Below are 72,089 nucleotides of genomic sequence, written 5' to 3'. Positions count from 1 at the left end.
TCTAATAATCCAAAACAGGAAAAAATCCAAATATCCTTCAATGCATGGATTGTTAAACAAACTGTGGTACATTAATAATGCTACTCAGGGAAAACAGGAACAAACTGTTGATACACAAAGTAACTTGGACAGATTTTAAGGGTATTATGCCAAATAAAAAAGCCAACCCCAAAGGCTACATACTATATGATTACAATCATTTTTGAAATGACAAAATTATAGAGATGGTTAATAGATTAGTAGTTGTCAATGGCTAGGCAGAGTGGAAGGGGGATGTATTTATTAAAGTATGTCATACAGGATTGCTGTATTGAAGGAACTGTTTTGTATCTTGATTATGGTGGTGACTACAAGCATCTCTACATGATAATACTGCAAACACACAAGTACATGTAAAACTGGTACACCTAAATAAGACAGATTGTATCAATGTTTGATTTCCCATCGTGACACTGTATTATAGTTATGCAAAATGTTACCATGGGGAAAACTGGGTGGAAGATATGTGTGATCTCTATTATTTCCCACAACTTAATATGAATGTACAATTACCTAAATATAGTCTAATTTAAAAATATTACAAAAGATTGATAGCTGGCAGATTTCTGATATTTTGGGGAGCAGTGCTCTTAATATTTTAATTATTGGCTAGGTCTATACATATATATTAATGCTAATACCACCCATATTTTGTTAAAGAAATAACTTTTTATTCTAATTTTACCTATGTTTTAAAATCAGGTACAAGGGGCACCTGGCTGGCTCAGTCAGTCAAATGTCTGACTCTTGACCTCAGCTCAGGTCTTGAGTTCAAGCCCCACACTGGGCTCCATGCTGGGTGTGAAGCCTACTTTAAAAAGTAAAGTAAAATGAAATAAAATAAAAGTAAAATAAAATCAGGTACAAATGCTAATGCCCTCTAAATAATTTAAAAGTATTTATTGATATTACTCTCTTAACTTGATGTATTATTTTGTTGTTTTTCATTAATAAGTTTCCTAATATTGAAACACCTTTACATTCCTGGCATAAACTCCAATGGGTAATAGTTCATCATTTAAAACATTTTCCTTTATAGAAAACTTAACATACAAAAGTTGAGCAATAATACGATGAGTCCCTAGGTACATATCACCTAGATTCAACAACCATGAAATCATGGCCAATTTTGTTTCATCTCAACCCTCAGATACTCCTCTTCCTCCACCAAAGTATTTTAAAGTCCCAAGTTTCATAGAATTTCATCCACTAAGAGGCAGTGACTTTTTAAAAAAACGCATAAGCACAATGTCACTCTTTATACACTCGTAATTAACAATTCTTTAATATTATCAAATATCCAGTGTTCATATTTGTTTAAAGTGGGATCCAAACAAGTTTCACATACTGCAATTTGTTGACATGACTCCTACTTCTCTTTTAAGCTGTAGAATCTTTTGTCATATCTTACTTTTTCCTTGTAAGTTTTTGTTAAACTTCTGCTTATCCTGTACTGTCTCCCAGGATTTGGGTTTTGCTGGTTACCTCCCGATGATATTTATTTATTTGTTTGTTTGTTTTTATTTTTTTAATTAACATACAATGTATTATTTGTTTCAGGGGTGCAGGTGTGTGATTCATCAATCTTACACAATTCACAGTGTTCACCATAACACATATTCTCCCCAATGTCCATCACCCAGCCACCCACCCCTCCAACCCCCCTCCTTTCCAGCAACCCTCAGTTTGTTCCCTGAGATTTAGAGTCTCTTATGGTTTGTCTCCCTCTCTGGTTTCATCTTGTCTCATTTTTTCCTCTCCTCTCCTATGATCCTCAGCCTTGTTTCTCAAATTTCACATATCAGTGAGATCATATGATAATTATCTTTCTCTGACTTATTTCGCTTAGCATAATACACTCTAGTTCCATCCACGTCGTTGCAAATGGCAAGATTTCATTCTTAATGATGGCTAATATTCCAGTGTGTGTGTGTGTGTGTGCGTGTGTGTATATACCACATCTTTATCCATTCATCTGTCGATGGACATCTGGGNGTTGCAAATGGCAAGATTTCATTCTTAATGATGGCTAATATTCCAGTGTGTGTGTGTGTGTGTGTGCGTGTGTGTATATACCACATCTTTATCCATTCATCTGTCGATGGACATCTGGGCTCTTTCCATAGTTTGGCTATTGTGGGCACTGCTACTATAAACATTGGGGTGCACGTGCCCCTTCAGATCACTACATTTGTATCTTTGGGGTAAATACCCAGTAGTGCAATTGCTGGGTGGTAAGGTATCTCCATTTTCAACTTTTTGAGGAACTGCCATACTGTTTTTCAGAGTGGCTGCACCAGCTTACATTCCCAACAGTGTAGGAAGGTTCCCTTTTCTCCACATCCTCACCAACATGTCACTTCCCAAATTGTTAATTTTAGCCATTCTGACTGGTGTGAGGTGGTATGTCACTGTGGTTTTGATTTGTATTTCCCTGATGCTGAGTGATGTTGAGCACTTTTTCATATGTTGGCCATTTGGATGTCTTCTTTACAGAAATGTCTACTCATGTCTCCTGAACATTTCTAGATTGGATTAGTTGTTCTTGGGTATTGAGTTTGATAACTTCTTTATAGATTTTGGATACTAGCCCTTTATCTGATACGTCATGTGCAAATATCTTCTCCCATTCTGTCGGTTGTCTTTTGGTTTTGTTGACTATTTCCTTTGCTGTGCAAAAGCTTTTTATCTTTTTTTTTTTAAGATTTTATTTATTTATTTGACAGAGAGAGACAGCACAAGCAGGGGGAGTAGGATAGGAAGATGCAGGCTCCCCACTCGAGCAGGGAGAGCAGGGAGCCTGGTGCAGGGCTCGATCCCAGGACCCTGCGATAATGACCTGAGTTCAAAGGCAGACACCCAACCGACTGAGCCACGCAGGTGCCCTGAAAGCTTTTTGTCTTGATGAAGTCCCAATAGTTCATTTTTGCCCTTGCTTCCCTTGCCTTTGGTGATGTGTCTAGGAAGAAGTTGCTGCGGCTGAGGTCAAAGGGGTTGCTGCTTGTGTTCTCCTCAAGGATTTTGATGGATTCCTGTCTCACATTTAGGTCTTTCAACCATTTTGAGTCTATTTTTGTGTGTGGTGTAAGGAAATGGTCCAGTTTCATTCTTCTGCATGTGGTTGTCCAATTTGCCCAACACCATTTGTTGAACAGACTGTCTTTTTTCCATTGGACATTCTTTCCTGCTTTGTCAAAGATTAGTTGACCATAGAGTTGAGGGTCCATTTCCAGGTTCTCTATTCTGTTCCATTGATCTATGTGTCTGTTTTTGTGCCCGTACCACACTCTCTTGATGATTACAGCTTTGTAATAGAGCTTGAAGTCCAGAATTATGATGCCACCAGCTTTGCTTCTCTTTTTCAACATTCCTCTATTTGGGGTCTTCCCCCCCCCCCAGGTTCCATACAAATTTTAGGATTATTTGTTCCATTTCCATGAAAAAAGTTGATGGTATTTTGATAGGGACTGCATTAAATGTGTATATTGCTCTAGCATAGACATTTTCACAATATTTGTTCTTCCAATCCATGAGCATGGAACGTTTTTCCATTTCTTTGTGTCTTCCTCAATTTCTTTCACTAGTATTCTATAGTTTTCTGAGTACAGATCCTTTGCCTCTTTGGTTAGATTTATTCCTAGGCATCTTATGCTTTTGGGTGCAATTGTAAATGGGATCGACTCCTTAATTTCTCTTTTTTCTGTCTTGTTGTTGGTGTATAGAAATGCAACTGTTTTCTGTGCATTGATTTTATATTCTGCCACTTTAATGAATTCCTGTATGAGTTCTAGCAGTTTTGGGGTGGAGTCTTGTGGGTTTTCCAGATAAAGTATCATATCATCCACAAAGAGTGAGAGTTTGACTTCTTCTTTGCCAGTTTGGATGCCTTTTATTTCTTTTTGTTGTTTGATTAAGCTGAGGCTAGGACTTCTAGTACTATGTTGAATAGCAGTGGTGCTAGTGGACATCCCTGCTGTGTTCCTAACCTTACGGGAGAAGCTCTCAGTTTTTCCCCATTGAGAATGATACTCACCATGGGTTTTTCATAGATGGCTTTTACCGGGAAGGTTTTTATCTCTCTTTCTATTTTCAATGACCCTAGCTGGATATAGTATTCTTGGCTGCATATTTTTCTCATTTAGTGCCCTGAATATATTATGCCAGTCCTTTCTGACCTGCCAGGTCTCTGTGGATAAGTCTGCTGCCAATCTAATGTTTCTACCATTGTAGGCTACATACCTCTTGTCCCGAGCTGCTTTCAGGATTTTCTCTTTGTCTCTGAGATTTGTAAGTTTTACTATTAAAGGATTTTTTTTTAAAGATTTTATTTATTTATTTGACAGAGACAGCCAGCGAGAGAGGGAACACAAGCAGGAGTGGGAGAGGAAGAAGCAGGCTTCCAGCGGAGGAGCCTGATGTGGGACTCGATCCCATAACGCTGGGATCACGCCCTGAGCCGAAGGCAGACGCTTAACGACTGCGCTACCCAGGCGCCCCTGTAAGTTTTACTATTAGATGTTGGGGTGTTGACCTATTTTTATTGATTTTGAGGGGGGGGTTCTCTATGCCGCCTGGATTTTGATGCCTGTTTCCTTCCCCAAATTAGGGAAGTTCTCCACTATAATTTGCTCCAATATACCTTCTGCTCCCCTCTCTCTTCTTCTGGGGTCCAATTATTCTAATATTGTTTCATTTTACGGTATCACTTATCTCTTGACTTTTCCCCTTGTGATCCAGTAGTTATCTTTTTCTCGCTTCTTTATTCTCCATCATTTGGGCTTCTATATCACTAATTCTCTCTTCTGCCTCATTTATCCTAGCAGTTAGAGCCTCCATTTTTGATTGCACCTCATTAACAGCCTTTTTGATTTCCACTGGTTAGATTTTATTTCTCCAGAAAGGGATTCTCTAGTATCTTCTATGCTTTTTTCAAGCCCAGCTAGTATCTTTATAATCGTCATTCTGAACTCTAGTTCTGACATCTCACTTATGTCCATGTTGATTAGGTCCCTGGCAATTGGTACTGACTTTTGTTCTTTTTTTTTGAGGTGTGTTTTTCTGTTTTGTCATTTTGTCCAGAGAAGAACAGATGAATAAGAGAACAAAATGCTAAAAGGGTAACAACGACTGCAGAAAAATATACACTAAACAAATCAGAAGAGAGCCAAAACTGGGGGGAAAAGAAAAAAAAAAAGAATATGATCAGGCTGGTGAATAGAACAGAGCCACACACTAGATTTTGGGTATATTTTGGTCTGCTAGAAGAAACTGCCTCCCAAAATTTTAAAGAAAGAAAAACTTAAATATATACAAAAAATAAGGTTAAAAACAATGAAGGGGTAGAATATGACTGTAAAAATGAAAATTAAAAAATATTTTAAAAGGGAATTGGTAAGAAGTTGGTTGAAAAAGGAAGCAAGAAAAATTAAAAAAAAAAAGAAACAAAAAGAAAAAAATAAAGAAAATTTAAAAAATTAACTTTGAAAGACTAGGGAATCATGGGAAAAAAGCCATGAATTCTATGTGCTGTGTTTCTTTAGCACTGGAGTTCTGGAGTTCTGATTGATCAGTAAACTTGGTCTTGGCTGGATGTTCTGCTGATCTTCTGGGGGAGGGGCCTGTTGCAGTGATTCTCAAATGTCTTTGCTGCAGGTGGAATTGCACCGCCCTTGCCAGGGGCCAGGCTAAGTCTTCTGCTTCAATTTCTCTTGGTAGCTTTTGTTCTCTGAGGGCTTTCTGCGCAGTTTTAGGGAATGAGAATGAAAATGAACATGGCGGCCTCCCAAACTCTGGCTCTGGTGGAGCTGAGAGCTCAGGGCCCCCTCCTCAGTGCGCCCTCAGAGAAAAGCCGTCCATCACTCCTGTCTCCCTGGTCTCTGTCTGCACTCTCCACTCACCTGGCCTGTGACGGAGCATTTCTATCTCTGGCACAGGACCCTGTTTGGAGTCTCCAAACTCAGCAGATTCCTGCGGCACACTGCTCCTCCCGGGGGAGGAAGGGGAGTCTCCCCGGATCTCAGGCTTGTTGGGCCCCTGCTCTAGGAGCCGGTGCCTGACTGTGCCACAGATCACCGTTTATGGCCACCCCCAGTTGAGAGCCCACTCCTCAGGTCACTCTTTGAGCCCGGCTTCCCTGCTCCAGTACCCGGGAGCTCTGCCACACTCAGGCACCCACAGTGACCCCGAGAGTTCTGTCCACACTGTCCCAGTGAGGGTTCCACCCCCCCACTTAGACATCGGAGCGATGTCCCTCACCGAAGCAGACGTCTACAAGTTCTGATTTTGCTCCGCGGCTCTAGCACTTGCTGGTTGCCAGCTGACAGCAGTTCCGTCCACCCCCCCACACCCGCCATATTGCTTCGGATTCACTTCTCCGCACGTCCTACCTTCCAGAAAGTGGTCGCTTTTCTGTTCATAGAGCTGCTGCTATTCTTTTCTTCATTCTCCTGTTGAGTCCATAGGTGTTCAGAATGGTTTGATAACCATCTAGCTGAATTCCTGGGACCAGATGAAATTTAGGTCTCCCACTCCTCCGCCATCTTGCTGGCTCTTCCCCAACGGTGTTTATTACGTTTCTCTGACCTCCCCCCCACCCTGGTCTTTCCAGAAATGCGCAGTTAGATCTAGTGTCTTTTTTTTTTTTTTACAGCAAAAGATTCATTTGATCTGAAAAGAAACCGGAGTATCTAGGGTCTTGATGAAATTAAAGATTGAATTATTTTAGCAAGCTTATTTCATGGGTGGTTCTGTATCAACCAGGAGACTGAAACCATATAAGTTATTTGAATTATAGAGCTAATAAGGCACAAAGAGAGCACTAACGTGTTACAGAAGCAGCAATTCCAGGTAGCTTCTACCACCTCTAGCACTGGGGGGTAGGGGGGAAGAGAAGAGGTTGAAATTATTAATCCTTAAAAGCCTGGAAGATTCCTGTGGAATTGAAATTCAGACTCGGAGGGGATTCACTGCTCAGCTGGTGCTGATGTCCTGGCTTCCTTTAGTGACAGTAGCAGCCATGGATGAGCATTGCCTAGATCCATTAATTCAAAAGAGTCATATTCTAGGGGCGCCTGGGTGGCTCAGTCATTAAGCGTCGGCCTTAGGCTCAGGGCGTGATCCCGGAGTTCTGGGATCGGGCCCCACGTCAGGCTCTTCCGCCGGGAAGCCTGCTTCTTCCTCTCCCACTCCCCCTGCTTGTGTTCCCTCTCTTGCTGGCTGTCTGTCAAATAAATAAATAAAATCTTAAAAAAAAAAAAAACACGAGTCATATTCTAATTTTATTATTCCTTCTTGATACTTGTAAAACTATCACCCCTCATGTTAATGCCCCTCCAATTAATCTAGTTATCTGAACCACGCTTTCTAGTAGATTCCTCAGGTCCAGGGATCATGGAAACAAGGTTCCATGAGTTTGCATACTGATGATAGTTCGCCTGTGGTTTTTATACTCAAAAGTCAATTTCGCGGGGTACCTGGGTGGCTCAGTTAAGCATCTGCCTTTGGCTCAGGTCATGATCCCAGGGTCCTGGGATTGAGTACTGCATCCGGGAATCCTTGCTCATCGGGGAGCCTGCTTCTACCTTTGCTTGTGTGCTCTCTAATAAATTAAAAATCTAAAAAATAGGGCGCCTGGGTGGTTCAGTTGGTTAAGTGACTACCTTCAGCTCAAGATCCAAGGGTCCTGGGATCGAGCCCCGCATTGGGCTCTCTGCTCAGTGGGGAGTTTGCTTGAGATTCTCTCTCCCTCTCCCTCTAAATTCAGGTCATGATCCTGGAGTCCGGGAATTGAGTCCTGCATCGGCCTCCCTCCTCAGCAGGGCATCTGCTTCTCCTTCTGACTCTCCCTCCTCTCATGTTCCCTCTCTCTCATTCTCTAATAAATAAAATCTTTTTAAAAAATCTAAAAAATATAAAAGAAAAAAAGAAAAAGTAAATTTCATTGGATATAAAATTCTGAGTAAATTTGTTACTTCATTGTCTTTTGGCATAGAACGTCACTATGAAAAACTATGAAAATAATCAGATTTACCTTCCTTTATAAGTGTTTTGGCTTTTTGGCCTGGATTCTCAAAGGAATTTGTTTTTCTTTAAACATTAAGAATATTTTTGGGCATGACTATTCTGGGTCACAGTTTATCTTTTCAATACACAGTCTTTTTTCTTTTTTTTTAAATTTGTATTTTATTTTTTTAAAAAGATTTTCTTTATTTGATAAAGACAGTGAGAGAGGGAACACAAGCAGGGGGAATGGGAGAAGCAGGCTCCCCACTGGCAGGGAGTCCGACTCGGGGCTTGATCCCAGGACCCCGGGACCATGACTGGAGCTGAAGGCAGATGCTCAACGGCTGAGCCACCCAGACACCCCCCTTTTTTTTTTTTTTTAAGATTTATTTGAAAGAGAGCGAGTGAGCACATGAGTGGGGGGAGGAGCAGAGGGAGACAGAGAATCTCAAGCTGACTCCCTGCTGAGCACAGAGCCCAACTCAGGGCTTGATCCCATGATCCTGAGCTGAAACCAAGAGTCTGATGCTAAACCGACTGAGCCACCCATGGGCCCCAATACATAAAGTCTTTCTAATTTCAGGCAAGCTCCCTTGAATTACAGTATATTGGCCAGGATCCAGTAAGGACAGAGAAGCTATATTAGTTATTTGAGCAGAGGGAATCTGAAAACAAATTAAGTATAGAGTTAAGTAGGTTACTGAAAGAATAAAAAGAAAACACCAAAATGTCATGGAAGTAGCTGCTTAAATTCTCAGGGATGAGAGAATGAAATAAAGGAGATAGGAGTTAAAATTTAGAGGGACCTCATGGAGCTAAGTCAGACATCTGAGGAAGGCTGCTCGTGCTGGTTTGAGCTTGGGCCTAAGATCCAGATCCCTGAAGACGGGCTGCCAGTGTCTCACGATGAAAGTGGTTCTGTAAGTGTTGCGAACATTGCGACTGGAATGAGCTCCTGCTAGGGAAGGAGGCAGTGCTTCCAGAATAAAGTAGCATTGCTGGAATGACGTTCACAACCCCAAGCAGACAGAAAGCCCAGGAAGCCCACAGGGAGGACCCAACCCTTCCTCCCTCACGCTTGCAGCTGTCCTCTAGTGTCCTCTGTTGGTAGAGACTAACAAAGATCCAGTGAGAGGAGAACTGCTGTGGATGGAGGTCCAGTTTCATCATCACGAAGCAGAGACAGAACGGTGGGTGTGGGGCTGAGACAAAATCTAAGCAACTGGCATGTAGTTTTTAGTATTTGTTCTTTTCTATTGCTTTGGCTTACTGCATAGTTTTGAACATTCTTTTCCATTGCCTCCACTTCTTTGAAGATTCCTCATATATGGCTATCAGGTCTTCTATATTTGGTAACATTTTCTCTTGAATCCTTTTAAAGTTTCTTGATGGAAAACATTTTCTTCCTTTCCGTTCTTTTTCTTAGGGATTATCAGTTGTGTCTTACTCTGGAGTCCCTTCTAGTTTAGTTTTCTTCCTTCCTCTTTTCTTTCCTTCCTTTTTTTTTGCCTTTGTTTTTCTCTCCTTCCTTCCTTTCTTCCTCCTTCCCTCTTTCTTATAGGCTCCATGTCCAGTGTGGAGCCCAGTGCAGGGCCTGAACTCACAACCCTGAGATTGAGGCCTAAGCCAAAATCAAATTGGACACTTAACCGACTGAGCCACCCAGGCACCTGAGTTTTCAGTTTTAAAGTGATTTTTCTTCCCTTTAATTTCTAACCCTTTGCTGAATTGTCACTGATCTTTTAAAATTTTCCATCCACTTATCTGAGCTTTTCTAATTCATTTATAGCTTTCATAGTTTTCTTCAATTCTTACAGCTTAGTTTAAAACAGTTATGTTTTGTAAAGATAGCTCTATTTTTTTAAATAAAGATTTTATTTATTTGAGAGACAGCACAAGTGGGGTGAGGGTTAGAGGGTGAAGCAGACCTCCCACTGAGCAGGGAGTCTGATGTGGGACTCAATCCCAGGACTCCAGGATCATGAACTGAGTCACCCAGGCACCAATCTGTTCTCAATTTTTTATTATGTTCTACAATTCTGTTGTTCACTTCTATGTGAAATACATTTTCCTGTACTTTTAGGAGGTAGGAAGGACAAAAATAACTTTTCTGGCCTCAGGGCTCATGAAATTCCATACCTCATATTCAGATCCTGCTTCTTCTGATCCTCTCCATTGTTTTACCTTTGTCCCTACTATCCCTGTCCTGATCAATTTGGTGTCTACAGCCAGCAGTTTCTCCTTAATTGAGCTGTTTGGGAATAAAGCTTATATTTGTTAGTTTCAAGAGTTCATAAGGACCAAAAAAAAAAAGTTCATAAGGACCTAGACTACTCCAGCATCTTCAGAACTTAGCAGTCCCCTCAAATTCACCAGCTAACTGACATCTGTAGGTACCTTCTGTCTGGGCTGTTGTTTCCAAATTAGCCCACCATGCTTTCTAGTGGAAACCTGTTGATTTGGGAGATCTCTTAATTCTCAAAAGGTATCAGATGTCCCACTGCTTTTCTTTCATGCCTTTCTAAACAGCCAATACCATTCAGGTTTCATGGATTGCTTTTGAGTTTGTCACTACCTAATCTTATTTTGGGACCGTGGGGATACTCTGTCACCAAGATTTGTTGTAGATGTTGTGCATGGATTTCTGCTTCAGTGGATTTGGGGAAATGAAAAAACTATACTGCTATTTCTGTGATTTTCTTTTCTTTAATGCACTTCTGGTAGTTAATCTTTTATTTGGGACTATTTCTGATAAGTTTGTGTAAGAGTTAGGAGAGCACGGTGATTGAGAGCGGGGGCTTTGGGGTCAACACTGCCTGGTTACAAATCCTGCACTCACCTTTTACGGTGTGATCCATAACCTCTGTGTCTTTGTTTCCTGTGTAAAAAAATAGGTTGCTGAGAGATCTAGATGAAATATTGTATGTAAAGCACTGAACAAAGTACTACGTTACATAGTAGGTATTCAACCAAGATAGCTGTTTTAATTACTCTAGCTTTCTTTTTCAGGTCTAGGATTTATGTTACTGACTTTATAGGGAAAAAAAAAGTAAAAAACAAAACATTTGAATATTAAAAAAGAAAAAAAAAAACCCCAGCCTTTTGAAATTAATTCCTGGTTCCATGACAATATGGAAACTGTAAACAGCTAGAAAATGATGAAAATGAGAAAAACACACGGTAGACAAAGGTGAATTCAGAGGAAAGTTCAGAGCACTAAGCATTTTCATTACAAAATAGAAAAGAATGAAAATACATACAAGAAGCATTCAATACTAGTGGTTGACTAACTGCCTTCTATTTTCTTTTCTTTAAAGGTAAAGTAGAAATCAATGAATTAAAAAAAAAGAGTAAAATGATAATACCAAATGTTGGTAAGAATGTGTGAACCAACAGACACTCAGATAATGGTGGGAAGAAAAAAATATACAACCGAGGTTTTAATTAAAGTGGAAAATGAACATAGCCTTTAACCATCAAGTCTACTTCTAGGTAAGCACCCTACAGCAGACCTTCCCAACTGATATGTCAAGGCTAAGGGGTTGGGTGAGGCCTTTACTGGCCACAGCTTCCAAAGTCTCATCTTTTATCCTAGTGCAGCCTATATTCTTTTCTGTATTATCATCTATCTACATAAAGAACTGGTGAGCAACCTCTTCTAATATCTTTCTTGGATCACCACATTAGAGAGCTAAGTTTCACTGGAGTCAGGGCGTTATTTTATTCTCTGCTGGGTCTCCAGCAGCTAGAATAGTGTCTAGTATATAGTACTTGCTCAAAAATATTTGTTCAATGTGCAAATGCATACTACATATAAAAATGTTCAATGGAGTATTATACAAGTGCAAAATCAAAGAGTAGAAAATGTCCATTTAAATAGAGAAAGGATGAACATGTATATTCATATAACGGGGTAATATTTAGCAGCTAAAATAATGGACTAGAAATCCATGTATAAGGGTGCCTGGGTGGCTCAGTCGGTTAAGCGACTACCTTCAGCTCAAGATCCGAGGGCCTGGGATCGAGCCCCGCACTGGGCTCTCTGCTCAGTGGGGAGTTTGCTTGAGATTCTCTCTCCCTCTCCCCCTAAATTCTTGCAAGTCTCTGAGGGACAGATTTTCCTTTATCACCTGAACCTTTCTAAAGTATAATGATAGAAAAAGTCTTTTCTTTTTGGGTTATTTAGTCATATTTTCATAAAGTAGCTTAAGAATTCAGATTGTATCATCTACTTGTGTCAACCCAAACCACCGTCATGTTTAAACGTGACAGTTCACAGGAAGAGGAAATACAAATAGCTCAAGTAGATAACCAACATTATTTATTTTTTTTAAAAGATTTTATTTATTCATTTGTCAGAGAGAGAGAGAAAGAGCACGCACAAGCAGGGGGAGCAGCAGGCAGAGGGAGAAGGGAGGCTCCCCGCTGAGCAAGGAGCCCGATGCGGGACTCTGATCCCAGGACCCTGGGATCATGACCTGAGCCGAAGGCAGCTGCTTAACTGACTGAATCACCGAGGCGCCCCTACCCAACTTTATTCTTACATGAAAATACAAAATTCCACTGGGATTTATACCAGACTGGCAAAGATCAAAATGTTTCAGAACATTGTTTATAAAGATTCAAGGAAAGAGGCAATCTCACACATGGGTGGTGGGACTGTAAATGGGCATGATCCTTATAGAAAGCAATTTGCCAGTATCTATCAAGAATAAAAATGCATAAATCTTCTGACCTAGTAATTCAAATTTAGAATTTTATCTTACAGTAACTCACTCATGTGCAATATGACTTATGTACAAGGTTATTAAATGCAGGATTATTTACAATAGCAAAAAACTGGAAAGAATCGAAATGTTTATTGTTGGGGACTGCTCAAATATATTATGGTACATTCATACAATGAAATTTTATGCAGTTGTAAAAAAAATCAAGAAACTCTTTATGTACTGATATAAACAATCTCAAAAATATGCTAAGTGGACAAGCTGAAGAACGGTGTGCACTGCAGAGTACTATCTGTGAAAAACGTCTTCAGGAGGCTATTACAGAAACAGATAACACTACAGGGAGGGAGAACTGGGTACTAAAAAAGGGAAGGAGACTTTTCCCTTTTCAGTCTGTTTTTTGATTTTGAAACAAGTGAATGTTACATGTTCTGATGAAAAAAAATTTTTTTAGGAGGTAAAATATTGAAATAAAAACAAATATTACAGCAGAAAAACAAAATTCTTTTAGGTAAATTGGAGCAAGTGTTATGTTTCTTTCATCCGATGGATAAACTTTTCCACAATTCCATTGAGTCTTTCAGGTTCCATCAGTTTATTTACCAATTCCTGCTCAACAGCCATTAGGGCTAGGCCGCTAAGCTTCTCTTGTCCCATGGTATGACATAAATATGTTTTAAGACGGGGCAGTGTAGAAAATGAATTTTCAGCACTTGAAGTAACTGGCCAAGACAAAGCAATATATAATAACTTTGATATGCAAGGAATATTATTGTGAAGACCATGCTGAATAAACAAACAGCCAAGATTGATGAAGTTGATACGATCATAATCTATGACAAAATTGAGCTTTGCATACTGCCGATAAAATCTAAGTTCTGGGATGATGTCTGCATCAAGTTTATAAAATTCTTGGACATGTTTGGCTGTTGTTTCATTTAATGGTTCATTCCACTTAAATAATAGTTCTGAAATTTGCCTCATTTTGCAATAATCAAACTCTGAAAAACATAATTTTAAATTATTTAATATAGTATCCAATCCTTGGTAATAAATATTAATTTTATACTGTTCTTCTGTTGAAGTAGGAAAAAACATACTATCTGAATTGCCAAGATCTACTGTTTTCTGAATTTTTCTTCTTTTCTGAAAAGAAGGTCTTTCAACTTCAAAACCTTTACTGGTTATTTTTTGACATATTTCCTCTGCTCCATCCCAGATAGTTTTGAAATAGGCATCATTCCTTTCAGAAGATAAACACTCCAAAATTGCTTCTATTTTTGAAGACAATGAAAAAATATCTATGGTTTCACTTTCAAGCTCTTTGGAAAGAATTCCTGTAACACTTAATACTCGATAAAGAAATTTCAAACAAAAGATAAATTCAAATTTGGAAACCAATATTAACAAATCACTCAATTCATCACCCAAACTTGTGTTTGAAGAATGGTTTGATACAATTTCCAATGTTTCAATAATCTCTGGAAGGCCCTCAATCACAGACAGTAAAATATGATTATGGACTGTCCAACATGATGGTGATATATGTTTCTTGCATGTTTTGTTTTGACTTAGCTTACAAATATTTTGAAAATTTGCAGACATTTCCCGAGACATATGGATAGTGCTGAACAAAGAGTCGAGAGAATTTAGAGCACTTCGGAGTTCTTTCACTTCTTTACAAAACCTAATTACTGCTAAATCCAAAAAATGTGCATAACAGTGTATGTACAAAGCTCTTGGCTCTTCTTTCTTGAATTCTGTTGCAATTTTATTAAACTTTCCCCTCAAATTAGTGGTACTATCATAGGACTGGCCACATATCTTATTCAGATCAACTCCAACTTGCTGCAGGTAAGTTTTGATAGTCCTATGTAAGTTAGTCCCAGTCATCTCTTCAGTATCTATGAAACCCAAGAATCTTTCTTTAATTAAGATAGACTTAGACATTTTTTGCGGGTATCTTACACAAATTGAAAGCTGTTCTTTAGTGGCACTATCAGTTGTCTCATCACATATTATTGAAAAAGCTGAAGAGACATTGATTTCATTCACAATATCTTGCAGCATTTCAGTCTTTATTATTTCAATAATATCATTTTGAATTTGTGTGCTATTATAGAAGTCAACTTGTGAATTCGTAAGTCGAAATACTTCTTCTCCTTTATCTTTTGCTCTGATTTCTAACAGTTCCAAAAAATTGCCTTTATTCACAGATGAAATTGATTGGTCATTTCCTCTTAATGGTAAACACTGCTTCCCAAGAAATAAAATATTTTCAATTATAAGCTTTAGGTACTTTTTATTTCCTTCAATCTGTTTTGAATGAATAGATAAATTGTCATTGACGGCTTCATCAGAAAACTGGTATTCCCTCCAAAACTGCAATGACTTCAAATGCATTTCACTTTTTTCGTGCTTTCTGAATTTCTCTAGAGTCTTTTTCCAACTAGAAATTCCTTGGGCTGCAAATGATTCTCTTCCACAACTAAAATTTTTTTGGCAGAACAACTGGCATGAATAGCAGAATGTCACATCCTTTTTAATACTGTTTTTCAAATGCTGGAAATTTGAACACCAAGATTTTTTAATGCTTTGTGACTTATCTTTAACTTTTTGTACTCTGGATGTAAATTTTGGGTGACACAGTCCATCACTTACTTTCGTAGATTTCATATTGTATGTAGCATCTTGGCTTGACACTCGATCTTTTTGGACTTCCACACTGGAGTCAACCGTATGCTGACTGGGTATTGATGAAGATGGTGAAAGGCTTGGCTGTTCAACACTACTAGTAGCAACACCACTACTTGATTCACTGGGTAAACTCTTAGAAATGTTTGGGAGAAAAAGAGAAAAGCATTTGTTTGAACAGTTTTTAAATGATTAAAATATCAAACATACCTATTCTAGTAACACAATAAAAAGAATGGGTGAGTTGCAATATGAGATCCACTAGGGGGAAACATTAACAATTATTTATAATATAAAGATGCAATCTAGATTCAGCATTAAATGTTCAAAGAATCTTTTGGTACGTAATTGTAATAAAAATAATTTTTATTGCTCACATGACCTAGAATATTGAAAAAGGTAATAAGGAACCCAGAGGAAAAACTATGACTAATAAATACTTCTGTTTAAATATTCTTATTAATAATTTCAAGTCAAACCTAGATTTGGGAAATTGAATATGAATACCAAAAGATGTTTCCTTCTCAACTTTTTTGAGCTCTTGGATGAAAACAGGAATGAATATGCTCATATATACATGGACACATATATATATATGCACAAAATATGCTTAAAAAAGAAAAGACAGTGTCGAAAATATTAAGGACAAAACTTACATCTACAATGACATTTGCTGTTACTGAAGAAACTGTATCTGCTAAAATAAAAGAGTATTATCAATTCAAGACCTTATATGCTATAAAATAGCATCATAAATTACAATAGCTTATTCCGTATCAGACAACAGAAACAACCTTAGAAGACAGATTTATCAAGGATGGGAAAACAGTGTATATGTCAAGTATCTTTACATCAATTTTACCTTGTAAGACATCAGAGTTCATGATGGGTAGGGAAACATGAGTATCTGCCAATGACACTATATTGCTTATAACTGGAGTTGTATCTTTCTTTGTAGAAAAGAGATCCGTTGAGGCATCATGTACCATGGAAACGTTTACTGAAAAAAATAAAAAGATTTCTCAATTAGCAGGCAAAATCAGTCAATCAGAAACCATTGTTTAATAACAAGTGTTTCAACAAACAATGTAAAAATCTAATAGCTTGTGCCTGGGTGGCTCAGTGGGTTAAGCGTGTGCCTTCAGCTCAGGTCATGATCCTGGGGTCCTGGGACTGACCCCCGCATTGGGCTCCCTGCACAGTGGGGAGCCTGCTTCTCCCTTTCCCTCTGCTGCTCCCCCCGCTTGTACCCACTCTCTGTCAAATAAGTGAATAAATAAAATCTTTAAAAAAAAATCTAATAACTTTAGGTATTGCAGGATATTGGAGTACGACTTAGGGATAGCCAGGTTCTTTAGGATAACACATTAATAACCTTAAACTGATAATTTACATTTTCCATTTTTTAACGTATTTTACCTTTGCATACAATTTCTCAGTTCTTTTACACCGTTTGCTTGAAATTTCAAGCAAATCTTTACATGAAATTACCCATGAAGAACAGAAAAGAGATTCCTTTAGAATCTCCTAATGGGTATCATTTCTTTCATCATTTTTTAAAATATTTTATTTTTTAAAAGTAATCTCTACACCCAACATGAGACTCAAACTCTAACCCCAAGATTAAGAGTCACTCACTCTACAGACTGAGCCAGGCAGGTGCCCCTAAGGGGTATCATTTCTAACTCTCTCAGGATTCATAACCCTCAACATGAATGGAGCTAGACTGGTGTCTAAGCTAGTATTGCAAAGATTTCTATAATAAGCCAGTTTACATGATGTACAAGCCCCAGGGGCATCATTTACTTTATTATCTATGTAAATTGGACCAATGGTCCTATACGAGGCTCTTTGATGGAATACAAAGTTGACTCTGGGTTACTTGTGCTTTTCTATTAGTGAACTTCCAAGTACTTCCAACTAGTTCTATTTCCTGTAAAAAATGTAACTAATAGCTTTGTTTTTACAAAGCAGAGCTAAGTGCAAAACTATATTCTAACACAGCGATCTTTACAAATAAATATTAAGTCTCTGGTTGTGATGTAGTCTTCCTTTTATATAAAACTACTGGAAAACTTTTTTTTTAAATGTAGGCTCCATGCCCAATATGGGGCTTGAACTCATGAACCTGAGATCAAGAGTTATATGCTCCACTGACTAAACCAGCCAGGCGCACCTGGAGAACATTTTCTTGCAATGAATTTTGCATTGTTTTGACTCTTAGGTCAGTTTAATTTCAAGATGAATCAAGGTTGTAAATTAAAGGAAAGCAGTAATATTCTTCAACAGTTTCTAAACCTCTGAAAACTGCTAAACAAACATTACCTGTAGAAGATTCCATCTTAGCTTTATTGTAAGCAGAGAAACAATTAATAGAACAAAAAAGGTCTGTCTTCCCCAAGTCATTGGTGGTCTCAATCATTTCATCGGAGGGCTTCAATGATTTGCAAGGAACAGATGTAAGTGTTTTGGTTGGTTTCTGTTTAGAGATTAAAGTAATATTCATATTCTTGGTATAGGACATATATTGTTAACAAACAAATATATATCCATCATTACTGCTCTTAGTTAAAATATAACAAGTTATGATAATGAAGACACATTTTTATACTTTCTTAAAAACCAGAAAAAAAATGAGCACGGGTATTATATGCAACTGATGAATCACTAAACCCTACCCTGAAACTGACAATAATACCCTATATGTTAACTAACTTGAATTAAAAACAAACAAGAGAAAAAAAAGGCACTCCAGATTACAGTGACTAAAATGAAAAATAGATCAGTCCAACAAATCACTATTTGTGTTATTTATCAGATACATATTATAGCACCAGTAACACATACGCAAGCAATGAAGAAAGAGGTCACAGAATATGTTAATCATTCCAGGCAATCAAAGCCAACTGGGTAAATAAACAAAAGTCTTATATCTCTTTCCTCAATTCCACTCTGAATATTTTTTTTTTTTTAAGATTTTATTTATTTGACAGAGAGACAGCCAGTGAGAGAGGGAACACAAGCAGGGGGAGTGGGAGAGGAAGAAGCAGGCTCCCAGTGGAGGAGCCTGATGCGGGGCTCGATCCCAGAACCCTGGGATCACACCTTGAGCCAAAGGCAGACGCTTAACGACAGAGCCACCCAGGCGCCCCTCCACTTTGAATATTAACTCAGGAAATTAACTATTGGTACTGAGGAACCAGAAAACGGCTGTGGGAATCACTGTTTTTCTAGGCTAACTTCCTGGTAAAAACTGCAAGCGTATTTTAAGAAAGTAGCATACAAGCAGTAAAATACATAGAACACAGTGCCATTCAGTAAGCAGTAAGTGTGCAAAGGTAAATGATATAAACCGTGAAGCTTGCCATCTATTGTTTCGACTGAAACAGGAACCATCATTCCTGGACTTATGGCAATGGTGAAAAAGAACTGCTTTTGGGGGCACAAAGTACAAGGACAAATGAAAATATCTTATACAGGGCGGCTGCGTGGCTTAGTCGGTTAATTGTCTGCCTTCAGCTCAGGTCATGATCCCAGGGTCCTGGGATGAAGCCCCACATCAGGCTCCCTAATCAGCAGGGAGTCTGCTCTCTCTGCTCCCCCCCCCCATTCCCTCTCTCTCTCATAAATTCTCCAAAAAAAAAGAAAAAAATACAGATTTTCTTCTGTGAGAAACAGGATATTGGCAAAGGAACAATGAAAGAAAAAACAGAGTATAACTATGAAAATTCTTTTATACTTTTTAAAATATTTTTGAGAAGCCCTGAGGTGTCTGGGTGGCTCAGTCAGTTAAGTGTCTGCCTTCAGCTCAGGTCATGATCCCAAGGTCTTGGGATGGAGCCCCACATTGAGCTCCCTGCTCAGCAGAGACTCTGCTTCTCTCTTTCTGCCCCTCTCCCTCCATTCGTGCTCCCACTTTCTCTCTAATAAATAAAATCTTAAAAAAAATTTTTTTTTAGGGGCGCCTGGGTCATTAAGCGTCTGCCTTTGGCCCCAGGCATGATCCCAGGATCCTGGGATCGAGCTCCGCATCGGGCTCCCTGCTCCGCTGGGAGCCTGCTTCTTCCTCTCCCACTCCCCCTGCCTGTGTTCCCTCTCTCACTGGCTTGTGTCTCTGTCAAATAAATAAATAAAATCTAAAAAAAAATAAAAATAAAAATAATTTTTTTTTTTAAAGAAAGAAAAGATATGGCTTACAAATGACCTATTTGAATTGTTCAGACTTGCTGAGAATCCTATCTTCAATTGCATGATTTTAAGGAAGAATTTATGGAGATAGAGTCGCCTCTCAAAGCATCATCTGAACAAGCAAGACAACCTCAATTCTACCTCATGAAAGGGGCTCAGACCACTAATTGCATTAATCTCATTTAGTCCACCAAAGCAGGACCCAGCTTCTCTGTTCTCAGAAACACCCACCCAAGGCTCTCCTACAAGAAATAGGGGATTATTTCTCATTCTGAAAAGCACGTGACATTCTTGATTCATTTTAATCTTGCTTAGGTATAAGAAAATAAAGAATTAAAAACACTTTGTGGTTGAGTCTTATTGATCAGCAGGCTGTTATTATTTCTGCTATCTTTATTTGCGGTTTATAAACAAGCTTTCATATGCTTGGCTTTTCTTCAAGGCCAGATCATCCTGAGAGTCTTTAGGAAAATCTCCATACAGCATTTATCATGAATTGTTACGTAAGAGGAACTGTCAGAAGTCTTTTATTTCATCTTCTTCACTGTTCTACCAAATGCAACTATTCCCAATGGTACAAAATCTAATCCCCACCTTTTCCTAAAGTGGAACCATGCACAAGTGAACTAATGGAAGGAACTCAATCCTGGATGTTTCATTTGAGTCCCATGCAATCAAATTCAAATGGAGTGGTTCTTACTTTATGCAACAGGTCTTTATTCATACCTGCTTAAATGCTGTAATACTCTTTGAACTTTTTTTCCCCACAATTTAATTTCTTTATTTGAGAGTGAGCCAGTGCGTGGGCTGGGGGAGAAGCAGAGGGAGAGGGACAAGCAGACTCTGCATTGAGCAGAGAGCCTCATCTGAGGCTCGATCTCATGACACGAGCCAAAATCAAGAGTCTGACGCTTAACTGACTGAGCCATCCAGGCATCCCTCTCTTTGAACTATTAAAGTAATGGGACCGTCCTTTCATCTGAATCATATGAAACAGACTAGAAACAGTTTAACAGTAAGCCCCACAGTTCTCAAGACAGACCATGAGGAGGCTGTCGCAGTGAAACTGAAAAACAGGCATTACTGCAAAGACAGTGTTTCATATGCTGTTATTTTACTTCACACTGAATCTAGGGTTTAAAAAAATTCAGTAAAAACTCTGAGATTTAAGCAAAATAATCAGAATCCCTAAAAGTTAAAAAAAAATTACAACTTACAACAGTAGTCTTCTGACACATGCTGCACTTGGTTAAAATGCTATTAGTACATATGGTAACAAATGCTTTTCTTTTTTCTTCATATGATGAAAGACAAGATTGGCTGCAAAAATTTTTGCTAGAGGTATTATCTTCTAGCTGGACACTGATCACATCCTTTAGATTTAAGATGTCTCTAAAAAGAAAAACAAGGGCACCATTAAACACTTATAAGTTGAAGCACTTCTTCAAGTTACCCTCTCCCATTTCATCTACCTTCAGACTGTGTAACAGCAGTGACACCAGCCTTGAAATAAGACAACCTGAATTTGGTATTTATTTCTAGGACTTATAGCACGTTATGATGGGTAAGTCATGTATACTCCCAAATGATGATTCCCTCATCTATAAAGTAGGGATTATAAACCACAACTGATAGCAGAGTTTTGAGGATTACCTAGCTTATATTAGTTAGTTCTAGCGATAAGAGAATGATGAGAAATCACATATTCATACCTGACCAACTTTATAATCTACAAGACAGAGGATATCAAAGTACAGTCTGCAAAACTCCGGGGATCCTCCAGATACTTTTGGAGGGGTCCACAAAGACAGAACTATTTTCATATCAAAATATTATTTGTCCAAAAAAAAAAATGTTGTCTTTTTCCCTATGCTAACATTTGAACTGAGGGTGCAAAATCAACAATGGGCTGCTGCAATTTCACTCCTACATAATGTACTCCAAAGAACTGAAGATAAGTACTCAAAAAAGGACAGATACACATATGTTCCTAACAACACTATTTTAAATAGCTAAAAGACAGGGGCACTGGGCTGGCTCAGCTGGTAAAGCACACGACTCTTGATCTCAGGGTTGTGAGTTCAAGCCCCACACTGGGCCTTGAGCTTACTTAAAAAAAGAAAAAAAAATAGCTAAAAGATGGGAACGGCCCAAATGTTCACCAATGAACGAATGGATAAACAAATTATGTTATATCCGTACGATGGAATAATACTTAGCTTTAAAAAAAGAATGAAGTGCCGCTATACGTGACACAACACGTATAAACCTCTGATAAACCTCGAAAACATTATGCTTAAAAGATGGACATAAAAGGTTGTATGTTGTAGGATTCCGTTAATGTGAAATATCCAGAATAGATAAATCCACAGATAGACTGCAGATTCGTGGCTGCCAGGGGCTGAAGAAAGAGGAGACCTCTGGGGAGAAACTGCTTACTGGATACACTGCAGTGACAGAAAATGTTCTGGAACTAGACACTATGAGTATACTAAATACTACTGAAGTGGCTTTTGTTATATGAATTTTACCTCAACAAATTGGGAGGAAAAAACAATGCTAGGTAAAACGCCAGAGCCTTAGCACAAATTAAGACAGCTGAACCAAAATGGCCTAGTCTGTGTTATTCATTGCCACACATTTGCTGTAAAAATAATTTACTTTATTAAACTTTATCCTTGACAACCTCTTTTTAGTATTCTGTGTGATGATATGGGACACAGGCATGACATACTTCTGCACACCGAAGTATGATGGCTGTCTCAAGGAAAATCTCACATGGGAATGTTAAGAGTTACAGCCTGAGTTAGGTCTTTTTTCACAGAACACATTTTTACTTGAAAGAACAAACTATTATCCAGAGTGGGTATCTGGCAAATATTTTCTCAGAAATGAATAAAGGAAGACTGTTACTTCAAGATAAACAACTGGCAGTCATTGCCAATGATAAAAGTTGAGCTTTCACTGAAAATTAGAATTTTGGAAAATCTGCCATCTCCAACTTGATTGCTTCCGAATAGTTAAGCTTTCCTGATGAGACTAGTGGTGATTTTTTTTAAACAAATGTGACTTTTAAAATATTGCATAAAGAAATATGCCAATAGGGGCGCCTGGGTGGCTCAGTCAGTTGAGCATCTGCCTTCAGCTCAGGTCATGATCCCAGGGTCCTGGAATCGAGCCCCATGTTGGGTTCTCTGCTCAGTGGGGAGCCTGCTTCTTCCTCTGCCTGCCCAAGTACACGCTCTCTGTCTCTCTCTCTCCCTCTCAAATAAATAAATAAAATCTTAAAAAAAAAAAAAAGAAATATGCCAACATTTGGGAGATCTACATAACTCAGTGAACCAGTATTTTCCAAATTATGATAGCATGTAACAAAAATCATTCATTCACGGGTTTAAAAAAAAACCCCACAAACAAAGTACAAACAGACCAATGTATTTTAAACTAAGAGTACAAAAAATTCATTGATATGGTTTCAGATTTCACATCGTAACTAACCTTTAAGAAGTACTACCTGCTTTCTGGTAGCGTATCAAAGAAGAACATCCACAAAATCTAAATGGCTTTTAAAACACTCCTCCCTTTTCCAATTACATATTTGTAGTGCCAGATTTTTTTCAAACTTCAGCCAAAACAACATTTTCCAATAAACTGAACACAGAGGCAGATATGAAAATACCCAGACACTGAAGTGGTTTGCAAAACTGATAAAATGATGCTTAATTTTTAAAAAAATTCCTCATCACTAAATTAAAAAATATATATGGCTATTTTTCATTAAAAATATTATTTATGTCAGGGCGCCTGGGTGGCACAGCGGTTAGGCGTCTGCCTTCGGCTCAGGGCGTGATCCCGGCGTTATGGGATCGAGCCCCACATCAGGCTCTTCTGCTGTGAGCCTGCTTCTTCCTCTCCCACTCCCCCTGCTTGTGTTCCCTCTCTCGCTGGCTGTCTGTATCTCTGTTGAATAAATAAATAAAATCTTTAAAAATATATATATATTATTTATGTCAACATGCAGAGTTATTATTTTTTAGTTTAAAAATTTGTTTTAATTTCTAACACAGTATATATTGGTAGAGAAAACTTACATAAACTAAAGCTCTCTGGCTCTTCAAAAAATTTTAAGAGTGGAAAGGGGGCCAGAGACCAGAATGTTTGAGAACTGCCATGGTATCTGGCTACTTAGAACCCTTAGAATATCAGTCTTTCAGGATAATAGTTTTCCAGATGAAATATTCCTTAAATCAACACTATTTTAACATTTCAAGACTTAACAAATTTTTAGTATATTATGATCGTTCCTCCTTCTTAAATAGATGGTACCAAAAATAATAGGCTCATTTCATTATCACAAATCATTCATTTTACTGGTTTAAAATACAGCTCTAAATGCAGTATCTGAGTTGTGCTACCCTTGTACTTCATTTGACAAAAATTTTTCTAGGATTCACTGTGTGCCAGCTAGTGTTTAGGCACTGGGAATACAAAGATGAGTATGATCTGGTTCCTAATCTCAAGAGGTTCATAGTCTAGGGGTGCCTGGGTGGCTCTGTTTGTTAGGCATTTGCCTTTGGCTCAGGTCATGATCTCAGAGTCCTGGGATCTGGTCCGGCATCAGGCTCCCTGCTTAGCAGGGAGCCTGCTTCTCCCTCTTCCTCTGCCCCTCCCCCTGCTCCTTCTCTATCTCAAATAAACAAATAAAATCTTGAAAAAAAAAAAAAGAGGTTTATAGTCAAACTGGAACAATATCAATTCTTTCTTTAAAAACATTAATTTTATAATTAATGCTGTGGGAATTATGAACACTATTAAAACACAGACCGTGGAACAATTACTCTGAGTGGGTGGGTGGGGGTTAGTGAGAGGAGAGGAAAAAATGGTGTGGGAACAGACAAGAGGTAAAGATATTTGAGGCAGACCTTTAAGACAGAAAGAAATTAGCAGATGGAAAGGGAGGCAGAAGAAACTGCACAGGCAGAAGCATGGAAATCTGAAAATGCTTACTGATTTTTACTGCTACCAGTACTCTAGATTCCTGGTTTCTAATCTACTAAATCCTTATAAATAAAAAACTAAAAAATGAATTTTTTTAATAGTGCCTAAAATCAGCTTAAACAAACTCTGAGCACAGGACTGAACAACTTTCCTACATATAAGTGTTACACAGCATTCGTGCACAGGGATATTCTGAACTCGTTGATTGCTATCAGAATCTCTGGTTGGTGGGGCGCCTGGGTGGCACAGCGGTTAAGCGTCTGCCTTCGGCTCAGGGCGTGATCCCGGCGTTATGGGATCGCCCCACATCAGGCTCCTCTGCTATGAGCCTGCTTCTTCCTCACCCACTCCCCCTGCTTGTGTTCCCTCTCTTGCTGGCTGTCTCTATCTCTTGTCGAATAAATAAATAAAATCTTTAAAAAAAAAAAAAAAAGAATCTCTGGTTGGTTCCAAATGGGATACTAAAGTGCAGAAATGACACTTCTTAAATACATTCAAAACAGATTTTAAATCATTGCTTTGAAAGAAACGTCAACACTAACTGATAATTAGCTAAAATCTTGAGAACTATATATTAATACAAGATGCTAATAAATGTGGAAGAAAAAAATTTAAAAAAAAAGTACAGGTTACTCTGAACAATGGGCAGCCTCTCCCAGCCTAAGCATTATTACCACCTTTCCACCAACCTATACAATAGTATTTTGTATCAAAAAAATTTGTATTCCAAAGGAAGCACAACCTGTTTCACATTTTTGCTCATATTGGATTTCTTCATCTTAGAGAACAACTTACACACTATATCTTTCCTGTTTCAGCCTTTTCAATCTGTCTGGGAGATCTGCTGAAGGTGTGTAATGAGTAAACTTCAAACACAGTAACATGATACCTTAACTTCTCAGGACCTCAGCTTCCCCAAAACCAAAAGAAAATGTTTGGACTGGATGATCTCTAAGGTCCCTTCCAGTTTTATGATTCTGTAGAGAAAGAAAGCAGACTGAAGAGAGTGCCTTACAGCCCTTAGCAAAAAGGAAAAAAGACATAGTATTGAAGGGTTGAAAAAAACACAAGAAGAAAGGTTGAGTTTCAGGGAGTAAGACTAGAAGCAATGGATAATACCCGAAGCAGCAGCCAAACAAGGAGCTGAAGCAACCAATAAAAAGGGTTTTTGAGTTTGTTAAGAGAATAACAGTGATAATTAACATTTATTGAGGTTTTACTACATGCCAGTGTTGCTCTGATCACTTAAATCTATTATTTAATGATCATAATTCTTATGTCCATTTAACAAAACAAATGGGAATACCAAGACGTTTTCAATGCTTTTCAAACTTTAGCATATAAATGTATCATCTGGGGACAAATGCAATTCTGATTCAGTAGGTCTGGGTGAGGCCTGAGATTCTGTATTTTTATTTAACAAGCTCCCAGATGGTACTGATACAGCTGCTACGAGTTGCACAATATAACCGTAAATGGAGGAAGAAAGATTCAAATTATAGCAACCTGATTCCAAAATGAGACACATGAAAGGAATTTATTATATTTGTGAGTAAAACTGGTGGCCTATGTGTTTTCTTTGTTCTGAAACAAAAAACATTTAAAATTTAGCAATAGCATTTAAGGAGTACTAACAAACCAGAATTTTACTATGTGCTTTATCAAAGCACAATGAATTTTTATACATCTCAGAGTAGAGTTCAAAGTTTTGGACATTTTCCACTAATTCATTATGAGATTACTACCACTTCCTTTCTCTGCATCTAAATTGCCACATATATATACACATATAAAAAGTAAGCAATACAGACCCCAACAGTAGCTCAGTGAAATCTTGAAATTACATCCATCCATGTTTACCTATGACTATTCAATTTTGCAAAAGAGTCAAATAACTTCATTTACCATTATGAGAAACATTATTTTATAATGTTATACTTGGTTATTTTATACCTTGGAAGATCCAAATTAACTATTATGTGATTAATGTGTTAGTGGTTTGCACATTCTATGGTTAAATGATAAGACAGAATGGGCACAGAATAATCCCATTTATAGAGAATTTCAAATGAAGAATAGGAAAGTAAGTTTCAGAAGTCACATTATTTAAAGCTGAAGAGAAAAAGAACTCCTTACATTTTAATTTCTGCAAATCTCTCAACAAAAATATTTCTGAAGAATCTAACAGAGAAACTGAAAGCAGAAACAGCTTCTTTTCACTAAACCAAGGTGATACTTCTTCAGAAAAAATGAAAATAGGGGCGCCTGGGTGGCTCAGATGGTTAAGCATCTGCCTTCGGCTCAGGTCAGGATCCCAGGGTCCTGGGATCGACCCTGCATTGGGTTCGGCTCCCCTGATCGGCGGGGAGCCTGCTTCTCCCTCTCCCTCTGCTGTTCCCCCTGCTTGTGCTCTCTTGCTCTCTCTGTCAAATAAATAAATAAAATCTTAAAAAAAAAAGAAAAAATGAAAACGTAGACAGTTACAGCCAAGACTCTGATCAAGATCTACGTAGGGAACTAAAGGGGGCATAATTTAGAGTTATATACTTTGAGCAGTTTGAACAAGTTCTCTTGGGAAGAGCTGGTGAATTGGCAGATGACATGTACTCAGTGATGCACAGCGTGGAGCAGAAAAGCTGAGTAGACCCTTTCCTCTGATAAGCGGTTTGCCCCTTCTGAAGAATTTTTTTACAACCAGAACAGGAAACCTGAATAGCTGTGGTTGAAACTGAAGGAAGCATTTTATTCATGCCAGATGATGTCAGAGAAAGCTGGATGCCCGCAGTCAACTGTGGAGCTACAAACACAAAACACGAAGGAAGAAAATTAGTATTTATGTAAAATTAAGTATGCATTCTTTTATTCTCTATAGAGGTTACTTTTGGACTTGAAACCCCAAACAAACAATGCACTATTCAAAGATATTCTAAAAAAGTAGAATAAACTGGCTATTACATTGGTTAGAATAAACATGATTAAGTAATTCTATTACCACTGTCTGAAAATGTAGTGTTTATTTTCAGTTCATTCTCCTGAGTTTTAGGCTGCTGGGCTTGACAATACTCCTAAAAAAAGAGATGAAAATAATGAATAATGTGCATAAAACAACTAGTTATTCAACAGAAAATAATAAATTATGTTTAAGTTTGTGCAGTGAATTGTATAACTGAACTGAACCATAGGTGAACACTCCCCTTTTGGTGACCTTTGGCTGACACATTATATTCCATACATTATACATTATATTCTATCATACCTAGATGTGACTTCAGTAATTTTTGTTCACATAGTCCTTCAGTAAGCTACCACAAATAGAGGATACACACTCAATAATGACACCTATTTTCCCTCCTTGTTCTAATCAATAATAGCTCATTGTCTTCATAAAGACCTTAAACACAAAAGTTGTTGGATTGGGCTAAATGAGTCTTTACAGAGAATTTTTCAGAGCAGCAGGCACTCTCCCTAAACATGATATGTATGCTTGAATGTCCAGAGATTGAAGAAGCAACAGATACTTCCTAGATGGACAACACTCCCCAGTGTCACCAACTTAATGGGAGACATATCCTTACTTAATAGTGATTTACTTTAGGCTATTTCTTTTTTTTTCTTTTTAAAGATTTTATTTATTTGACAGAGAGAGACACAGTCAGCGAGAGAGGGAACACAACCAGGGGAGTGGGAGAGGAAGAAGCAGGCTCCCAGCAGAGCAGGGAGCCCGACCCGGGGCTCGATCCCAGGATCCTGGGACCACGCCCTGGACTGAAGGCAGACGCTTAACGACTGAGCCACCCAGGCACCCCTACTTTAGGCTATTTCTAAACAGAATACTAGAAATAAATTAAAACCGAATTTACTTTTTGTTTCATTAGAAATTTCAGCTAATTCATACATAAACATTTTAAGGAAATTTCGCACTACTCACAGAACATTCACAGCTTGAGTCAGTTTATCATTTATAGGTTCTTTAGCATATAATGTGTCTAAAAAAGTTTAAGAATAAACATGAAACTGATTTGGGTAATGGAATCACAAAGAAAAGAACTCTAAGAATTTATAATATACTAAATAGAGTCAGCAGTATAAAAACATTTAGTTATTCATATTGTTTCAAATTAAGAAAAATGAAAACAAAAATGTATTAACCTTAGCTAGGCCCATAATATCCTAAGCAATCCTTTAATCAGTTCAAAACCCAATTCGAAACAGCCATTCTTCGCTCAAATCATATTCTTGCATATAGTTGTGATGGCACTTCATACCATATAGCTTGTATTATTTGACCAACTGCTTAGGGGACGATAAAGATTTCCGGTTTTCAGCTAGTAAACCAGCACCTGCATAACTAAAATATATACTTAAACACTGCTCTACAAAAAAGAAAATAAAGTAGGATCTTTACCTGAGCATTATCAGGTTCCGTCTTAATTTCATCTAGCCGCCCCAGTTGTGGTGCGACTACTTTGTCACATTTACCATCTAACGGTGATTCTTTCATCTTAGTCTGATGCAAAGGAATCCTCCAGCTCCAAACTAATGAATTTCTTCCTGGGGAATGTATCCAGGTTCCTAAAATAAAATATGAATTGATGGTAGAGTCTGGTATTAAAATTAGTCCTTTTAAATACGGTAATTTTCTGGAAGCACAAAGGACTTTAGCTTTAGACACTCTGGACTCTGGGTTGCTTCACAGTACCAACACTGGCTTTCTTCCCTTCATCCATTATTCCCCAACATAGCTTTGCTTTGTAATTCTTTGGTAGACATATTTCTACACTTTCTTCTGGGACTACTCTTCCCCACTTCTATTCTCCCAGGCCTGCCTATAGCATAAGCTCACCAAACCCACAAGTTTACTTTTAACTTATTAAACAGTCTTAGAAAACGTGAAGTCTTCTATCCAAGGTTAATCTAAATACCTGTGCTCACTACCTCTCCCCCATCACTGCCCTCTTATAGAGCCAGTTACCATCTATATCTCCTTCAACTCCTCTTTCCCTCCTTATTGGTTCTTCACATATAAACATTCAAATACATTCAAGGATCCAACTTTTAAAGCTAGTGCCCTCTCTCTGACCACTGTTTCCTTGAATCCTATGACTCCAAGGCCTATTTCTCCTATCTCTTTGCCAGTCTTTTTTTTTTTTTTTTTTTTTTTTAGATTTTATTTATTTGATGGACAGAGAGACAGCCAGCGAGAGAGGGAACACAAGCAAGAGGAGTGGGAGAGGAAGAAGCAGGCTCTCAGCGGAGGAGCCTGAGGCAGGGCTCAATCCCAGAACGCTGGGCACACCCTGAGCCGAAGGCAGACGCTTAACGACTGAGCCACCCAGGCACCCCTGCCAGTCTTCTTTTCAAACATTTATTTCACCTGCTTCTAAAATATTTGTGTTCCGGAACGCCTGGGTGGCTTAGTTAGTTAAGCATCTGCCTTCGGTTCAAGTCATGATCCCGGGTCCTAGGATAGAGCCCCGAGTTGAGCTCTCTGTTCTGCTTCTCCCTCTGTTGCCCCCCTACCCCAAGCTCGTGCTCTCTCTCAAATAAATAAATAAAATCCTTAAAAAAATAAAAATATTTGTGTTCCTCCAAAGCACAATTCCACAGGACTTTCTCACTTGTTCTGTGGGCACAACCTTGGATTCAACTATCATTCATAGGCTGATTTTCCCCCATATTTCTGAGCTGCAGCCCATATATCTAATTGCCTACTAAATATCTCCACTTGGATGCTCCACAGGTCCCTCCAATTCAAGAGATTTAAAACTATATTCTTATATTATTCCCATAAGCCTGCTTTACACATGTTCTCTTTCTTGGTAAAATGTACTATCCTACATACCCAATTTCCCAAACCAGAAATCTAGGGGTAATCCTAAATTCCTCTTCTCTCAAAGTTCCCACATCTAATCACTAAAGTGGATCAAATATACCTTCTAAATAGGTTTTTTTTTTAAAGATTTTATTTATTTATTCGACAGAGATAGAGACAGCCAGCGAGACAGGGAACACAAGCAGGGGGAGTGGGAGAGGAAGAAGTAGGCTCACAGCAGAGGAGCCTGATGTGGGGCTCGATCCCATAACACCGGGATCACGCCCTGAGCCGAAGGCAGACGCTTAACCGCTGTGCCACCCAGGTGCCCCTCTAAATACGTTTTGAAATCTTATTTTCCATTTACACCTCATGCCTGCCCCCCCCCAATGAATTCCTTTTTGGTAATTATAGATAAGATAATTAAAATCCAAATTAAAAAATAAAAGATTGTTGCATGTTCAGGCTTAAAAAATAATTCCATTTTATAGCTTTTAAGGAACTACAGTGCCTTTTTTTTTTTTTTTAAAGATTTTCATTTATTTGAGAGAGATCCTGTGTGCGCACAAGCAGGTGGGAGAAACAGAGGTAGAGGGAGAAGCAGGCCTGAGCAGGGAGCCAGACATGGGGCTAGATCCAAGGACCCTGAGATCATGACCTGAGCCGAAGGCAGATGCTTAACTGACCGAGCCACCCAGGTGTCCCTACAAGTGCCTTTTGATTGCTCAGCCCCAGTGCCTCTTTTTCCAGGACAGACTGGTTCCTTATATCTTTTCTCTCATCTTTGGTTCTTTCCCCACTTTTCTGGTAGCTTTTACTGAAAGTCCCTATCCCAAAGGAGAAACTTCAGGGGCGCCTGGGTGGCACAGCGGGTAAGCGTCTGCCTTCGGCTCAGGGCGCGATCCCGGCGTTATGGGATCGAGCCCCACATCAGGCTCTTCCTCTCCCACTCCCCCTGCTTGTGTTCCCTCTCTCGCTGGCTGTCTCTATCTCTGTCGAATAAATAAAGAAAATCTTTAAAAAAAAAAAAAAGAAACTTCAATGAATAAGGCCAGACTGTGATGTGCAATAAAAGCTCATATGGCCTCTGCCCAGCCCGTTTGAGCATCACACACAACCAGCAAAGCAAAACTCACGGGAAATTAACTACTAGACTGTTATTCACCTGAAAGAAAATATGCAAGTCTAAAAATCAATTAAAAACAAAGCATCCATGAGCTTTTGCATTTTGGAATCCCTTCAAATGTGTCAGTCATCACACCAATAGGCAAATAATGGAAAGCACCTTAAAAGTGTAATTAATTAATCCAAAATATGTTTCTGAAGCAGGGAAAACAGTATATAACACTTCTTTAGCTATTAGAAAAGCAAAAAGAACAAAAAACATATGGATAACAAATCCAGTATTTCTTTTTCCAACAAGATGCATATTAGAGTAAAATAAGTCCTAGAAACCTTTTTTTTTTTTTTTAAAGATTTTATTTTTGGGGTCCCTGGTTGGCCCAGTCAGAGCATGCATGGGGCTGGAACTCAGGACCCTGACATCAAGAGTTGCATTCTCCTCCGACTGAACCAGGTAGGTGCCCTGAAACCTTCTTTTTTTATATAGCCAACACCTATCCTTCCTGGGGATAAACCATGTATGATGGAAAGTATTAATAGTCAGGATAAATGTGGCACATGTTCCTGCTGGTTAATACTACTTGGTAATAACCAATTAAAACATTTTAATTTAAACCAAAGAGGGATATATCATGGGTCAGAAAACAAAATTCACACTTTTATTTACTTTTTTGAAAAAGATTTTATTTATTTGACAGAGAGAGAGAGAGAGAGGGAACACAAGCAGGGGGAGTGGGAGAGGGAGGAGCAGGGAGCCTGATGTGGGGCTCCATCCTAGGACCCTGAGATCATGACCCGAGCCAAAGGCAGACACTTAATGACTGAGCCACCCAGGGACCCACATTAATTTTGTTAAAAGATTTTATTTATTTGACACCGAGAGAGAGAGAAAGAGAGAGAGAGAGGAGAGCACGCACCCACACAGAAGCAGGGGGAGCGGCAGGCAGAGGCTGAGCAGGGAGCCTGACCTGGGGCTTGATCCCAATCATGACCTGAGCTGAGGGTAGCCGCTTAACGGAGTGAACCACCCAGGCGCCCCTCAAAATTCATATTAATTTTTAAAGTAAAACATGAGACTGCAAAGAAATTGCAAGCTATCAGGAGTTATTTCCAGACACACAAACAGATCTCCAGAACGTATGTGCTTTTCTCTTGGAAAATTAGTACAATATTGATGCTTCATATTGCTTCACCTTAATCTTTTAATTCTTCCCCACTATACTGTGCTCATACTGTTCTATCTGTAAAGTCACTTTTGCTTATTCAAACCCTACTCAGCTTCTAAACCAACTCAGCTCCAAATTTTATCAGAATGGCAAGAATTAAAATAAGACTGATATGGGACGCCTGGGTGGCTCAGTTGGTTGTGTCTTGGGCTCAGGTCATGACCTCAGGGTCCTGGGATCGAGTCCCACACTGGGCTCCCTGCTCAGCGGGGAGCCTGCTTCTCCCTCTGCCTGCCCTTCCCCTGCTTATGCTCTCACTCTCTCTGACAAATAAATAAATAAAATCTTAAAAAAAAAAAAAACAAAACAACTGATAAATCTAGGGGTGCCTGGCTGGTTCAGTTGGCAGAGCACAAAACACCTGATCTCAGGGGTCATGGCTGTGGAGATAACTTAAAAAAAAGAAGAGATGATATATCTAGGCACAACACATAAAATTAACAGGCTTTACCCTTGAATGCACTTTCCATGACAGAATAGAAGAAAAAAGCCAAGCAGAAAACAGCAGCACACTGAGCTAAGGAGATGGGAGTTCTGGGTGGCCAAAGCAGTCTTGAGGCACAAAGGAGAGGTGGGAACCAAGGAGAAACAAGCCTCCCAATCTGCATACAAATATCCCATCCTCCACTTATTAGCTGACTTCCAAATGTACATCTACAGAGTATAGACACTAAAAAATCTAGCAGAAAACGGAAGGTTGAGTCAAAACGGCTGAACAGAGATGACAGTAGCTTTGCAAAGCTAAGAACAAAGTTGAAATTTAAGCCCAGCAAAGGTAGAGGGGATTTGGTAAACATCTGGACTTGGAGTTGAGACTCTAGCGGACCATGTGCTAGGAGTAAGGGTCACTCTGCAGGAGAAAAGACCACTCCCTAGAAAAAAGGGCAAACCAAAATAAATCAGCCCTAATAAAGCATAACACACTAACCCTCAAAAGGATCAATATAATCTGTTAGGAAAAAAAAATATGATACACACACACACACACACACACACACATATATATAGAGAGAGAGAGAGTCTGTTAGAACTATCTGCCTGCCTACGGGAAACAGCCCTCTCTGCAAAAAAACACAAATAAGACTGACTGAAAACCAATGAAAAGAAAAAGGCCTATAGGTAACCCATATTGGTATTATCAGGCTGACTGTGATACGTTTGAGAAAACAGAGAAAAAGATGGAGAAGTTTAGCAATCCTGGAATAATTTAAAAAAAAATCATGAAAATTTGAGAATTGGAAAATAAAACAGGGAAATTTAGGAAACATTTTATATCAAGAGTAGAAAGTAGTTCAGATTGATACATATAGGGATAAAAATACAAATAAGGTAAGCAACAGGTGGAAGAAGGCAAAAAGGTCTAACACAGATGTAAACAGAGTCCCAGCAAGAGAAAAAACAGACAATGCAACAGAAGCAGTATTTGAAGAACTACTGGCTAGACAATTTCCCCAAAATGAAGAAAAATATCAAACCACACAAATTCAAGAAGCTCTATGAGTAACAAATACGGTAAATATAAAAGGGAAACACAACTACCCACAACATAGTCACACTGGTGAAAACCAAAGATTAAAAAAAATCTTAAAAGCAGCTAAAGAAAAAAGACTTAACATACAGGAGAACAAAAATTAGAATAAAGGCTGTTTTCTTGTCAGCAACAATGAAGGCCAGAAGCCAATGGAGTATCTTTAAGGTGCTGGGGGAAAAAAAACCTACCTAAAATTCTCTAGTCAATAAAAATCCTTCAAAAATAAAGGTGAAATCAGCACATATTCAGATAAATGAAAATGAGAATTTATCACAAACAAACCTATACTGTAGAAATGCTAAAGAAAATTCTTAAAGTGAAAGACTCAATGGAAATTTGGTGTAAAAACTGGGAAGGAGAAGTAAACAAACTGCGTTAATTTGTATACAGCGTGATGGTGTACACAGAAAACCCTAAGGAGTATCTTCTCTCCTCCCAGCACAATACTCGAATAAGTGAACTTAGAAGGATCATAGGATAATACAACATCAATATTTAAAAATTTCTTCTCTCACCACTTCACCATTGTTCCAGAGGTTCTAGTCAGAGAAAGAAAAAAAAAAAGAAAGAAATCTTGAAAAGGAAGTAAAATTGTCATTATTTATAAATGACGTGTTGGATACACTGAAAATCCAAAAGGATCTCCAAGTAGTTACTACATTATTAAGTAAATTTAGGAAGGTGAGTATTCAAAGACCATTTTTTCACTAGAACAATTACATAAAAATTTTATTTTTAAAAAATATTTTATTTATTTGTCAGAGAGAGAGAACTAGAGAGAGTAAGAACGCACACAAGCAGGGGGAGCAGCAGACAGAGGAAGAAGCAGGCTCCCCACTGAGCAAAGAGCCTGATTTGGGGCTTGATCCCAGGACCCTGGGATCATGACCGGAGCCGCAGGCAGACGCCCAACCGACTGAGCCACACAGGTGTCCCCAATAAAAACTTTAAAACAACCATTTTCTAAAGCATCACAAAACATCAAGTATATGAATATATCTAATGAAATACATCAAGATCTCTATGCTGAAAACAAAACAGTGCTAAAAGAAATTAATACATAGAGAAACATAGCATGCTCTTTGATTGACTTGGTACTATCAGTTTTCCCCCAAATTGAGCTAAAGATCAAAATCTCAGTTTTTGTGGAATTTGCAAGGTGATTCTAATGTTATGTGGAACGTATACAAAACCTAGAATAGCTAAAACAATCTCAAAAAAGAAAAAAGTTGGAGGTCTTACTATAAAGCTAAAGTAATTGTTATGGTCACAAGCAAAAATAAAGTGACTAATGTATCCAGAAGCAGGTATACTCTTTTTACTTCTGTGCATTATAGCCACTTCCTTATACATTACGTTTTGCAAAAATATGTCCTATATTCACTTGTGTTCTGCAAGCTCTTTTACTGGTTTGACAGAAAGGCTGGAGGCACAAGGTTAAAGGCATTTCAAACCAAACCAAAATGTCCATGCTTAGTTCAACAGGCAATGGGGAGCCACTACTTATGAAATGCCTACATACTAGAATTAGAGGAATAATTAGAATGTCCCAACACTCTATCATACCCTGCTAGCACAGGATAACTGTAACAATATAAACATATGCAAGGTAAAAAGAAGAAATGAGGGAAGAGAAAATGGTAAAGTGCCTACAAAGCAATGATGAAAGAATATTCCAGGTTGGAGACAGCATGTTTACTCTTGTTAATTAGTAGCTTTTGGGGTTCAGCAAACATTTCATTCATATTTTGTTTTTTTAAAAAATTACTTTAAAAATAATAAAATCATGAGATAAACAGTTAACTGTGGTATATCAAATATTAAGTATTTTGGAGAAGTCCAAAGCATTAATTTGTGCTAGATTAACACTGACCTTCAGAAAAGAGCTTTTCCTGCCATCTAGGTGAATACAGTTCAATTCCCCATAGCTGTGTCACTGATGAGGAAGGCTACAGCTTTTCACCTGTCCTGTTTGGCTTCTGACTTGCATATGCACCATTTTAGCAAGGGCACCTACTCCCCTAAATGCTGTTGCCTCACCCTAAGAGTTAAATGGCAAACTGATGAGTCCTGAACTGCAAGGACTAAATGTAATATAGTTCTTGTTATAAATTTTAAAGGCTTCTCGTCTTGTATATTTGTGATGAGGAATACCAGTTACTGTCAGGTGTTAACAGTGGTCCAACTGTTTCTGAAATTGCATCCTGAGAAAGCTGGAAGATACCGTTTGCAAACCCTAGTCCATGTAAACCAAGATACTACCAACCCTGGACACTAAAGCAATATACTGAACTAAAGTGATAAAGATTGCACCTTCATCTAATCCCAATTTCAAGTCCGAATACAACGAATCAAACTTTTGTACTATTTAATCTTTTTGCTGAGACTCCGTGTACACATCTAATTGCAAAAGGACTTCCATGATTTTTTTTTTTAAAGTTGTTTATAAAAACACTACTGCTTAATGAAGGAAAAGCTACAAGTATGATCAAATGGCTTAAAAAGAGGCCGCGGATAGAGACCAAAAACTTGAAAGCCCAGTTACGGCGTAGGCGCAGCAGGCGGCGAGAAACGCGAGAAACGCTGGAAACGCGGGGCAAGGATCCCCCGACTCTGCCGACAAGGTTAAAGGAGACGACAAACACAATCCGGGGGCCTGACCCCGAGTTCCCGACCCTCACATGGCGGAATCCGCACGCAGAGACCCATCTTTAGGACCTCGGCCCGACCCGACGACGCTTCATCCTCCCTCCGACAGGCGAAACTCTCTGCCCCTTTCCGGTAAGGCGCAGGAATCAACACCGACACCACGGCCGCGTAAGGGGCTTACTAATTTCTCTCAGGGACGCTGGCCGCACGAGGATTCTCAAAGGAACTTCGACGCCAAATGGTCTCGCAGGCCCGCCCCTTTCCCGCCGGGCTCTGCGGCCGAGCATGCGCAGCGCACTGGCCGGGCGGGGCCCACTTTCCCTTAGCTACGGAGCGCCGGGAGAGCTCTTAACGCTGCGCAGGGTCTGACCTTAAAAGCTATGCTAGATGGCCCCAAATTTGGACCCTTAAAGGCAGGGGCAACGTCGGGATGGACTCAGAGTTCAATCGAGGCGGTTAGATTTACTGGATTCGAGAGATGGGTTGTTAGCAATTTCTGTAAATCCCAATTTCTTCATCCTTGAAATGGGGTTTACTAACAGTGCCTTTGCCATAGGCATGTTAAGATTGGAAAGGCAATGTTGGTAAAGTTCCAGGTACACAGTAAATTCCCAGTAAAAGGAATTATCGGCAGCGATGGAGAGGGGGTTCAGGCTTTTTCCATTTTGGGGCGCTCATCATATAGTAAAAGAATCCCAAAAGAGTGTGCAAAAATCATGGTATATTTTAAATGCTACTTAACAAATTAACACTTTCAACACCTAAAAAAGTATAGGGTCAAATAATTGTGCTATTCCTAAAATCATAATAGGATTATATTAGATACATAGAGTTGAATGATGAACTTATTGCAATCTTGTCTTTGACCATAGTTCTTGATATACTATCAAAAGTCTGTGTCCAGGGGCGCCTGGGTGGCACAGCGATTAAGCGTCTGCCTTCAGCTCAGGGCGTGATCCCGGTGTTATGGGACCGAGCCCCACATCAGGCTCCTCCGCTATGATCCTGCTTCTTCCTCTCCCACTCCCCCTGCTTGTGTTCCCTCTCTCGGGCTGTCTCTATCTCTGTCGAATAAATAAATAAAATCTTAAAAAAAAAAAAAAAAGTCTGCGTCCAGACCAAAAGGCCCTCGCTCCTGACCCCTGCTGCTATGGTCCCTAAATGTCCTCTGCAGTTAACCTCAAATTCAGACTCTGGTGATTCTGAACACTACACTGGTAACTGAACTTAATTTCTCCAACAGTTATTCTTATCTTCCTAATATAATATATAGTAATTAAGCATATCGTTGTATCATTTGTTCTCTGTTCCCTTTGTTCCCTTTTCCTGCCTTCTTTTGGCTAATTTGAACATTTTCTAGTATCCCATTTTAACTATTGTGTTTATGACCATGACTTTTTGTATAATTTTTTATTAGTTGCTCTATTGATTGCAATAAACATAATTTACTTTCATAGTCCACCTAGAATCAGTATTTTACCACTTCAAGTGGAATGTAGAAATAGTACCCCCAAATAAGTCCCTTTATCCTCTCCCCATCTTTTTTTTTTTTTTTAAGATTTTATTTATTTATTTGACAGAGAGAGAGACAGCCAGCGAGAGAGGGAACACAAGCAGGGGGAGTGGGAAAGGAAGGAGCAGGCTCCCAGCAGAGGAGCCAGGACTCTGGGATCACACCCTGAGCCGAAGGCAGACGCTTAACGACTGAGCCACCCAGGAGCCCCCCACCTTTTGTTATAGTTGTTTTATGTATTAGAATCATAAACCCCATCAGGCAGTGTTAATAATTTTACTGCCAAATAGTCTATTATGTTTACTCAGATATTTACCATTTCTGTTCTTCTTTCATTCTTGATGTTCCCCGTTTCCTTCAGGTATTATTCCCCTTCTATCTGAAGAACTTCCTTTACCAATTCTTTTAGAGCAGGACTGTTGGCAAGAAATTCTTTTGGTTCTCCTTCTCTAATAATGTCTTTATTTTACCTCCACTCCTGGAGAATATTTTCACTGGATATAGAAGTGTATTTCTTGATAGGGTAGGAGGAAAAAAAATCCCAGGGAGGTGCTGACTATCAAATGACCATCACTGACCTAATCTCAATACCTGGAAGATGAAGTACTCTGAATCCAGTCTAGGTCATATAGTAACAATTTTGACACCTTCCCTCCCTGATTGATCCATTTGTGATGTTCAACTCTTGGAACTTTCAAATTATGTAAGCTAGTAGATTCTCTCTCTCTTGTTTAGTTTTATTCATTTCTTTTAGAGAGGACGGTGGCAAGCATAAGCAGGGGAGAGGAGGGGGAGAGGAAGAGAGAGAGAATCATCAAGCAGACTGCCCTCTGAGTGTGGAGCTCTATTCGGAACTTGAACCCAGGACCCTGAGATCATGACCTGAGCTGAAATCAAATCAGCCACTTAACAGACTGAGCCACCCAGGTGCCCCAACCAATATATTCTCTTTTTACTTAACCTACTTTGATTTGGTTTTCTGTCACTTGCAGCCAAAAGTCTTATCTAGTAAATGTATCCATGAGCAATTGCTGACAACAAATGTGTTTTATTTTCTAAATTAACATAAGTTTGTCTAAGCAAGATAAAGCAGTTGAGTCTTTAAGATGTGTAGACTTTTGGGGCGCCTGGGTGGCTCAGTTGTTAGGCGTCTGCCTTCGGCCCAGGGCATGATCCCAGTGTCCTGGGATTGAGCCCCGCATCGGGCTCCATGCTCCACTGGGAGCCTGCTTCTTCCTCTCCCACTCCCCTGCTTGTGTTCCCTCTCTCACTGGCTGTCTCTCTCTCTGTCAAAAACAAATAAAATCTTAAAAAAAAAAGATGTGTAGACTCTTATTTCTAATAAATGAATGACTTGTACAAGTAAAAGAAATCAATGAGAGATAAGCCCTAGATTTTGTGTAACAACTTCAGGAAGACTGGAGTACTGAGTGCACATCCCTGCTTCTGATAATAGGAACAAGGGGGAAAAAAACATGATAAAAACGACCGAATCCTGGTCCCAAGTGAGGACTACCATTGAGTGTGCAAACCGCTTGTTCATGGGGCAGTTACCTAATTTTTGAGACATTAATTTGTATTGTTTTATGCTTCTCCTCTCTTGCATCTTTGTCAGAGGGATTTTGGTAGGACCCAAAGCAGAAGCTGTTAGAAGTCACGAGCTATCTTATGTTTTGTGAAAATTCGACCTGACTGAAAAGATTATGAAAATATCCAGGGAGGGGGATGCCTGGGCGCTCAGTTGGTTAGGTGTCTGCCTTTGGCTCAGGTCATGATCCCAGGGTCCTAGGATTGAGTCCCACATTGGGCTCCTTGCTCAGCAGGGAGCCTGCTTCTCCCTCTGCCAGCTGCTCCCTCTGCTTGTGCTCTCTTTCTTTCTCTCTCTGACAAATAAATAAATAAAATCTTTTGAAAAATGTAAAAAAAAAAAAAGAAAGAAAAGAAAATATCCAGGGAGGAAGTGTGTGTGCGTGTGTGTGTATGTATGTGTGTATGTGTGTGTGTGTGTGGTTAAGAAGACAGGGAAGTGTCTCAGAAAACTAAGGAAGAAAAGCTTTCAGAAGGCTAGGAAGGGGGTGAAGGTCTATTGTTGTGTGATTTGAGGGAACCTGCACCATGTTCTTTTTTTTTTTTTAAGATTTTATTTATTTATTTGACGGAGATAGAGACAGCCAGCGAGAGAGGGAACACAAGCAGGGGGAGTGGGAGAGGAAGAAGCAGGCTCATAGCAGAGGAGGCCTGATGTGGGGCTCGATCCCATAACGCCAGGATCACGCCCTGAGCCGAAGGCAGACGCTTAACCGTTGTGCCACCCAGGCGCCCCTGCACCATGTTCTTTGACAGCACTGTGGGGTGAGGGCTGGACCCTGAGCATAAGGAGTTTTGTCCTCGATGAAGATGCCCCTGCCCTAAACCATGGGTCCTGATGAGAACATGCAGACTGGGGCAATGGTCATCTCTGTGGTAACCAGTCTGGACTATTGAGCCAATGGCGGCAAAGCCTCCCTGATGTTTTGATGGTGAATAAGACCCACTCTGGTGGAATTCTTCTTGGGAATGCCAGTAATGACTGAGATTAAGTTTTCTGCCAGTGTAATAGCGTGAGGCTTCAGATTTGGATTTAAGTTCATTATAAGAAAATAAATGTCATTTTCTCCATACCTGAATATGCCCTAAAATTCATCCCTGTTACTTCTGGATGAAGCATCACACCCCAACTTTGTTTCTTGACTTACCACTTATGAATAAGTATCTGAAGAGAGAGGCGCAATAGCAGTCAAGCCATAGTCCTGAAATTCCCCAGGAGCTCATCCATAATCAATGGCATTCATACCCTTAGGAAAACACCTAAATATTAAGAATATCCTGCTTTGGGTCCAAGAGTAAGAACTCAGAAAGAATGAGAATTAATCCCACAACTCTATTCTTTGTATTCTATATTTCCCCAAAAAGCTTCTTACATATTTCCCCCCAACCATAAGCTGTATCACTTTTATAATGGAAAAAAAGCCCCATAAATTTACTGAAAAAAATCAAGATTCAAAGAATGACCCAAAATAATAGTATGAGATTTCACCAGATAGTTAGTACACAGCTAATTGCCAACAACGACCTGCAGTAGAGGGTCTGTCACCTTGATGAACCCTTTTGCCTCTTCAAGGTTCTTTGAGCTAAAGAAAAATTTGATTTTTTTAAAAGATTTTATTTATTTATTTATTTGTCAAAGAGAGAGAGTGCGCACGGGCAGGCAGAGGGAGAAGCAGGCTCCCCACTGAGCAAGGAGTCCCACGTGGAACTCGATGCCAGGACCCAGGGATCATGACTTGAGCTGAAGGCAGATGCTTAACTGACTAAGCCACCCAGGCATCCCTAAGCTAAAGAACTATTTTATTTTATTTTATTTTATTTATTTATTTTTTTATTTATTCGACAGAGGTAGAGACAGCCAGTGAGAGAGGGAACATAAGCAGGGGGAGTGGGAGAGGAAGAAGCAGGCTCATAGAGGAGGAGCCTGATGTGGGGCTCGATCCCACAACGCCAGGACCACGCCCCGAGCCGAAGGCAGACGCCCAACCGCTGTGCCACCCAGGCGTCCCTAAAGAAGTATTTTAAAAAGCACCCAAATTATGTGTAACATCCTGTCTCAGGACAACTATTTGAAATATATATACTTTTTTTTTCTGGTTATCAAACACAAATTGAAATGAAATTTTCTGTGTAGGTCTTTCTTTGCATCTCTGCCTGACATGTACTTTCTGTTTCTGGAACTGTAGGTCTTTGTCTCTCACAGCTCATTTTTTAGTAGATAACACAATACTGGGCAGGGAGTCACTTGATAAATGTTTGTTTAATGAATGGATGTGTGCATGTATCCCTTCTGCTTCAGAATATCTTCTTTTCTATTTCTCATTGTCACATCCTGGTGGATGGTGTATTATTCCAAGAGATAAGGAACACAGGAAGGGGAGGTGAGGTGAGCAGTTGAAGGAGTGGGGCCCTGGGACAAATAATGGGTTCAATTTTTTTAAAAAAGATTTTATTTATTTATTTGAGAGAGAGAGTGAGAGAGAGAGCGCAAGCACAATCGAGGGGGAGGGCCAGAGGCAGAGGGAGAAGCAGGCTCCCCACTGAGCAGGGAGCCCAATATGGGACTCGATCCCAGGACCCTGGGATCATGACATGAGCTGAAGGCAAATGCTTAACCAACTGAGTCACCCAGGCACCCTTGGGTTCAATTTTAGATACGTTGAGTCTGAGATGCTGTGAAATACCCAAAGGGAAATATTTAATAGGCAGTTGGGTAAACAGTTCAGAAGAAATATCTGGGAACGAGTTGTAGTTTTTTGAGCCATCACATAGAATTGATGATTATAGCCATAGATGTGGGTGGTGAGAGTACACTCACTGTGGGTAGAATGAGGTGAAAAGAAGGCCAAAGAGAGAAACCTTGAGGAACACTGATCGTTAATCAATTAGCATAGATATGGGAACACAAGAAAGGGACTAAAATGAAATGGCTAAGGCCATAGAAGGAAAACTTGGAGAATATGGTATCACAAAGCCAAGTGTTGGGGTTTAAGAGAGGATGAGGTCGGGGCACCGGGGTGGCTCAGTTGGTTAAGCATCTGACTCTTGGTTTCAGCTCAGGTCGTGATCTCAGGGTCATGATCTCGTGGTCGTGAGATCGAACCCCTTGTCAGGGCCCCATGCTTAGCATGCAGTCTGCTTGAGAGTCTCTGTCTCTGCTCCTCCCCCTACTTATGCATGTGCATGCCCTCTTTCTCTTTCTCACAAATAAATAAAATCTTAATTAAAAAAAAAGAGAGGATGAGGTCAATAGTAGCAATGCTGTTGATCAACGAAACAAGGACTGATAAATAGCCATAGGATTTAACAACAAAGTCAGTGAATTCATTAAGAATGATTCCTGTAGAAGGCAGAGGCCAGACAGCAGTGGACTGAAGAGTGGGTGTGATCAGAAGAAATGAAAACAGTGAGTGTGGTCAAGCTCTTCTAAGAGGTGTGTGGCTGTGACAAATAGACTCTCCTTTGTAATTAGAGGAAAGAAAGAATGGTAGGTTTAATTGCAGAAAACGGTGCGTTTGATGCCAGGAACTGAGGACATTCTCATTTAGTTGCTTATATAGTATTTTCTCTATGAAAATAAGAGGTCAGGTCATCTGCTGTGAGAGAAGTGCTAGGGTTAGAGATTTGAAGAGAAAGGAGAAACTCTGAATAGTCATTGTGAAGAACGGAAAAGAGTACTGACAAAAGAGGCATGGGAGGATTTCTAGACAATATCATTAGCCCAGTTGAGGCTGTATTTGTTCCAGCGTAGTAGGCTCATGACTTTTATCAACAGTAATAAACAGTCCAGGTGTGGGCATGGAGAAGTAGGAACAACATAAAGTCCATAGTAGAGAGCTGAGGATATTGGTAAGTGACTAGTAGAAAATATAAAAGGAAGAGAAGACAGCAGAGGTGAATAAATAGAAGGAAAGTAGACTGATCAAAGAACCAGAGGTCTTTATGAAATAGAAGTGGAGCTTTAGAGGGAGAAATTGAGTGAGAAAACAGAAAAGATAGAAGACTCCAGTCAGAAAGTGGGATATCTGTATATATTATCTCTGAGGTGGAGCAATTTTAGGCAACCAAAGGGTTCAAGTTGTGTCATTGGAATGGGGAAGTTCAGGTAGAAAGGGTCAAAGTTCACCGAAATTGAGAAGCTAAATAAACTGAGAGACCAAGGTGTTAGAAGTGTCCATGGGAAAGGTGAATTCATGGCAGAAGAGGAAAACAGTGAGCCAGCAACAAAATTCTTCAATGAATATTGAAGAGTGCCTAGGAGATGAGTAGGTGTCAGTACTAAGAAGGAGTACTTAAATAAAGCCTGATGAAATAAGCTTTAAAGGAACATGAATTTTTAATTAATTGCAGCAAAGGGGAGCATGGAGGATACAGACCCAACTTTAAGTCCTAAGGCAGGTAGTATAGGAGACTGAGCATCCTTCGCTTGAGAGCTGTAAGTGAAGTCGTTATCATCAGAAATAGACACAGCCAGGAGACCACAGAGGAGCACACTGAAATGGAAAAAAAAAAAAAAAAGAATTGGATTCACACAATATTCGGTCCAAATGCTAACTCTATCGCTTACAATTTTGGCAGAAGCAGGGGAACCTGCTTAACTAATCTCTGAGCCCTCTAATTTGTTTGTAATCAGCATTTCCCTGGCAATATGATCTCTTGATATCTACAGTAAAGTGAGGAGACCATCTCTCCTCACGTTTGTGTTACACTCTATTGGAGGGGTCCCAAAGTAGGATTAATATCTGTCAGAAATTTTAGTAAAAATTGTTATTTCAAGTTTTGATTTTTGCTCTTCCTTGTGTGTTTTTGAGACCTCATTCTTCCCGTTTCTCCCTTTCCTTAGACATGACATCATTTGAACTGAGGCTGAATCAAATCCAAGTGACAGATGCTGTACTCTGGTCACCTCTCCTCTGTTCTTGAGGCTTCATTACTGCATGAGGTTTGTTCTGATGGCTTATTTTTTCCCTTCACATCAGTTCTCTTCCAGAAGTCCGTTGGCAAACAGACTTCTTGGCTGTCCTATCAATTGGGTAGGCCTGGAGCATATGTCTAGATCTTAGCCATGGGGACATTTTAGGCTTAATCGGGTTTCCCCACATTGTGAAAACTCTTTGGAATTAGAACTGATGTGAGGTTTCCATGATACTTGGTTACAAACATCTAATCAATTACATAGTATTCTACCATGCCTGGTAAGCAACAAATGCACAGGTTGGGTTGACTTTTCTTTCTTTTTTGGGATGCTCTCCCAGAGCATCCCTTCTGTAATATTCACCATACTGTAGACTAACTGTTTGGTTGTGTGTCCTTTTCAGAAAGTATATGCGACACAATTCCCTAAATTCTTTCAACCAATCCCTTGTTGTAGTCTCCCATTTATTATTCTCCCTTCTTCCTAAAAAGTAGTAGTAAAAACACATTATCTACTTTGTGCCTTATGACTCAGTATTTTTCACGTCTAGGGGGCTTTTTTGCCTGGAGGATACCCACAGCTATTTGTTGTTTAATGTCCAATTTACAAAATCATATTTCTATTTTTTAAAAAGATATTTATTTATTTATTTATTTATTTATTTGAGAGAGGGGGGAAGGAGGGTAGAATCAATGCCCAATTTACAAAACCATATTTGTTTTTTTAAAAAGATATTTATTTATTTGAGAGAGAAAGGGGGAGAGAGGGAATCTAATCTCCCTGCTGAGTACAGACTCCCTGCTGAGTACAGAGCCCAACACGGGGCTCAATCCCACGACCCCGAGATCATGATCTGAGCTGAAATAAGAGTCAGAAGCTTTAACTGACTGAGTCACCAGGCACCCCAAAATCATATTTCTAATAAATGAAATATTGAAATCATTTTTTCTTGATCATTTAACATGTAATACACAGTTGATTAAATTAAGTTCCTTAATTTAAGTTGGAATTACAAATTTCATATGGCTGATACTTTTGAATATCTCATATGCCTTAGACATCAGCAAAGTATGCACAAATACAAAAATTACAAAATCAACTACACTTGTATCTAAACCTATTCAATGCCATGGGTTGACTATTACTGCATTATCTTTGTACTGCTTTTATACCTCTTAAGATTATACCTCTATTTACTTCGATATCTTCTTAAGGTTTCAGTAGTATCATTTTGATTATTTTCTAGGATTTCAGAAATCTTATCAAATACGGTAGAAAAAGAAATACAACTTTAGACCAGTTGAGGTTCCATGATCTGTGATATCGACTAATTCTTTCTTGGTTGGGATATAAAACCTAGTTTTGCTGTCCAATGTAATTTAGACCATTTGTTAAAAACCCTTTTGTAAGAGTAAAAGTTTTTAAGTACCACAGAATTTTTAATTCTCTGTCTTCTTTATAGTTTTTAATTTTTGAAACTTTGTGTCTATCTTGGAAATGATGTAAGCTCTAAGTTTTGTGTGACCAATAGTCCCTAATCAATCATTTTACCATTATATAACTTCGATCTGCTTAAAAACGTATGTATTTCTTACCAGTATTGTATTATAATTAGTATGGTCACTTAGTTGTTTTATCTCCTGAGAGATGGAAGATTGATTGACCATTCTTGTTCTTAGAATATCTGTTCAACTCTATTTTTACTTGCTTATTGTAAATCTGGTGCTGAATAATTGACAGACTCCTCTTCTATCTGGTTGTGATAATTTTACAAAATTACTAGTGTTAATGGCTCCGTCCTCCTACCTTTTGGTTACTTTATCTGCTTGCTCATATATGAAACATAAATATAGGCAAACTATATGTGGATTTATTTATTTATATATTTATTTATTTAAGATTTTATTTATTTGCCAGAGAGAGAGAGAGAAAGAGAGAGAATGAGCACAAGCAGGGGAAGTGGCAGACAGAGGGAGAAGCAGGCTCCCCACTGAGCGGGGAGCCCGATGTGGGACTTGATCTCAGGACCCTGGATCATGACCTGAGGCAAAGGCAGACGCTTAACCAACTGAGCCACCCAGGTGTCCCTATGTGTGGATATATTTAAATCAACACACCATTTACAGAAGAAAAAATAAATGTACATTCACACCTGTACACTCAAAGACACACATATAACTCATTATTAAACATATATTGTATTCCTCTTTCTACTGTATTAAAATTTTTTTGTTTGCATAAAGGTATATTTTTTGTTTACTTCTCTCATTTGAGTCTTAGTATGAATGCATAGTCTTTATAGATTTGACTTATTCCAATTCACTCTATAACATTTTAAAATTAAATTATTACAACTTCACCAGTGGGTACATCTCTAGGCTTTGTCCTTTTAGCTCTGCCTGTGACATCCTTGAAACATCCCTTCTTTTTTTTTTTTAAACATCTCTTCTTTCTTGCCATAGCAGAATGTTCTAAAGTCATATGATTTTTTCCCCCTGCCCCATGTGATCAGCTACTCTGCAATGCATTCCAGATAATTTTGGTGGATAAAACTACTAAAAATCAAATTTAGATGTTAGGGATAAACGTGAGAGTAAATGTGGGGCTAAAATATTAGAGCTGCTATTAGGCCTCTTTTAGTAGTGACAATCATGAAAAAAAATTCAAGGTCATGATCTTGCAGTGCTATTTTCCATTTTAACATGTTATGTTACTGAATCATACTTTTTTCAGACTATATGGTTCCATTGAGCACTAATGCTGTCCCATGCATTGACAAATATTATCTTGTGCTATGAATTATTTGCTCTTCCAAGAGTCAGGAAGGCCCTCAGGGCTTGGAGGGCTGTTGCTCTCAATAGAAATCTTTGGACATCTATACTTTTTTTAGTTTTTGCATCTGAATTATAAACTATTAAAGCTGGAAAAGCCTTTAGAGACTTTCTTGTGTAATCCACGCAGATTACAGATATACCAGACATTTGTCATTTTCGGCTGTCTAGCATCCAACTTTCCCCTTGTTTCTAAGCATCCTGATCTCCCTTTTAGGGAAATTCTCCACTATGAGGACAATTTCTCTGTTTGTTTCCTCTTGCAGTAGAATAGAGAGGGATAGATTCTTTCCATATTTTCTTCCTGATATGGCAAGTAGCTTAGCATGTAACCTAAACTTGGCCAATCAGATAATCATTCTTAGAACTTTGAATCCTGTACAAGTGTTGTGACAGAGATTTTCAAATGTTCATAAAACCCCATTTTCTTATTCTCCTGGCTTACAGATATACTACATTTTCCTTGAAGTTAGGTGCAGCCATGCGACTTGAGTTAAGAACAATGGAACATAGATAGAAACAATGCCCAACTTGTAGGCCTGACCTAAATGTCCCACATGTGATCTTTGCCCTCTCTTTCCCCAACCACTGTCAGAATGGAGAAGACTCCACAGACATAGAAGAGGACAGAAACAGAAAACCGAAGAATTATGGGTCCCTGAGACAATGCCTGGAGGACAGCTGCCCAGAAAAGCGACTAGACCAGGAGCACCCATGTCGGACTATGGTGTGAAACAGAAATAAACTTTCATAGTGTAGAACCTTTATAATTTGGGAGGTTATTTTGGCATTTAGCTTACCCAGACTCAAAGACAGAATGTTTGGCATAAAGTTCATTTTAGCAATATTTGGACATGGATCAAGCTATTCTTGCTGACAGATCTTGGGAAGTCCCTCATTTTGTCCATCGTCTAAACCTTTACTTAGAGCTTCTCATCATTTTGCAAGTCACCATGTTTTCCCTTTTTGGCTTAAAACAACCAGACCCAGGGCGTCTGGTTGACTTAGTCGTTAGGGCATGAGACTCTTGATCTTGGGGTCATGAGTTCAAGCCTCTTGTTGGGTGTGGAGCTGACTCAAAAGAAGAGGAGGAAGAGAAGAAAGAAGAAGAAGAAGAAGAAGATGACGAAGAGTGGGAGGAAGAATAAGGAGGAGAGGAAGAAGAAGAGGAGGAAGAGGAAGAGGAGGAAGAGGAAGAGGAGGAGGAGGAAGAGGAGGAAGAGGAAGATGAGGAAGAGGAGGAGAAGGGAGAGGGAGGGATGGGGAAGGGGGGGAGGAGGAAGAAGAAGAAAAGGAGGACAAGAAGAAGAAACAGACTGTCCTGCAGGCAGGGGCGTGGCCGGCCACCCTGGGTGACCCATGAGATGGGAAAGACACCCGNGAATCACTATACTGTACACCTGAAAATAATATAGCACTGTACATTAACTATACTGGAATTAAAATTAAAAACAAAAGCAAAAACAAGACCCGGTTTCTTTTTTTAAAATTTTTTTAATTTTTAAAATCTCTCCATATTTTTAATCTTTTCTCACATAACCTTATCTTTTTTTTATTTTAATGTTTTTTATTATATTATGTTAGTCACCATATAGTACATCCCTGGTTTCTGATGTAAAGTTCGATGATTCACTAGTTGCGTATAACACCCAGCGCACCATGCAATACGTGCCCTCCTTACTACCCATCACCAGTCTATCCCATTCCCCCACCCCCTCCCCTCTGAAGCCCTCAGTTTGTTTCTCATAGTCCATAGTCTCTCATGCTTCATTCCCCCTTCTGATTACCCCCCCTTTCTTTATCCCTTTCTTCCCCTACCGATCTTCCTAGTTCTTATGTTCCATAGATGAGAGAAATCATATGATAACTGTCTTTCTCTGCTTGACTTATTTCACTTAGCATTATCTCCTCCAGTGCCGTCCATGTTGCAGCAAATGTTGAGAACTTGTTCTTTCTGATAGCTGAGTAATATTCCATTGTATATATGGACCACAACTTCTTAATCCATTCATTTGTTGAAGGGCATCTCGGTTCCTTCCACGATTTGGCTATTGTGGACAATGCTGCTGTGAACATTGGGGTGCATATGGCNGCTGTGAACATTGGGGTGCATACCAGACCCGGTTTCTGTTGCTTATAATCAAGAATGTAGACTCCTTCATCAGGTAAGAAACTGTGGTCTTAAGTGGTAGATGATTTGCCCTAGGGCACAACTCCTATGTGGCAGATCTAGGATTACTAACTTTGTATCTCCTGATTCAGTGTTCTTTCCATTGTACTACTGGGAGTTTGAAGGGGTCCAATAATTACCATTCCTCTTGCCCACTAACTTCTAAACCAATTGAGAAATGAGATGCAGGAAATGGCAAACAAAGGTATATATCACCTTCATTACTGGAAGAGGCTAGGTTGGAGGATAGAAACTCCCCCCATGGCAGGCCTGCCCCTGTGAGACTTAGGGGGAGAAGAGCCAAGGAAACTAGTTCCCTGTTGACAGCTTGCTTCCACATGGAAGGAAAAGAAGATGCTGAACTGCACATAGTTTCTTCTCCCAAACTCTCTGTTTAGAGAAGTCACTGCCTCAGCTGAGGAAGAATGAGAGGGTGAATAGAAGTCAGTACTTTAATGTTAAAGATTGACCCTTTACATAAAAAAGGGGGACATAAGATATATATCATAATTATAATAGATAGATATTTTGGCTGCTAGAAATATTTTATTTCTGATAATATATTATTGTATAAAACATTGAAACAAAGTCCTCTAATACTCTACCCATCACAGATAAGTGTTCACAGTTTGATGTGTATCCTTTCTTATGACCATGCTAAAATTGAGATTTGGTATCAAAGGATTCTGTGTGAAGCATCCTGTGTAGTGCCTGGTACAGAAGGAATTCATTTGCTTCCCTCCTTTCTTCTTCCTTAGTGTCCCAGAACCTTCTCTAGTCTGAGAATCTATGACTAGTCTTGAGCTGGACTGATGTAACCACAGAGTCCGAGGTGTGCCCTAGTTTCCAGGGTGCTGACAGACTTAGGCTTGCCAGAACTGCCAGAGAGCCGTAGTTAGGAGTCCCAAGCCCATGGCAGGGGCCCTTGGGGCAAGAGCGGCTCAGCCAGGCCAGGCCCATGGCCTTTCCTATTCTCTGATCCAGGGGTCTAGACCCTCACCAGAGCCAGGGCTCAGGGCTGCCTCTTGGGTTAGCACACTGTCCTGTAACGCTCTTTTTCTGAGCTGGAGGGCCTGTCCCCGCCTTCTGAGCCTCTCTTCAGACACAGGGCTGGGCCCCACGGGGCAGTTGGAGGACGGCTGCATTCATGTGGTGGCACTTCCCATCCTTAGCTCCTCCTGTAACTCTGTGTGATGCCGACCAGGCCTCAGGGATGTCTAAGCCTGTTTTCTTCTCTCTGGGTGTTTGGGATTAGCAGGAGATGAGAGTGGGGGAGCGAGGGACACAGCTGGGGAGTGTGTGGGTAGGAGGAGGCAGCACTGACTGTAGGCTTTGGAGGCCTGATTCTGCCTCCAACTTGCTCACATGTCTTCCCTCCTGCAGGGAGTCTTTCCTGAAAGCCACCTCTCTTCCTCCCCCGCCCAGGGTTATTCACTCCTTCTAATTCTTGTGAATAGTTTTTCCATGTCTGCTCCCCCTCTAGCACATGGCCTTTAAAAGCGAAAATTTAACTCATTCATCTCTATGTCTCTAGTGCTTAGCATCGGCTCTGGCTCAATAATACTTGATAACTTTAGGCACCATGATTGAGGAAAGGAAGGGTTGTACCCCGGAGCTGAATTATGTAAGTGGGGGTGAGGACAGAAGAGGGAGAAGGGACTACTTTCCTAGGGCTTAGCCAGGGGTTTATGATCAGAACCTTGCTGAAGGCAGAGCTGTCCACTGTAAAAGGAGCTGCTAGGGAGGAGTTAACTCCTTGTCTTGAAAGGTGTGCAGAGACTGAAGATTCTCTTTGCAGTGCTGCAACCGGGATTCAAGCACGGCGCAAGCCTCGGGCCATATAACCACTAAAGGGCCTTCCACCTCTGAAGTCTGAGACTGTGGGAGGACACAGGGCTGGAACCAGAGAGCTACTGTGCTCAGAAAGCTGCCTCTCTGTTTAGACATGGTCAGGGTTGCCTGGAGGCCACTCAGAATAATGTGACCGCCTAATCAACCCCAACCCCCATAGTAATTTAAATCACATACAACTTACATAAACTCCTGCCTGTATATGCACATTTCTGTGAATGTTTATCTTCCTATATTCTTCACAGATAAGCATGTTAAAACCTAAGCTCATCACTAAATGAACACTCATTGGCCCAAATTTATACACACTTCCTCCACTGCCCCCAGGCCCAGGGAAGCTATGGGGCTTCCTCTTCTTGGGATTGGCCAGGCAATTCTGAGATGGGGAGAGGAGGAGAAGGCTTGGCTTGCCTATGAGGGATAGAATTAATCATAAAAGAAGAAAAGACTGAAATTCACTGGAAATTTAGCAATCTACACCCTACCTTGCACAGTATTTCCAGAAATGTCATTAACTGGCCCTGACAGTCTTGGCCGTGTATAACATTCTTGGATTTTAGTTTCTGTCATAGTATTGCAGATGAGAAGTCCAAAGCTGGTCTAATTCTCTTTCCTTTGTAAGTAAATGTTCGTTTTCATGTTTCATTTAGGGTTCTCTGCACTTACTACGCATCCATCTGCACTGTGCTCTTGAGCTGGAGAGCTGCCTATCACTTCCCAGCAACTCTGGTTTTGATTTGGCAGCATCTTATAACCAAATATGTCAGTTCTGCTGTGGGATTATAATTATTGATTGGAACATGACACTATTCTCTCCTCGCCACACCCTCCCCTCGCCTCAATGCAGTTACACATCGTCACGTGGACAAGAGCCTCTATTGGTATGTACTCAGAGTTTTATGTGTCACTTTTGAGCCTAGCAACATAAGACCCATGTGTCCTTCCTCCACACTCTCAGGAAGATGTGCCTACGACCGAATTTCAGTGATGGAGAAAGAAAATGGGAGAATCGTATGTTCATAAATGATGATATGGAAGCACACCTGCTCACGACCTACAGCAGGTGCCTCGAATGGTGATATGAAAGGTTGCCTTCAGTTTGTTTTTATTTCATTTTTATTTTTTAAAGATTTTATTTATTTATTTATTTGAAAGAGAGTGCATGTACAAGCAAGGCGGGGGGGGGCACAGAGATCATGACCTGAGCTGAAGGCAGACACTTAACCGACTGAGCCACCCAGGGACCCCTAAACTTCAGTTTATTTGAGGTATTGAATTTTTGGGTTTCTTTGTTATAAAAATAGTCTTCAACACCCAGGGATCCAAAAAAATATATCATCTATAACTTTATCTGAGGAAAATTATTAAAATGCTCAAACTAGTTTTTAAGGTAGAGGAGAGGGAGAGGAAAAGAAAGAGTGATAAACAATAAATCTGTACTCTAAACAGGTTAAAAAATTGCAACTGGTAATTTGAAATAGAAGTATACAGTAAGGATTCTTGAAACATAGGAACCCAGAGGGAATTCCTAATAACATCAAACTAAAAGATATAAACTATTTTAGTGTGTCAGTTACCTATTGTTAGGTAGCAAACCACTCCAAATCATTGTGGCTTAAAGCAACTCTTTGTTATTTCTCATGATTCTGTGATTGGTTGGGCTCAGCTGGGGAATTCTTCTGCCCCATGGTATGTTGACGCTTTTAGCTGGGAATTTGGCTGGAATACCCAAGATAACTTCACCCACATCCCTGGGATCTTGGCAGGAAAGCTCAGGGATTTCTCTCCTTCTATGTGGTCTCTCCAGTAGGATGGCTACACCTGTTTACATGATGGTGGCTCCAAGACAGCAAAGACAGAAGCTGCCAGTTCTCTTAGAGTCTACACCCATGACTGTCACACTGTCAGTCCCCTGCAATTTACTGGTCAAAATAAGTTGACAGTCCAGCCCAAATTCAAGTGGCAGGGAAACTGACCCCACTTCTTGATAGTAGAAACCTCATACACATACAGAGATAGGAGGAATTGTTGGTGGCCATCTTTGGAAACAATCTCTTATAGTTTGCCTTTTGGACATAACAATTGATGTCCCTTCGCAATCAAAATACACTCACATTCTCAACTGAAAGTCTCAAGTCTTTATGGCACTGGATCAAAGTCCAGGATCTCACCATCTAACTCAGGCCGAGGAAGAAGAAACTCTTCTGGTGCAGTTCATAGGGTTCATCTGCTCACGTGCAACTTTTCAATCCAAACGCCTGCTAACTAAAAAGACAAGTTATCTGTTCCCCTTGCTCTCTGCTCCCCATACACCCCAAACACCTGATGATACAGAGAAATAATGACTCCAGTGAATGCTCCTGTTCAAAAAGAGGAAGAACGGAAAGCATATAACAATCATTGATCCAAAGTAATTCACTACCTGGACACCTGTTGTCAGATTCTCCTACTCCAAGGACAAGGGATGTTCTTTGATGGTTTTGTTCCCCAGGAATGTTTCATAATCAATTTTCTTCAGAGGCTTTTGCTTCTTCCTCCTGGGCTTATGGCTTTCTCCCCCTGAGAAACCTTTATTTTCCGTAAGAAATGGTCCATATTTGCAGCTGAGTTGCTTTCTCAGCTTCTATAAGGGTCTTTTTCATTTCAAACACTCAGTAATACTTATAGTCTAGGGTTTCAGTTTTTCCCAAATGCTTCCCTTAAATACTTCATGTTTCTTACTGGGATTCACTCTGTGCCCCCTCAAACCACCTCCATTTTTCTTCGTGAGACAGGACTCTCTCTACTCCAGGTGTTTCAGATTGTTATGGGACAATGCCCTTGTGTTTCTTAGAAGCCCTTCTGTCTAGATGAGAGGGTCTATGAGGTACTGTTTAACTCCTTTTGAGGTCTTACAGCTGCACTCTTGAGTTGATCTTGACCTCGAGGCCACATTTTACCTGTAATGTCCTATATGTGATTTTTCTTCCAAGATTTGTTTCTTATTTTGATGAAATTTTGCTAGCTGGAGAGACTGTCTCGGACCCTTCATATTTTGTCTAATTTCTGCTTGAAAACAAAAGTTCCTTTTTCACTTGTTTATCTTTTGCAAAGCCTTATCATAGGTGACTAAAATAAGTCAATAGCACTTTTATATAAAAGATTTCTGCCCAGAAATCTCCTAAGCCAGATCTACAAGTTCACTAATTACATTGCTATCTTCCATGTTATTATAGGGGGCAGTGCTGCAAAACATTTTGTCGCTGCACTACACTGCTTAGTCTTCCTCCAGCCTCCAATAACAATTTCCTCACTGCTCTTCCGACCTCCACTAACAGACTCCTTGCCTTTCCAGACTCTGCTGCCTGCCTTGTCCCAAAGTCAATGTCACATGTTTTAGATTTTAGTTACGGCAGTACTCCATTTCTAGATATCAATTCTGTAACAGTTATCTACTGCTAAATAACAAAGTACCCCAAACTTACTAGCTTATGATAAGAACTGTTTATTCATTCATGACTCTATAATTTTGACTCAGCTGGATAATTCTTCTGCTTATCTTGCCTGGGCTCACTCATGAGGCTGCAGTCATCTATCAACTTGGAGGATCAAAAATTGTTCCACTCATATGTATGGGGCCTTGGTGCTGGCTATAGGGTTACTCTCTGCATGTGATTTTTCATCATTCAGTGGTTTAACCCATCTAATCTTGACATGGTGGTTAGAGTGTTCCAAGAAAGTCAAAGCTGCAAAGACTATTGAGAATACACTTGGGAATTTACAGGATATCACTTCTGTCACATTCTATCAGTCAAAATAAATCACAAAACCAACCAAGAAACAAGGGATAAGGAAACAGACTCCCTCTCTTGATGAAAAAAGTTGCAAAGAATTTGCCATATTTAATCCTCCACAGGTGACTGCAAAAGTTCTAAAGCAAATTTAATATTTAATGATTTTATATTGAAAACAACATAGCAGGAAGAAGATACAGATGCCCAATACCACCATTTCCATTAAGGCAAGAAAATGAGATAAAAATTATATGCTTAGGGGCGCCTGGGTGGCACAGCGGTTAGGCGTCTGCCTTCAGCTCAGGGCGTGATCCCGGCGTTATGGGATCGAGCCCCACATCAGGCTCCTCTGCTATGAGCCTGCTTCTTCCTCTCCCACTCCCCCTGCTTGTGTTCCCTCTCTCGCTGGCTGTCTCTATCTCTGTCAAATAAATAAATAAAAAATCTTTAAAAAAAATTATATGCTTAGAAAGGAAGAGATAAATTTGTCATTATTCTCTATATTGTTGAAAACTTAGAAAATTTTTACAAATATGGATAAACTATTAGAATTAATAAATGAATTTAGCAAAGGTGCTGGCTTCAAAACCAACATACAAAAGTCAGTTATATTTCTATATTTATACTGGAAATAAACAATTAGAAAATGAAATTTTACCCTTTAAAATACCATAAAAGGGGTGCCTGGGTGACTTGGTTGGTTGGGTGTCTGACTCTTGGTTTCAGCTCAGGTCTCATGGGTTGTGGGATCAAGTCCTGCCTTTGGGTCCACACTCAGCAGAAAGTCTGCCTGGAGATTCTCTCCTTCTGCCTCTCTCCCTGCTCTCTCTCTCTCAAATAAATGGGTAAATCTTTAAAAAAAATACCATAAAATATCAAAGATCTAGAATAAATCTAAAAAAGATACGTAATCTCTAAACTTAAAAACTAAAAACATTATCAAGAGAAATTACAGAAATAAATGGAGATATATACTCTTTTCACAGATTGGGAGATTCAATCATATTAGTTTCCTAGGCCTGCTGTAAGAAAGTGCTACAAACAGAAATTTATTGTCTTACAGTTTTGGAGGCTTGAAGTCTAAATCAATGTATCAGCAGAGCCTTCTCTCTGAAATCTGAATGGGAGAATCCTTCCTTGTCTCTTCTAGCTTCTGGTGTTTATATTGTCCTTGGCATTCCTTGGCTTGAAGCTGCAGTACTTCAATTTCAGGCTCAATTGTCATATGCTGTCCTTCCTGCAAGTGTCCGTCTCGACGTCTCTTCTTTTTATAAGGACGTGAGTTATATTGGATTAAGGGTCAACCCCACTCCAATATGAACTCGTCTTAACTAATTACATCTGCAACAATGTTATTTCCTGAGGTCACCATATCTTTTTGGGGGACACGATTCAACACAATGAATAACAAATATCAATTTTCCAAAACAGGTCTGTAGCTTCAGTGCAACATTAAACAAAATTCTGGCTGAGTCTAAAATATATGAGGAATTGGGGCGCCTGGGTGGCACAGCGGTTAAGCATCTGCCTTCAGCTCAGGGCGTGATCCTGGAGTTATGGGATCGAGCCCCACATCAGGCTCCTCCGCTATGGGCCTGCTTCTTCCACTCCCACTCCCCCTGCTTGTGTTCCCTCTCTCGCTGGCTGTCTCTATCTCTGTTAAATAAATAAATAAAATCTTAAAAAAAAAATAAAATATATGAGGAAAATTTGGTCGCATTTGGCAAGAGGATTCTAAAATTTATATGGGGGTGCCTGGCTGGCTCAGTCAGTGGAGTGTGTGACTCTTGACCTCAGGGTTCTGAGTTTGAGCCATGGGTGTAGAGATTATTTAAAAATAAAATCTTAAAAATAATAAAATTTATATGAATATGCAAAGGACCAAGAAAAGCCAAGACAATTTTGAAGAACATAATGGGAAGGGAGACTTTTTTCTACCAGATACCAAGATTTACTGTAAAGCTGTTACAGAAATTAAGACAGTGTGATATTTCCACAAAGAGAGACAAAATGAATAGATTACATAGTCCTGAAACAAATCCACATGTTTATAGACAATTTATTTATGCAAAGGTGACAATACAGAGCAGTAGGGGAAAGTACAGACTTTCAAAAATAGTACTTAATCAATTTAACATTCACATGTAAAAAACGAAACCCGACTTACCTCACACCATACACAAATCCCCACTTCAAGGGGATTGCACAGCTAAATGAGAAAGACAAAGTAATTACAATCCCAGAATTTAATCAGGACCTTTGGTAGGAAAATATTTCTTAACAGGACATAAGAAGCACTAAGCATAAAGGTCTTTTATGTTTGTTAAAGACCAATAATGAAGTGGAAATGCTGGCCACTGAGTGGGAGAAGGTATTTATAATACATGTATTCAACAAAGGACTCATATCTAGAATATATGTCTATAATAAAATGGCAGAAATCCAATACAAAAATGGGTAAGAGACTTGAACAGGCACTTCATAAAAGAGTATATCCAGATATCCAAAAACATAAAAATGGGCTCAATCTCATTAGAAATCTGGGAAATCCAAATTAAAACCACAATGAGGGACACATTAATCCTTGGCATTCCTGGTTGGCTCATTCGTTGGAGAGAGAGACACTCCTGATCTCTGGGTGGTGAGTTTGGGCCCCATGTTGGTTGTAGAGATTACTTTAAAATAAAATCTTAAAAAACCCAAAAAACAAACAAAACACCCCACAGTGAGATATCACTATACCCCCACCAGAATGGTTAAAATTAAAAAGATGTACAGTGGTAGTTATTGGCAAGGATGTGGGGCAATTGGACCTCTCATAGATGGCTGGTGGGAGTGTGACTGAAAAACCACTTTCTAAAATTTCTTGACATTATCCACTTAAGTTTTATATATACATAAAAAGCACATTAGTTAATAGGTATAAACTTAACATATGTGCAACAAAACACAGGAAAGTTCACAGCAGCATTATTCCTAATAGCCAAAACCTGGAAACATCAGTAGTAGATAAATTGTAGCATATTCATAAAATAGAATATTATACAGCAGTCACAAATCAAAAAACAATTCTGAATGAAAAATACCAAATCTTGGCTTTGAACAAGTTAATTAATATATTCATTTACATCTCTGAGATAAAAATGTGTACCTCTTGGGGTTGTGGTGAAGATTAAGGGGAATGATGCATGTCAAGTGTTTAGCAAGCCCTTGGCTTAATAAATGTCAGCCATTATTTATTCTTATGTTCCTTAGTAGGCAATCTTTCTGGAAATGCAAGTTAAAGAATAGTGCAGACTATTTACAGTGCTATTTAATGCCCCCAACTTTCTGCCCCAAACCCTTTCTTCTACCTTTTTACCCTTGGGTCTTGGTCTCTTTAAGAAATCAACCATAACTGAGGAAAGAGGAATCCTGGGAAGATCACTCAGATCAGGTCCAGAGCATGACGGGAAAAGGAGGGGCGGAGACCAGGGCTGCGCACGCGCGGTTGGCCGGGTGTTGCGTTGGGATGGATCAGGCGGAAGAATTCCAGTAAAAGAAAATAATCCTCGTCCCGGCGCGGGGAGCCTTGGGTCCTAGTCCTCTTTACCCACCCGGTACTCCCTGGGAGCAGGGAGGCTACCGGAAGGTGAGCGCGGCTGTGGCGGCTGTAGGGGCTGCGCGGGGCGGGGCGGCGGGCGCGCCACGTGACGAGGCGGGCACCGGACGGGGGCGGTGCCGGGAGGGCTGCGCGACCGACGCCGTGCGGATTTCGCCGTAGGGACGCGGTGACAGGGGGTACAACGTAGCCGCGTTTGTACTCGGTGACGGGCGCGGAGATTTTTGGTAGCGACGAGACTTTCGCAGCGGTACCATACTCGATGGAGGAATGAGCGCCCGTAGATTGTTGTAACTGTGGCAAGTGGTCAGAAGTTCTCAGCTCTTCTTCCCCGCAGGCTTTTCCACCAGTTGCCCATTTCCATGCCTGGCTTGACTGTTTGGATAAGGACAACTTTGGGGAGCTTCCTTTTTGCTTCAGGTTTAGCGCGTTTACTCTTAGGGGAAGGGAAATCTGCTGGATGGCTAATAGAGTTTCTTGTTTACAGGGAAGCGATTGAGAAGCCTAACTCAGAGGGGCTTATTCGTGGGCATGGCCCCCAGGGAGACCCTGGAAGGTGCAGGTGGTCCACTTTAAACAAGGGCGTGCCTGTTGTTCACTGGTGGTGTCATCTGGACCTCTGATCTATCGTTAGGCCAAGAAATGGGGCCCTTATGGAGGCCTCCAGTAAAGGCTGAGTTAGAGGTGGGGGTGGGGAGCTCGATGTGCCCTGCCCCACTTTGAGAAACAAAAGCTGAGGTGGGCCTCCAAGTACTCATTCTCCCGGAGTCAGAAACTGCACCTCTGAGTCCTTTTCCCTCAGTGCTTGGTAACTTTTCCCCACATCTTGGCCAGCTGGTCTGATTCCCCATGTAAGTTTTCAACATTTGAGAGACCAGAATGTTTGTCTTTAAAGTTATTAGGGAGGTGGGAGCTTTTTCCAGAGACTTTTTGTATTTTATTTATTTATTTATTTATTTATTTATTTATTTATTTATTTAGAAAGGGAGGGGGAGGGGCAGAGGAAGAGGGAGAGAGACTCTTAAGTAGGCTCCACACCCAGCTCTGAGCCGCTGGAGTCAGAGTGAGGCTCAATCCCAGGACCCTGAGATCATGACCTGAGGGAAATCAAGACTGAGCTGCCTGGGTGCCCCCAGAAGACTTTTCTTATGTGAAGATAACTATTAAAGGAGCAGAAGACAGGAAGAGGGGAGAATAGAGTTAGTCATGGCCCCAGAAGAGTTGATTTTCAAAGGCTCCACTCTGAAGCCTGGTGCTCAATACAAAGCTTTTAATATAGATAAACATGAAGGAGAAAATAAAAAGAATAAACCTGAATACCAATCCTTTATGTGTATTTTAGGAGTCCAGCTATCCTTTACCAAGAAGAAATCTATTAGTTTTAGACTGGGGAATTCCTTTACATAAGAAATTAGAATGAAAGAACCTTTGGATGGTGAATGTGGCAAAGCAGTGGCACCACAGCAGGGGCTTCTGGACAAAATTAAAGAAGAACCTGACAATGCTCACGTAAGCGTTTCATTTTATTTAAAAACATTTTTTTAATTCTTTTCTCTCTAGTGAATTCAGATTTTTAGTTAGGCAGTTTCTGGCTTGTATGTTAAAACAATCCCGATTTTTTCCCCATTAGATGAGTAAATCAGTTTTTCTCTTCTTTAAATGAGATAAAATCTTGGTAACTGTAAATTTCTGTTCGTAAAAGGAAAGTAATATGTATTACCATTTTTCTATACTTGGTACCTTTTTTTTTTTAATTCTCTTGTATCTGACGTAGTTTCCTTTTATTCTATAAGTATTTGTGTTCTATTCTCTGCCAGGGGATCGAGGAGTCCATTTAGTCCCTCCCCTCCTTGAGCTTATAGGTTAGTAGGGGAGATAGATGTGACACAAGTAGTTGATCAAATAATTATCTAATTACAAACGAAGACAAGTGCTCCGCAAGAAAAGCCAAAAATGGGGAATCTGACCTAGTTTTGGTTGGGGGCAGACACTGGGTAGAGAAGGCTTCCCTGAGGGAAGGATGTTTAAGCTGAATTATGAAGAATGAATTGACTAGACAAAGGCACAGAGAGCGTTCCAGACAGTGGGATCTGCACATAGGAATGCCCTGATTTGGGAAGATGAGTGGTTCTTTTGAAGAACTGCAAGACCATTGGGCTTGGAACAGAAAACATGAAAATGTTAATAAGGGTAACGTTGACCATAACAACAACACTAATAGAAAATATTTATATGTCAACACATACTACATATTATATCATAATAATTTGTGACATTATCGATAGTAACTTAGTGATATTTATATGTGCTTAGATTGTGCCAGGCACCATTCTCACAACCATATTATGATCCCCATTTTACGGATGAGGAAACCAAACTACAAAGAAGTCAAGCAGTTTACCGCGGATCACAGTTCATAAATGGCACGCTAGATTCAAATCCAGGTAGTCAGACTCCAAAGCCTGTTATCCTGCCTCTAGAATGAGGCTCTGTAGGTAGTTTGAGGTGAGATTATGCAGGGCTTTGGGACCATGTTATGAATTTTGGTCTCTCTGGGAAGGCTCAGTGGGAAGAGAGCAATGGAAGAAATTGTAGGATTTTAAGTGGGAGAGTAAGATAAACATGTTCAGAAAGATATCTAGGTACGCTTAGGGACCCAGATTGAAAATCTGTTGAGATCAGTATGGAGACGTTGATTAGTTGTTTTGGCAAAGAATGATTTTTTTTTTCTTGCACTGTTCTTTTGCTTGATACTCTCTAGTTACGGCATAAACAAACCAATAATACTAAAAATATAAAGAATATGATAACAAAATAATAAATAATAATGGAAATATTTTTTTTCTTATACCATCTCAAAGGCAGTATTATTCCAGACAGGGATGCCAAATAGGTTTTGTCTCTTTCATCAACTCCATGTCTTCCAAAGGTGCTGTGCTGAGAAGGCATCTGAGGTCGTGTCTACAGGATGTGGGGAAGAGGGTTGTGGCATCCATGATATTTATTTTCCCCCCAGATGGTAAATTCTTACTCTTCTTCTTCCAGAAGTAGCCATTTGTTTGCCGAGTTTTGTGGATTCTACCTTTGAAGTATTTTTTTTTTTTTACTGTCTCTGCCTTTTCGTCCCTATTTCATTATTTCTCATTTGAACTTTTTTTTTTTTAAGATTTTATTTATTTGAGAGAGATAGAGACAGCCAGCGAGAGAGGGAACACAAGCAGGGGGAGTGGGAGAGGAAGAAGCAGGCTCATAGCAGAGGAGCCTGATCTGGGGCTCGATCCCATAACGCTGGGATCACGCCCTGAGCCGGAGGCAGGCGCTTAACCGCTGTGCCACCCAGGCGCCCCTTCTCATTTGAACTTTTATAACAATTTCCTACTCATCCTTTTTCCTTCAGTCACAGTCCCCAACAAAACACTGTAATGACGCTATTGTACCTCTGCAGATCTGATGATGTGTCTCTCGCTTTAAAGACCCGGTCTCCTCATGTGTGATAAAGCATGAACTTTTTAGTGTAACATCCAGACTATCCATGTTTTGGCCTTTGTTTCTGTCTTCAGTATCATTGGTCATCCTTCCCACCTTTTCAATCTATTTACCTGCAAACTATCTGCAATTTACTTGAAGTCATATTCTGTTGAGTTTTGTTTTCTTGCCTTTGCACGTGACATTTCTTCTGCCTGTGGTATTCTAAACTAGGCAACTTGGCAAAAATTTTTCTCCTCTTTAAGGCATAGTTTAACAGTCGGTCACCCCGGTAGAATTAATCATTCTCTTTTTTTCTATGGTATATTGCTTTCACTTTTGCTATGACATCTACAGGTCAATAAATTTTGTTTTCATACAGAGTCTGGAATCCTCAATTCCTAGTGCAATGGTTAGACAAGGTACATGCTCAGTAATGGAATCAAAGAGCCTCTGTTTCATAGATGAGGAAACTGGGCCTGAAGAAACAAGGGACTTCACCAAGGTCCCATGGCAAAGTTGGAGTACAAAACAAGTTTTTACAAATTCTAGATCCAAATTTTCTTTCATTGTGCCTTGTCTGTATAGTGTATAAATTTAACAAATACTGTGCTAGGAATTGAATGTTCTTTCTGAATGTCAAAATTGTGATAATGAAAATCCCAACAGCTTACATTTTATTTTTTTTAAAGATTTTATTTATTTTTTTATTTGAGAGAGAACGAGTGGGGTTTGGGGGGGGAGAGCTGAGGTAGAGGGACAAGCAGACTCCCTGCTGAGTGCAGAGCCCAAGACCCTCATATCATGACCTGAGCTGAAATCGAGTTGGACACTTAACTGACTGAGCCACCCAGGTGCCCCAAGAGCTTACATTTTATTTATTTATTTATTTATTTATTTATTTATTTATTTATTATTTTTTTTAGATTTTAGTTATTTGTCAGAGAGAGAGAGAGAAAGACAGTGCACAAGCAGGGGGAGCGGCAGGGAAAGGGAGAAGCAAGCTCCCTGCTGAGCGGGGTCCCAATGCGGGACTTGATCCCAGGACTCTGGGATCATGACCTGAGCCGAAGGCAGACGCTTAACCGACCTGAGCCACCCTGGCATCCCAACAGCTTACATTTTAAATTTAAGTAGATAGGGACCCATTCGGTTCTCTTTGGTTTATATTAATGTTACTCAAGGTGAATAGGCTATAATTTTTTTCATAATTGAGAGTGTGGGCTGTGATAGAAAAGCCAATTAAACAAGTAGTGTATGGTGTTTTCTGTGTTGCGTTCAAATATTGGAAAATGGTAGGCAAGAAATAAAAAATGTTTAATATATTCTGATACACAGCCTTCCCCTGCCCCCCCCAACCATCCGAAAGCAGTGTTCCTATGAGAACTTTGTAGGCTGAAATGGTGTAAAATGAAGAAGTGAAATGATTAGCACTAATTTATATGGAAAATTTTTTGAGCATTTCTAGATTAGGCTTTTGTGATAACCTCAGGACATATCTTAGTAACAGATGCACAAAATAAATCAAGATAAAGCCCTGATGCTCCATAGTTCAGAGCTATAGCAGCTGAGGTGCTGAGTGTGCTTCCTGGGAAAGGAGCTTGGTGGTGCTGCTCTCCCTTCTTGCTTCTCGGGATGCACGCTGCCTCTGCAACTGCTTGCTGCAAAACAAAGCTGAAGGCTGTTTTCGCTCTTTGCCTTTTCTCGTAAAAACAGAAATCTTCAGATTTCTTTTGGTTAGTGAAAGTAGGTAGTAATGTCTTTTGTGAAAGTGAAGTGGTGTTACCCAAACTTTTGAAAAGTGGGGAATATCTCTACTGAGAGTCTGTTCTGGGTATTCAAGTTACAGTTAAGCTATCATTCATTCAGTGAGTTTTTATTCATGCTTACTATAAATTTCATAGCGCGTGTTCAACATTGTTGTAAGTCTTTTACATATGTTAATCCATTTGATGCACACGACCCTGTTACTCTTCCTGCTTTACCCATGAAGATGCTGAGACACAGATAGTAACTTGTTAAAGGTCACACAACTGGTACGTGGTTGAGTGAGGATTTGAACCCACACTGCCTGGTTCAAGATCCCAAAACCTTAACCACAATACTGTAGGCTAAGTTGTGTTGGTTATTTTGTTTTCAGGAGAGCTATAAAGATGAAAGACAGGGCCTCTGCTCTCAAGGGAATTGATACTGTTAAGGGGGAGATATAGGAATAAGAGGTAATTATTTATTGAGTGCACCTCACCAGAAGCTATGCTAAGCATGTCTTGTGCATTCTCATTTAAATTCTACAACCACATGAAGGATGTATCTTTACCCCATTTTACAAATGAGGGAACTGAAAAAAACGAACAAACAAATGAGGGAACTGAGGAAAGGAGAGGTTGGTAATTTACCAAATTCAAAGGCCGCAACAGAGCTGGAATAGGAACTGGCTTCAAACTTGTATTCTTGTTGCTTTGTGCCACCTCCGTACAGATACAAAGTCACAGTAGTATGTAATTATTGTAACAGCAAATTGTTTAGGGTGCATTGGGAGCATAGGGGAAGGAGCCCTTCAGTCTGTCTGCAGAGGAGAGGAAGTCTTCACGGGGCAGGCAGCACTTGAATCGTGACAGTTAAGCTTTTCAGGCAGAGAAGATAGAATGTGCCAGGTCATGGAGAGGTGAGAGAATGTGGTGTGTTTAGTGGTCGAGTATTTCAACAACAAAGAAGAGAATAGATTTAAGATGCTTAGGTAGAGTTGATCAAACTTAAAGATAGCATATGAGGCATGTGGGTCAAGGAGGAATCCCAGAATACTTAGAAGTTTCTGTCCTCAGTAAGTTGAGTTTTTGATGATACTATTTACTGAGGGGCAAGGAACAGGATTTGGGGGGAAATAAGTGCAGTTTGGGATCTGTTGTGTTTAAGGGGCTAGTGGGACATTCAACCGGTAATTTGCACTGGGAGGCATTTGCATATATGGATATGCAAATGTATCTCTAAATATAGAGATTTGAAAGTTATCTACCTGTAGGTGTAGTGTTGCCAGATAAAATACAGAATGCCCAGGTAAATTTGTATCAAGTTAACAGTGATTTTTTTTTTTAAGATTTATTTATTTGTTTGAGAGAGAAAATGCCAGCTTGGGAGAGGGGCAGGGGGAGAGGGAGAGAGAGTCCCAAGAGGACTCTGCACTGAGCACAGAGCCCAACATGGGGCTTGATCTCACAACCTCAAGATCACGACCTGAGCAGAAACCAAGTCAGAGACCTAAGTGACAACACCACCCAGGCACCCCAACAGTGATTATTTTTTAATATGTTATATGCAATACTTGGGACATACTTATACTAAAAAAGTATTTGTTGTTTATCTGAAATTCAAGTTTAACCAGGCTTTTATATTTTTATTTGCTCAATCTGGTAGTCCTATATAGGTGATAGTTGAAGTTATGAATGTGGATGAGATCATTCAGGGAACAAAAATAGAGGAGAGAAGAGCTCAGGGTAGAAAGCTGGGAAATGGATTAATTTAGGGCTTCAAAGTGGCTTCAGAGTAGTCCCTCCAATCAGCAGCCTCAGCATTACCTGGAAACTTGTTAGAAATTTATATTCTTGGACCCTGCTCCATACCTACTGAATTAGAAACTCTGGGGTTGAGGTCCAACAATCTATGTCTTTTTTTTTTTTTTAAGATTTTAATTATTTGAGAGAGAGAGCCTGTGTGTGAGAGAGAGAGAGATCAGAAGTGGGGTGGGGGGGGAGCGGTAGACAGAGAAGCAGACTTCCTGCTGAGCAAGGAGCCTGATGCAGGACTTGATCCCAGTACTTCAGGATCATGACCTGAGCGGAAGGCTGACGCTTAACTGACTGAGCCATCCAAGCACCTAACAATCGATGTCTTAACAACACCTTTAGGGGCTTCTGATGCCACTGAATTTGAGAACCATTGACTTTAGGGCTGAATATAAGATCAATGAAGGATACTAAGACATAGTAATGAATTGAAGTAACAGAACCAGAAGACAATGAAATGGAATCATTGGCAGTATCAGATGTATCTGAGAAGCCATGTAAGATAAAACCTTTAAAAAGTGTCTGTTGAGTTAAGCAACTGCAAGGTGATTGGTGTATCTTAAAACAGTTTCAGTTGGGGGTGTCTGGCTGGCTCAGTTGAAAGAGCATGCAACTCTTAATCTTTGGGTCGTGAGTTTGAGCCCCATGTTGGAGGTAGAGATTACTTAAATATATAAATAAACTTAAAGAGAATAGTTTCAGTTGAAGCAGTAGCCTGACAGCATTGGGTTCAGGGTTCAAAGTAAGGAAGTAGAGAAATAATGAGGTGCTTTCTCTCTGGGTGGTTGGAAGGTGAGAGAAGAGGGAGTAGAAGTTCCTTAGGAAATAGGTTCCTCATAAGCTGAGAAGAAAAAACCAACATGGAGGTGGTGAGAGGCTGAAGATACATGTTGGTGGTATGGAGTGCTGAAAGAAGGGAGAGGGAGTGGGATCCCAAATGCTAGCACTGTTTTTAGTCATCTTTAAGAAGGTTGTTTTTTCCTGTAAGATAGGAAGAGAGTTTGTTGATTAACTTGTAGGCATGGTGGAGGGGGGAATCAGGGTGTTGAGGGAGTTCTTAGTTGTTTCTTTTTTTTCTTGGTACAATTGAAACATCAGGGAGCAGGAAATTTGTAGGGTTGATTTATTAGTGCAGTTACTTTGTGAATCAAAAGGAAAATTTAATAGGCATATTAGAAAAATATCAGATTGAGTTGATGATAAGGCAAAGTAGTTTTATATTCTTTTTGGTAAGTTGAAGGAGGGTGTATATAGATACTTTTAACTTCCTCCTCTTTTTGCAAGTGCCAATAAGTAAACATTGTTATTTAAGTATAATGTTTAAGATCATTGACTTGGATTCATTCATTCAACAAGTATTTATTTAATGCCATAACTATGAAAATAATAATAAAAGCTAGAATTTTTGTGTGTAAGTCATGCTTAACTTTTGGTTTATCTGTAAGGTATCATGCTACAAACTGCGTTTGTATTAAATCATTTATCCCCCTGTAATGGCTCTATGGATTAAATAATATATTTTATAGATAAGGAAATTGAAACTGGAAGGGATTAAATAACTTGTTTGAACCAAGATCACATCTGTTTCTGCCTGCTGTCAGAACCCATAGTCTTCTCTGTTAGGTTATGTTGACTGTGCCGAGGTGGGAAAACAGATATGGTCCCTGTCCTTAACGGGCATGGTCCTTTCAATCTTGTGTATATGGGGGAAAGAAGAAGGGCATTAGACATAACAAATTATCACCCAAATAAATAGGAAATGATGTATTGTGACAGGTGGTATGAGTGAAAGGAAATGGGAGACTACGGCAGGGAAACTTCTTTTTCAATGGGGGCCAGGGTTTGAATTCATTGTAGTAATTTTTTATTATTTGATTTGATTTTACTTTATTTTATTTTTTTAAAGATTTTATGTATTTGTCAGAGAAAGAGAGCACAAGCAGGGGGAGCAGCACAGGGAGAAGCAGGCTCCCTGCTGAACAAGGAGCCTGATGCGGGATTCAGTCCCAGGATCCTGGGATCATGACCTGAGCCGAAGGCAGATGCTTAACCGACTGAGCCACCCAGGCATCCCTATTATAGTAATTTTTAAAAAGATTTATTTATTTATGAGAGAGAGAGAAAGAGAGGTTTTAGTACATGTGAGGGGTGGGAAGTGGGGAGAGGGGCAGGGGGAAAGGGAGAGAGAGTCCTAAGCAGACTTCCCGCTGAGTATGAGCCCAATGTGGGGCTTGATCTCCTAACCCTGAGATCAGGACTTGAGCTGAAAGCGTCAGGTGCTTAACCAACTGCACCACCCAGGCGCCGCTATAGTTATTTTTTAATATTGTATTTATGGGGCGCCTGGGTGGCACAGCGGTTAAGCGTCTGCCTTCGGCTCAGGGCGTGATCCCGGCGTCATGGGATCGAGCCCCACATCAGGCTCCTCTGCTATGAGCCTGCTTCTTCCTCTCCCACTCCCCCNCCATTCCCCCTGCTTGTGTTCCCTCTCTCGCTGGCTGTCTCTATCTCTGTTGAATAAATAAATAAAATCTTTAAAAAAAATATTGTATTTATACATCTGTGAAGGAGATAGCATGGGTTTTGGAACAAAGAGACCTGGATTTGATTCCCATCTGTGCGTTTGATGTCTCTGCGACCTTGAATAAATTGCTGAACCATCTATCTCTAAACTTAACTTTCCTTGTCTATAAAGAAGATATCATGGTTCCTGATTGCAGTAGCTCATTTGGTGCCATAATGTGCACTGTGGGAAGTGGTAAATTAATGCAGTGGTACCTAGTCTTTGGCGTGTAATAGTCCAGAGCAATTCGAAAAGTAACTTTGGGAGATGACCTATCAGTCATTTATTTTCCTAAGGATAGAGATATTGAAAATACAGCTACTGTTTATTATCACCATTGTTTCAGAAAAGAATATGATTTTTAAAAAGTTTTTATTTTGAAATATGTATTTTAACACCGAAGGAAATGTAGGGTGGTTGTGATCTCAGAATAAAGAACAGTCTTTTTCAAAATAGATGTATGTACTTTTAAAAATTTTGTTTTATGATTATATTTTAAAGCATTTTAAAGAATGTATAATTAGGATAAATCAAAGGCTCTGACGATTTTATGTATAATGAACAGATTGCACTGAAACTCTTGTGTCTTTTCTGCCATTAACAGATATGACAGTTTGTAAGTCTGTTGGCTAAAATTACTAATTGGATCCAATCTCTAAATCATTCAGATTTAATTTTATTTATTGTTCCATTATAAACACAGCCCCAAAAATGGTAGTGCTCAACATTGAAATAGCTGTGTATGACTCCTATATATGAGATTAGATTTGGAAAGTAGTTAGAACTGTCATGAAAGAGTTTCCAGTTCTGAAAGGTCCTTCTTGTAAAGATTAAATTTAGTCTAACAACTTGTAAATTTTAACTTTTGAGGTATTTGTGAAGGTGATTATGATTAGAATGTAGAAGAGATAGAACAGTATTTGTTTTTGCTTGAATTTCTAGTTTATTTAGATACTAACACTGTATTCATTTCTCTCTTTTTTTTTTTTCCCCCTAAGGAGTACGGACATGCCCCACAGCCAAAAACTCAAGAAAGTGAACTGAAAATCAGTGCTGTGTTTTCAGTTGGTGACAGTCCTCTTGGTAAGAAATAGAACTGTATAAGTTAATTATGATTAATATTGGTATATTCTGGCTAGTAGAATTGAGGGAAAGCACCTCCTTATGTAAGTCTTTTTTTCCTTAAGATAAAGCAGAACTTTTTGAACTGGGTCTTAACTAGCATTTTAAAAAGTGGAGTAGAGGGCCGCCTGGTTGTTCAGTTGGTGGAGTGTATGACTCTTGATCTCAGGGTTGTGAGTTTGAGCCCCATGTTGGGTGTAGAGATTACTTAAAATCTTAAAAAAAATATATATATGTATGTATGAAGAAATAAAAAGTGGTGGGGCGCCTGGGTGGCTCAGTCGTTAAGCATCTGCCTTTGTCTCAGGGCGTGATCCCGGAGTCCTGGGATCGAGCCCCACATCAGGCTCCTCTGCTGGGAGCCTGCTTCTTCCTCTCCCACTCCCCCTGCCTGTGTTCCCTCTCTTGCTGGCTGTCTCTGTCAAATAAATAAATAAAATCTTAAACAAAAAAAAAGTAAAAAAGAAATAAGAAGTGGGACTAAAATAAGATTGTATTAAAGTGTAATGCATGTAGTAAGGAAACAATTTCATGAAACTACTTTTTCAGTTATTAAATTTTACACACATAAACATACAAGTGTATGTCTTCTGAGTTATAATGTGAAATATAGTTCTTACTATGGGTTATGGTTAAAAAAGTTTGAAAACCCCTGTTTTAGAGTGTTTATTGACTCATTAATATTGGATTTCAAGACTGAGAATTTGTCCTAAAAAATGGAGGATGTGTATTTGTTTGTGTCGATACTGAAGCTGTTTTTTTTCCTTCCCTTCTTTTGTATTTCTAGCCCAACAGTTGACCCCAGGCTTTCAGTTTTCTCTTGCATCATCTGGCCCAAACGTATTGCTTCCTTCGGTTCCAGCTGTAGCTATTCAGGTTTTTTGTTCTGGTTGTAAAAAAATGCTTTATAAAGGGCAAACTGCGTATCATAAGACAGGATCTACTCAGCTCTTCTGCTCCACGCGGTGCATCACTGGATATTCTTCACCTGTCTGCGTGCCACCTCCTCCCAAGAAAACCTGCACAAACTGTACAAAGTATAAAATTTTTAATTACATCTCTTTTTACTTTACTTTTTTTTTTTTTAAGATTTTATTTATTTATTCGACAGAGATAGAGACAGCCAGCGAGAGAGGGAACACAAGCAGGGGGAGTGGGAGAGGAAGAAGCAGGCTCATAGCGGAGGAGCCTGATGTGGGGCTCGATCCCAGAACTCCGGGATCACGCCCTGAGCCGAAGGCAGACGCTTAACCGCTGTGCCACCCAGACGCCCCTTTACTTTACTTTTTTAGTGTGTATATAGTTTAGCTCAAATATGCTATTGTTAAAAAAACAAAAGAACCAAAGATGCTATTGCTACTTTAAATCTCTTTAGCATGTTGCTATGGAATATTTAGTTGATTGAGAAATTTGCAAATTCTCAAGTTTTGTAATATTAAGTAAGAGACTTGGTGTTAAAAGTGTCATCTAAACCAGTTTTCTATCTCTTTGAGCTTAAATTTTACTGTGAAAAGAAATAAACTAATAGTGGGAATTGTAGGACCACTCATATATCCTGTAATTGTAGACAACGACCAATCACAACTATGTATTATCTTGAAAGTATTGAAGTATAGAATAAAATAACAGTAGTCTTATATATTACGTAAGTTATTTATTTTTTTTTTAAAGATTTTATTTATTTATTTGACAGAGATAGAGACAGCCAGAGAGAGAGGGAACACAAGCAGGGGGAGTGGGAGAGGAAGAAGCAGGCTCATAGCTGAAGAGCCTGATGTGGGGCTCGATCCCATAACGCCGGGATCACGCCCTGAGCCGAAGGCAGACGCTTAACCACTGTGCCACCCAGGTGCCCCAGTTATTTAATTCTTTAGAAGATAAAAAACTCCAAATGGTTACAAAAGTAATGTGGTTATTTCTAAAACATCCTTGTAAGTTTTTGTTGGAAATTATTTTTTGCTTTACAGTCACACATAGGTGCAGAGAAAGGAAGAAATAGCAACAAAGCCACATAAACTTCTTTTTCTATGTTAGTATGTTTGAAAAATTGGGCATTTTCTGCCTATTCCTGTGGTAGTGTAGTTCTAGGAATACATTATATTTTCAGTAGTCATTAATGTAGAGTGAAAAAGTTACCAGCTTGGTTTAGAT

General features: G+C 39.6%; 2 protein-coding genes across 16 annotated transcripts in view; one reads left to right on the top strand and one right to left on the bottom strand.

Moving 5' to 3' along the window:
* Positions 1–12,877: 12,877 nt before the first annotated feature.
* On the bottom strand, positions 12,878–37,250 carry ZMYM1 (zinc finger MYM-type containing 1). 8 transcript variants are annotated; one of them, XM_011222224.3, is made up of 9 exons: positions 37,169–37,250; positions 29,053–29,219; positions 27,640–27,712; positions 27,195–27,444; positions 20,867–21,041; positions 17,787–17,940; positions 16,324–16,461; positions 16,118–16,158; positions 12,878–15,596 (listed from the first exon to the last, which is right to left on the bottom strand). In XM_011222224.3, exons 2-9 carry the CDS (start codon positions 29,146–29,148, stop codon positions 13,296–13,298), a joined length of 3,228 nt encoding a protein of 1,075 aa, XP_011220526.1. In that variant the 5' UTR covers positions 29,149–29,219; positions 37,169–37,250; the 3' UTR covers positions 12,878–13,295. The 8 variants fall into 8 exon arrangements, with proteins under 8 accessions (XP_011220526.1, XP_034504855.1, XP_034504852.1 ...); XM_034648964.1 differs by having other exon boundaries at positions 16,118–16,155; positions 37,014–37,248; XM_034648961.1 differs by having other exon boundaries at positions 27,643–27,712; positions 37,014–37,248.
* Positions 37,251–59,085: 21,835 nt separating this feature from the next.
* Positions 59,086–72,089, top strand: part of ZMYM6 (zinc finger MYM-type containing 6) — a 40,455-nt gene continuing 27,451 nt past the window's right edge. For 2 of the 8 annotated variants that reach the window (XM_019797406.2, XM_002917134.4), the window contains exons 1-4: positions 59,339–59,648; positions 60,571–60,737; positions 69,815–69,899; positions 70,726–70,975. In XM_019797406.2, coding sequence (XP_019652965.1) covers positions 60,645–60,737; positions 69,815–69,899; positions 70,726–70,975 — 428 coding nt within the window. In that variant the 5' untranslated portion in view covers positions 59,339–59,648; positions 60,571–60,644. Of the gene's footprint in view, positions 59,259–59,338; positions 60,080–60,570; positions 60,738–69,814; positions 69,900–70,725; positions 70,976–72,089 lie in introns of those variants that run through there. The other 6 variants (XM_011222231.3, XM_034648925.1, XM_034648915.1 and 3 more) reach the window with 6 other exon arrangements.

This window comes from Ailuropoda melanoleuca, chromosome 2 (genome assembly GCF_002007445.2).
Source record: "Ailuropoda melanoleuca isolate Jingjing chromosome 2, ASM200744v2, whole genome shotgun sequence".
Lineage (NCBI taxonomy): Eukaryota > Metazoa > Chordata > Mammalia > Carnivora > Ursidae > Ailuropoda > Ailuropoda melanoleuca.
This window is presented reverse-complemented; position numbering and strand designations above follow the sequence as displayed.

Excerpts from the sequence above, each read along its gene's own strand:
- ZMYM1 (XM_034648956.1), bottom strand. The coding sequence starts at position 37,047 with ATGGGTCTCTGCGTGCGGATTCCGCCATGTGAGG. Across the intron at positions 21,042-27,194 it reads ACTTGTTCAAACTGCTCAAA|AGACATCTTAAATCTAAAGG; the intron begins GTATATAACTCT and ends TTTTCTTTTTAG. Across the intron at positions 16,159-16,323 it reads GAACTCTGATGTCTTACAAG|CAGATACAGTTTCTTCAGTA; the intron begins GTAAAATTGATG and ends CTTTTATTTTAG.